At 36.1% G+C, this 72,089-nt stretch overlaps 1 protein-coding gene across 1 annotated transcript; it reads left to right on the top strand.

Moving 5' to 3' along the window:
• The first annotated feature begins 14,304 nt into the window (after window positions 1-14,304).
• Window positions 14,305-70,228, top strand: ACTR3 (actin related protein 3). The gene is made up of 12 exons (XM_008535394.2): window positions 14,305-14,728; window positions 37,121-37,176; window positions 40,780-40,904; window positions 47,195-47,305; window positions 50,317-50,412; window positions 51,785-51,892; window positions 56,944-57,087; window positions 58,840-59,013; window positions 64,187-64,279; window positions 64,484-64,609; window positions 67,789-67,872; window positions 68,999-70,228. Exons 1-12 carry the CDS (start codon window positions 14,685-14,687, stop codon window positions 69,092-69,094), a joined length of 1,257 nt encoding a protein of 418 aa, XP_008533616.2. The 5' UTR covers window positions 14,305-14,684; the 3' UTR covers window positions 69,095-70,228.
• The last annotated feature ends 1,861 nt before the right edge of the window (window positions 70,229-72,089 follow it).

Genomic DNA, 72,089 nt, shown 5'->3' with positions numbered 1-72,089 from the left:
AGATGTTTTCCTGACCGCAGGTCTGCCAGAAGGCTTTGGTGGAGAGAAATGGGAATGTGGGTGTGGAAAGGAGAGTTCAGCAAGAGAAGGTGAGCTAATCTGCATAAATGACCTCTTATGGGTTGAACTGTGTCCTTCTCAAAAAGATATGTTGGAGTCCTAACCCCCAGTACCTCAGAATGTGACTTTATTTGGAGATAGGGTCTTTACAGAGGTAATCAAGTTAAAATGAGATCATTAGGAGGGGCATTAATTCAATATGATTGGCGTCCTTATGAAAAGGGAAAGTTTGGATTCAGACACACACACACACACACACACACATACGGAGACCACCTGTGAAGATGAAGGCAGACATCAGGATGATGCTTCTGCAAGCCAAGGAACACCGAAGATTGCAAGCAAACCCTAGAAACCACGTGAGAGGCCTAGAATGGATCCTTCCCTCATAGCTCTCAGAAGGAAGCAATCCTGCCAACACCTTGCTCTCAGACTTCTAGCCTCCAGAACTGTGAGAAAATAAATTTCTGTTGTTTAAGCCACGCAGTTTCTAGTACTTCATTGCAGCATTGCCAGGAAACTGGTTAAAGAATAAAACTAGCCCCCCTTGTAGCTTTTAGTTCTGCTCCATTTCAATAAAATCAGAAAAAGATTTACTTAGAAGCTAGACATGATGATGAACTGCATCCTACCCAAGGTCATGAAACCACAGTCTCAACCTTTCATGGAGTGCAAAAGTCTGATCTGGAAACCTATCTCAAAGGATGGGTCACTCCTAGGCCATTAGGCCACTGACACTGTCCTGGACTCCTGCATGCAATGAGTATGACTGCTTTCGTGTCGTTGGAAGGTCAAATTAATGCAAGAGAGAGTTTCTTGGGGAGAGCAGCAGGGGTCTTCGTTGTTATTTAACATTAACAGTGCTAAATGTGTTTTGTCACCTACTCTGGGTGCTCATTACATCTTTCTTTCTTTTGTGCAGGCAAATCTACTTGGAACTATTTTGGGTTCAGCGTGGGCCTGATTCTTTGTTCACTCTGCTCCATTCCTCACGGTTTCCCTATTGATGGGAGATTACTAATGAATGAAGATAAGAACTAAATGAAAGTGGCTTTTAAAAAAATTAAATGACTTTGTCTCCACTGTATTATATATTTTCAACAAATTTCTTAGTTATTTTATATCTCTGCTAGACATTTTGGGATGTGAGCCTTGCAATACCTACATGAGTTCTTCTGCAATGATGACAATTACAATCTGCCAGGTATTGTCACCTGAGTGTGTGATATGGGGTCCAGTCAGAAATCAGAGCCCAAGGCAGGTAGTTCAGTTGAGGGAATTTAATACCAGGAACTAGTCACAAAGGTGTGGAAGGGCCAGAAAGCCAAACTGGGGAAGGAGGGGCACCCTAGAGAGGAGCAAGAGCAAGAAGCCTCTATCTTCTATCCCTAGGGTTGGACAGACCAACAGAGGAGCTGGGTTAACAGAGCCCTGGAGCCACTGTCCCTGGCTGGACCAAGAATGAGAATCATACAGGAGAAGCAGCCACTGTGGCAGAAGCTCCTTGAATCAGAGATGGGGAGAAATATCTTAATATCTTGGCTTCTCCTCTTCTTCTGCCAGTGTTGCTACTTTATCTTTTTATCTTTCATTGTCCTAAATCCTTTTGGGCATAGGCAAGTGAGTGTAGGAAATGGAGTTGGCAGGAATCAGCTTCCTTCCATACAGAGTAAAAGAAGGGCAAGGAATGAATGGATTTGAGACCAAGTAGACAAATGACCAGCACATTAAGGCTAGTGCAGTATTTGCATTGGGTTTGGGTAGCAAAAGGTCAAAGCAGATCAGAGAAGCCAAAACCAGAGACTGGGTAAAGCCAGTGAGGTATGATGGAAATTGCATATAGAATACAGGGTCATAAAAAGGAGTTGAGTCAATTTAGGGGACTAGCACATACACATCATAAGTTATAAGGAGAGAGGCATAAAACAGTCTCCTGGAGATTGGGGAAACAGAGAGTTATAGAATTTCACAATAATTAGGACATACCAAGGGGCTAGAACATCAACACACACAGGGGAGTAACAAGGGGTCAAATACGCTTAGAGAGGTGCAATTCATTATCTAGATGTAAGAATTCATTCCAAATAACCAGGGTGAAATGGCATTAGAATCCAAAATATACTTTTTTTGAAAAAACTAAGAGTTTTTGCCAATATCATTGCTATTTTACATTTTTGGTTATCTGAATTTAATATCTGCTTGGTAACTATACTTTGGAATCTCTGATATTAGCTTGCCTACTTGTCATTGCTCTTTATCATGAGAGTAGGTTATAAAGAAAAGTTGCGACTATGTATTTGAGTTTTCTGTTGTTTTCAAACTCTTTAAGTAGGAAGTTTCTGTTAGGTACTCAGAGCACCTAAAGTACCTAAGGTACTTCGGTACTTATCTGCAATGAAGGCAAGGATAATGAAGAATAAACAAAAAAGGAATCATCCAATCAATGAACAGAATAAAAGCTTATACATCAAGAGTAATGTAACTTTCAAGTTAGTCTTACACTTTCTGTCCTTACAATATTTGTTTATCTTTCATGGAAGTGACTCCTTTGGGACTTCAGAAAAGCCTCTCTTATTTATTTGATGTAGCATCATATGAGAAAAAGATAAACAGATACTTTAAAGTGATCATACTACTCTCTGGAAAAATAACCTCTATGCATCCATATATGCTTATCTAGATAACTGAACTGAAAATTATTCCTTATCTTTAACTAATTAGATTGAAAGTTCTTAAAATATATATTTTTTTTTTTGGTGAGGAAGATTTGCCCTAACATCTGCCGCCAATCTTCCTCTTTTTTTTGCTTGAGCAGGATTCACCCTGAGCTAACATCTGTGCCAATCCTCCTCTTTTTCACATGTGGGTCACAACCTCAGCACAGCTGACAAGTGGTAGGTCCACATCCTGGATCTGAACCCATGCACCTGGGCTGCCAAAGTGAAGGGTGCCAAACTTAACCACCATGCCAGGGGGCCAGCCCTGAAAAATAATTTTTTATTAATCAAGCTCTTTTTGGTGGAATACAAATTAATATCTGTAGGAGATGGCTGGTTCACTCATTACATAGGCATCTTGCAATAATTAATGTTTGGAAGAAAGCAATGTATTTTGCATACTCTTATTCATCATAAAAATGTGTGTTTTGGAAAGAAATAAAAGAAGCATATAGAATTACAGAAATACAAGTTTATATAATCACACACACACACAAATGAGGCACAAAGCCCATACTGATATAATGAGGCTGTTGTAGCTGGAATTATCTGAGTAATTAATAAAATTCATTCACCTAGAAATGTGAGCATCAAATATGTGCAGGCACAAGGCTAGGCTCTGAGAACATAAGGACACACATAATTCCTAGCTTCAGGAAGTTTGTAAGCTAGAGAGAAAGCCTAAGGGCTACTACAGGGGCTATGAGAGATGACATCAGGCAGGGACCACAGGTGGCACAAAGATAGGAGATGTCCCCAGGCAAGGAGTCATCAGCAAGTTTTCAACTTCCGGGTTCGAAGATCTGAGCCTCTGCATCTTGGATAGCCCAGTCCCAAGCCTTGGCCTCCTGCCCATGGCAAGCTCCATCCTGGTCTCCCACCTTGAGCTAACATCACACTGCTGTACACACAGCCACGGCTGCTGCTGCTTACCTCTCACTCCCAGTTCTCAAGGGCACCCTTTACAAACCAGAATTCCAGCCCACCCCCCTCTGCCCCCCTCCACACACTTCACTTCCCACATCAAACAGATCATCTAGTCCTGCGGATTACATTTCTCAGAAACATCTCTGAAGATTCACCTCCTCTGCACCCCCATTGCCTCTGCTACAGAGCAGCTGCTCGCCTTGTCTTAATTTGTTTTATCACAACGGTCTCCTATCAGGTTCCTCCAACTCCTGTTTGACCTGCTTTACAACATCTTTCCATTGGCAAAAGAGCTATCTTTCCAAAACAGGGTTATTCTCTTTCCCAGAACCTCTGATGCATCCCCATTGCCCACACACAGTGGTTCTCAGACTTGGATGTGCTCCAGACTCACGTAGGGAACTTTTTTTTAAAACAGATTCCTCTCGAACCAAAATTTCCAGAAGTGGAGCCTGGGAAATCTCTATTTTTAGCACGTTCTCCAGATGGCTCTTTACTGTCAGCCTGGTTCTAGTTGGGGGACCAGGGTTTTAGAACTGCAAGATAAAGTCCAAACTTAGCACACGAAGACACTCACACTGACTCTTCTCTTGTACACACCCCATACCACAGCCATAGTGGTAAGCCACTTTGGAAACTCCCACAGTTCTTTTAAGGCTGTGTGTCACTGCACATATTATTCTTTGCAGAATTGCCTTTCACATCCTTCTTCACCTTGGAAAGCACTCCCTAAGCTTTCTCTGAAGGCTTCCTTGTTCTCTCAGCTGAATGAGCTATGAGTCTTCCTCTGCTTCTAAAGTCCTGTGCAAATCCCTTCTCATGCTGTACGGTAGTTTTCACTTGACTGTTTCCCTTACTGCACTTTGACTTCTTCAAGGGGTGGGGCTGTGGATTACTCATCTTTTTAATCTTAGTGTCCAGCCTTGTTTCTGATTCATAACTGGCACATAACATAAATAAATGAACGAATAGACAAACGAATGAGCAGAATTCTAGTTACACAATGATAAAAATTGGCCGGGTATAGGCCATTCTCTTTATGAACTGAATAATCATAAACTTTCCAATAGAAGTATTAAGTAAAGCTAGCACAAGCTCATCATCGTTTGAGATGAAATGGAAACCAAAATAAACACATGCTACTGCAAAGATATAATGATTGCTTTCTCAGTGCAGGATTGAGGGAATCATTAAACATTTAGATTAATGTAACGTTTGGCAGATATCCAACGTTTTTGTTTTTCATTTGCTTTTGTGTTCATTTATGGGCTGACAATATAAACACACACATGCAATGCATCTTTTTTTTCTTGGCAAAGTCAATATTTTTCAGTGTATTTCTATTTTTTCCGCTTTTATGGTATTCTCTTCTTTAGTTTTGTTAATTTTTATTTTTTTTAATGAACATATCATGAACCCCCAACTACCAAGCAAGAAATTAATAGTTGTGTCAGTTTATAATTCAGTGTAAATATAAATGGGATTTTTAATGGATTTTGTGTTTGATTGCCTTACATTCATTACCTCTTCTTGAGTAATAAACACTTATTTTTCCCTTTGTGATCACTCCTTCTTCACTTTCTGTCCATGTGGTTCTTTTAGGGGGACTAATGGAAGGTGGCATGTGACCTAGGCTTGGCCAACTGGAGTCACAGCGAAGTGCTCAGGAAGGACACCTGATCCAAGCCAGCCAATGAGACTGAGACCACTGAGAAAGATGGACTCTCTGCACCGGGGTTGATAAACTGTTAGAACATAAGCCATTTTTGCCACTGTGTGAGTAAAGCTGCCTGAGAATGAAGCCTACACAGTGGCAAGCAAAGCCTAAAGAGGAGGAGAGGCAGATTCTGATATTTTTGAGCCTTTGCATGCAGCAATGCCTGAACCCAATTAGGAATTTACACTGGGGCTTAACCCTTGGAATTTACACCTATTTGAGCTCCACTCACTCTAAAGAAAAAATTCGTTTTTATTCTTAAGCTGGTTGGAGTTTGGTTTCTCTCATTTATTGCCGTCAAGTGTCTGGACCATAAGCCATTATGCCGGATTTTAAAGCAGCATTGAATTTGTTATATTACACAAGAATTGTGTGGATTTTCAATATAGACTTTATCTTCTATGAATCTCTGGAGATGTATTTAAGTAGAAGTACTCTACTAGTTTGTTGTGAGACCTTAAATAAGTCTCTTAACTCTCTGTATCCCAGTTTCCTCATTTGCTAAACTAGGGAGTTATACTAAGTCCGTTTCACAAAATTATTATTCTGTGGAGAAAACACTGACACTACCTTAGAGGAATTGACTGCTATTTAAGCACCATAATTCCCTAGGGCATAAATGCTGCGATGGTGCTTGGTGTGTGTCAGGGCTGGGGGTGGGGAGAGAAGGCAGGAGGAAAAAGTTTGATAAACTTCATTTTGGACAAACTCAAAACAGTCAAATAATTTATTATTTATCATATTATCATTGTTAGCTTCTTCTATAATTGGGAGACTTGTTCCAGAGAGGCGAGAATTGTCACAGGTTGTCAAATTTACCAAAGGGTAAAAATAGATGTGTCAGAAAAAAATGTATTCACAATCCAGTTTCTTTTCATCAAACTGTAACCGAATGCACAGTTTTAGATTGAGATGAGAAGCCTGAACATTTTTCAAATATGTGTTTTGAAGAGGATGGTAACGACTGAGAAAGAAGTAGAAAAAAGCAATGAATATTTAAAAATTGGAGCTGCTCTAAAACTAGAATCAATTTTAATAAAAAAAAACCATGATGTTAACCTAAATGCAATGTATGTATTGAACCACATTGTAATTTCAAAGAACTAAGAATGTACTTCTTTTTATCTTTTATTTAAAAAATAATCAAGGTACCATTTCCTGAAACATCTTTTTCTTCAACTGGCAGGTGCATATGTTTGTAAATGACTTCCGGGTCATCAACACCTAACAGAAATCACTGCAACCCACAAAAAGTTTGGGTTTTCCCTCTCAAATCTGCATTTTCTAGTTTTAGGTATTAATATTTAAATTAATGACCTGCTCCTGTGACAGACTGAACTCACTCAGATTGAATTATCCTAAAAGCTTTCTATGATTATGTTGTGGCATTTGCACAGGATTTCCAGTTTGGGTATCTTCTCAGTAATTTTCTTCCTACCTTATCAGATTTTTTTAAATAACAAAATTAATGTATATTCATTGTAACAAGACAGAAAATACAGAGTTCTAACACAAAAATTAATCTCCCCCTTGAATCTCATCCTTCTTATAGGTCTCCATTGTTTCACGTGCAATCTTCCATATACTCTCTCTGTTTACACCACATATAAATATACATACATACGAGCCCACTCTTCTTTCCTGTCTCCCTCTCTTACTCCTTTTTTGGTGTTTTCCCAAATATTAGATCACACTACAAATCAAATGTCACAAACTAGTGGCCCGCAGTCTAGATATAGTGGGGAAAATGTTTTGTTTGCAAAACACCGGGGAAATTTAACATGAAAAACTGGAAAATCTGGATTCACTTGCCTACATGGTAATGATATTATTGATGCAGTATGGGTTTTGCAATTTAACACGGTCCTCTTCATTCCCTATTATGTATACCTTTCTAATCCACCTTTTTGTATTACTGGTTTACCATCTATAAGCATTTGAGCTTACAGCCTTCTGATATTACTTAGGAACTTGCTTTTTGTATTTAACATTATATCATGGTATTATCAATTAGAGTTAGATTTATCTGTGTATAATTGAAATGTCAAATTACAGTGGCTTAAACACTAAGTGTTTTACTCTCATGTAAAATAAGTCAGGAAGTAGGTGGTCCAGGGCTTACATGGCACTTCAGGGTCATAAGTGATGTGAGATCCTTCTATTTTTCTGCTCCACCTTCCCTAGGATTTGGCTTCTAGTCTCAAGATCAGTTAATCATCCACAATGGCCGAGGAGCTCTAGTCACTTTATCTGTGTTTCAGGCAGTAAGAAAAGTGTAGGGCAAAAACCAAAATGGTGCTCCTCCTAACTGAGTCAGTCTTCTTTAAAGATATTTTCCAGAAGTTTCACTCAGCTACTTCCTTTTATATCTCATTGATGCTAACTTAATCACACAGCTGGTGTGGACTCAGCTGCAAATGAGACTGAGAAATGCAGTCTTGTGTCTAGGCACATAGGCACCTGAATAAAATCCAGGTACTGTTATTAAGGAGAAAGCATAAATATCAATCTCTGTTACAAATCCCTGCAGGTCAATAAAGATACATGGAAGAGATGGCAAGCGTCCCTCAAGATCCAGGCTCTCCTTCTTCTAAGTTAAAAGAAACTTGACATTTACCCGGTCACAAAGGAACTTGAAATGAAGGATAATTTCTAAATCTTCAAACTTTTAAATAACTCTTCATGATCATAATCTTCTCTCTCTCCAACATCACTATTTTTATTTTTTTAGGATTCACCAAAATGGGATTCCTAAGACTAATATATACAAATTTTAAGTTTTAACAGATATTGATGGTTAACTTTGTAGGAGGTTGTAGCAATTCACATTCTTAGGAACAGGGTTTAGTGCATGTCCATTTTCCTATACACTTATCAGCACTGGATATCTTTTCTCCTTTTAAATGTTGTGAATGATGGGTGAAAAATGGTATCTGTCATGTTTAATTTGTAGTTCCTTTACTAGCAGTGATGAAAAGCCTCTTTTCCTATGTTAATTGGCCATTTAAATTTCCTCTGTAGGGAGTTTGTGTTAATACCCATTGCCAATGTTTCTGTTGGATTATTTGCCTTTTTATCATCATTTTTAACTACTGGAGATATTAACCTTTGTGATAGGTGATGCAAATATTTTCTTCTAATCTATAATTTCTCTTTTTTTTTTTTTTGAGGAAGATTAGCCCTGAGCTAACATTCACCACCAATCTCTCTTCTTTTTGCTGAGGAAGGTTGGCCCTGAACTCACATCTGTGCCCATCTTCCTCTACTTTATATGTGGGATCCCTGCCACAGCATAGCTTGATGAGCAGTGCATAGTTCTGCACCCAGGATCTGAACCTGTGAACCCCAGGCTGCCAAATGGAGCACGCCAATTCAACCGCTATGCCACTGGGCTGGCCCTAATCTATAATTTCTAAAAAAGTCTTTAGCCAATGGAAATTTAATTGTTTATGTAGTAAAATCTTTCCATTAATGGCTATGGGTTTCTACTCCTACTTAAGAAAGTCTCCCCCACCTTGAGATAATACAAATATTTTCCTAAATTTTCTTCTAAAATATTTATAGTCTTGTTTTTATTAGTTCACTTATTCATTCAACTAATATTTGTTAAGTACTTATTATGTGCCAGGCCCTCTTCAAATTCTAGTGGGGATGTTTTCTAGCTAGGAAAGACAGACAATAATCAAATAAACCAATATATAAATGAGGTATTTCACTAGATAATTAAAACATGGTGACATGGTAGAGTGAGGCAGGCTATTTCAGATTGGGTGGGTAGGAAAAGCTTCTCTGAGGAGGCAATATTTAAACTGATTCATGAATAACTAATAATTAGACGGGAAGTCCAGGGAGAAGATGAAGGTGGGAATGGCCTTGGTGTGTATGAAGAAGAGCAAGAAGGCTGATGTGGCTAATTTGTCGGGGAGGGGAAGAGACAAGCTGGAGTGGAAGGAAGGAACCAGGCAGGCTTAGCAGGCCATGACAAGTAGTCTGGATTTTATTCCACACTGAAGATTTGTAGTCCATCTGGAATTTGTTTTTATATGTAATATGATATGTATGTGTGAGAAGAAGTCTAACTTTTATTTTCTTTCAAATTGAGAGTTATATTTATATAAGTTTATACACAAATATAATATTTATATTTATGTGAATAAATAAAAATTATATTAAAATTTATATAAAACTTTAAATAAATATGTTTCTATTAATAGTTTATTCATTTTTTGCAGGCAGTGTGGGGGACAAGGGTGATAGCCCATAGAATTGCACCTCGTTTCAAACACTGTACAGATATTATCACTATATGAATATATTTTCCACTGAAATTAAATATATGAGTCTAATATTTTTTCCCTGGCATGTGGGCATTGAACAAAATCTTCTTAGAACTTCCTTTCTAGAACCATGGTCAGAAGCAGTTCATAAGTCATCTATGAAAACTAGTTATATTACTTCATAGTGACAACAAAGCTTTTGATCATGAAACATAGCCTTAGTTGATCAGCCATTTTATTCATTTGGCTTGGCTCTGAAAAAATGGCTTTTGGCCAATTCTAAAAATCAAATCTACCCAAAAAGTGCTGAGATTGGTCAACGAAGATATTTAAAGGAATGTGCCATGGGCTCTGAAGGCAAGTCTGAAGGAGACCTTCTAAAGATATTTTGCACAATAGCAGCATTAAAAGAGTAAGCACGCAGGCCCCAAGATAACTTCTGTGAAGAGGAAGACAAGTGTTTGGATATTTTAGTCTGTATAAGTAATAAGTAAAAGAGTCATTGCTTTATAACTAAACCATATTCCTCTTGATCTGTCTGTAAGATCATTCTGTAATTTATAATATGCTTTTAAAAAATTCAAGCTTCATAACAACCCTATAGGTTAGTTATTCCTGCCAATTTTATAGATGAAGAAACAGATTTAAAGAGCTCATACTCAAGTCTCTTGATTCCACATTCAGTTCACGGTTTACATACCAAGTTAGTTGTCTAAGATCATACAACTTGAGAAGGGAGAAGCCCGAGTTCACAGCCACCCTCTCGGATCACAAGGCTATGTGGACATTTTGACCATTTATCTATCTGCCTTAATCAGTGTCCTCCGTGGAACTGATTGGTCTGCTAATTTGCAAATAGTCATCCTGCAGCAAGCACCTAAGTTAATTTTTTAAAAAATAATAATGTTCTCCATTTTAAAATAATGGCGATTAAGTGACATGTGAATTTCTTGGACATTTTAAGATTCAGAGCATTTGCCAAAATGGTCTTAAAGCACAGGAATGATCCAGGAAATCTCATGGTAACTGGTAACTAGTATATCAGTCAAGATTAAACAATGTTTGTGGCATTACAGCTAAAGGGTCCTGAAAAGGGGTCAGAATTGGGTTTTGGTCTGCACTGTGTTCCGTGGTTATTCTAAGGTAGTGGGAATATCACAAACATTTTTTCTGGGCTTCTGTATCACTTAGGGTTCTTAAATTTGATGCAAGTAATAGAAACTGATAACTACTAACTTAAGCAAAAGGGGATTTATTGGAAGGATAGTGCAAGACTCCCAAATGCTTGAAAGTTTGGGGACCAGCTTGGAAATTGACAAGAACCAAGCACCTGGTTGACCTGAACTAAAAGGAGATCAGGGTGCTATTAGGGAGGATGGATATAGGGCAATCAAACAAAACACACTCATCCACCACTGCTTTCCTTTTCATATCAAACAAGACAATCTCTAAGAGGCTTTCCTAGCTCTGACATCCTCAGCTTCTCTGCATTTGGAGGAGGGTGAGCAGGAAGGGTGCATATGCAAACAGGGTGGTCAAAAAGGCTTTGGCCGGATGTGCATCTGAAGGCTCTGCACAGTTGAGGAAGGCTGAGCCACCGCAGCAGTACAAATGCTGACCAATTTGGCATGTAGCAAGCAGGAAGTGGAAAAGGTCTTAAGCAAGCAAAGTGTGTGGGTAGACATATTATGAGGAACAAGCACAAATGACACTTCTAACAAGTGTCAGAAGCTTCTAAACGCTTCTAACAGTCACAGCCTTTACAGACAAAGACAATCTTGACTATGCAAAAGAGACTATGGTTGAAGGTTTCTTCATGCCCATGAAAGTGAGATATAGTACCTAGTGCCGACATGAGCTTCATATTTGAATGCAACACACAAGTAAATGCTAAACAGCCTTTCAAATCAAAAGTTGAAAACTGGCAGCCCACAGGTCAGATACAACCTTCAAAGAATTAGTTACCAACAGATAAAAACACAGATTTCCAACTATACTCGAAAAAAGGGAGGCTCTGGCAACCCTGGGCCTGCATTCCCGCATAGCAACAGTTTCCTACTGTCATCTGCTGGGACGTGGGCTTGCCACATTGTCATACCTCCCTGATGGCCCTCTTCACTTGTAACGTCACCTGCCTGGACCCTGGGGGCATTCCAGTTTCTGACCCTGAGGTAACTTCCATGGCAACCCACCCAAGGCCAGTGTGTGGGCAGCCATCTTGAGGATGGACCAGTGTGGGCTTCCCTGAATGACCTGTTCAAGTTCCTAACCTCACCTGTCCTTGGGACCCCTTTGGTAGGATCCCTTCCTTCCTGCCTTACCACCTGAAAGGCTGGAAACAACCATTTACTTTACCCCAACCAAGCCACATCTCCCTTTTCTGTCAGAACCAATCTTCAGGCAAATGCCCTCCCAAATGACCTTAAATACCTGAGGGTGGAAAAGGCAGCAAAGAATGCCCATTCAGCATCTTCTAACATGTAGGGGAAAAAAAACTATGCATCTGAACGAAGAACCACTTCTGTTTGACTTCTTGGAAGACCATCCCTGAGGAAAGCCTTCCCCAAGGATTATTTATTTATTTCCTGTGAGTAGCTGTGGATGTGCTAGGCACTAATCGATGATGATGATTCCCTGAAGTGAGTCTCCTCCACAGATATCTGATGCCTTCTGGATGCTATTCCTCACATAGTTCTATCCCTAAACTACAGCACACAATGCGTGATAAAACCATTTGCTTCACTGTTTACTTTGTGGGATCCATTCCCTACAAAGCAGCCACAACATTTCCTTGCTTAAATCTCTTTGACGGCTTCCAAGCTGTTTTTCAGGCTAAACTTTAAGATGCTGAGAGAAGTGTGCAAATCCTTGCACTGTCTGATTCTTCCTTCTCTCTCCGGCTTCACTTCCCACTGCCTCTTCCCTGGCTTACTTCACTCTGACCACTTGGGTCTTCTTTCCATTTGTGGAACAGGCCAAGTTCTTCTTCACCTCAGGGTCTTGACGCTTGCTGTTCTCTCCTCCTGGAGGCCTGCCCTTCTTCCTCACCCTTTCCCCTATTTGCTATATCCTTTAGTCCTCCGCTGTTGAAGGCCACTTTGTCACAGAAGGTTGCTCTATCTTCCGCCTCCCTCCCATTCTCCCACCCGTAATCCCCATTTCTCATAGCTCTCTGCTTTCCATTGCTCTTCACACAATTTGTATGTTTCTCCACTAAACTGTAAACTGTATGAGAGTAGAGACCTTATCTATTTTGTGCCTACTGAATATTCAGGGTCAGCTTAGTCTCTGCCATAATAGAGCAGGTGAGCAATACTTACCTGTCAAATGAATGGAAAACCCATAGTCCATCCCCCAGGTAGACCTAACACCACACTAGGTGATCTTCTGGAGTGAATTAGACATCCTTGGTTAGGAAAAATATTTTTATTTTCAGCCTCATATAAGCAAATCCATGAGGTTTATCAGAAGATAAGCCTGGTGGAGAGGAAAGCTATTAACCTTCTCGTTTCCCCGTGTCGGGTCCCAGATCACGACCTGGGAACTTGGTAGAAACGAAAATTACCAGGCTCCACTCCAGACCACCTAATCAGAGAACTCTAGGGGTGTGGCTCAGCAATCTGTTTTTTTTTTAAATTTTTTTTTTAAAGATTTTATTTTATTTTTTCTCCCCAAAGCCCCCCAGTACACAGTTGTATATTCTTCGCTGTGGGTCCCTGTAGTTGTGGCATGTCGGACGCTGCCTCAGCGCGGCCCGATGAGCAGCGCCATGTCCGCGCCCAGGATTCGAACCGAGGAAACACTGGGCCGCCTGCAGCGGAGCGCGCGAACCCAACCACTCGGCCACGGGGCCAGCCCCTCAGCAATCTCTGTTTTAACAAGCCTTCCACAAATTCTGATGTACGCTTAAGTCTGAAAACCATTGCTCTAGGCTTTCCAGTTTTTAACCTTTTTCTTTTTTTAATTAAATTCTTTGGTCCTTAATCCTTGGTATGATCCTGCTAGCAGAATAGTAGAATCTTCAACTACTTCGGAGGGAATTCTTTGTCATCATCCAAAAGCCTTGAATAAAGGCCTGTTTGTGTAGAGTATACTACGTAGAATATAGTCCCCGGTTTGCCTTCCTTGTGGGCACAGCCCTGCCTTTTGGGGGGCCTACAATCTAAACAACGTTGTAACAACGCACAAGTATAACTGAATAAAACCACGGCACAAAGGAGGAAGAGCCACGGTGCAAGCCTTTGTCCATCCGTCCCCGACTGCTCACCCTCGGCCTGATAATCGCTCTTTTCCACACAGAAAAGCAGCAACGCAGGTTATAAGAATGATTGTGTGCCGCTGACAACCTTTTCACTTAGGCCGTTTTCCCTGGGGCACTGGAGAAGATATTTGTGGCTGCGGGACGCGGTTCCAACCCTTTCTCAACCTAGCATCCAAGTAATTGAAACTAAAAGCCCTTTCCACCTTCCAAAGGAGAATGGGAGGCCGGGGCTGACTTCCCCGCCCCTACCTCTGGGAAGACCCGAAGTGGAGTCCTGGCGCGTCGGGAGGGGAGCGGCGCCGCCAGCCGCTCCTCGCTGCGCATGCTCTCGCGCCCCTCCCGCTCGGAGGCGGAAGCGGGAGCGCTGGCGGCCCGGGCCTGGCCGGGGCGTCGGCACCGGCGGCCATCTTGGCTTCCTTGGGAAAGGCGGCGTGAGGGGAAGAAGTTGTAGGGTGGGGGCAGGAGTGAGGAGGAGGGGAGAACTGAGGGGAGGAGGCCGCGGCGGGGCAGGGCGGGGACTGCCTGCCCGCCTGGGTTGCGGAAGTGGTAGCGGCTGACCGAGCCTGCTGCTTTCTCTCTGCTGCTTCGGCGTCCCGGCTCCCCCCCGGACGGAGAGGGCGGCCCGGCCGTGGATGGTCAGATAGCGCCTGCCTCCCGCCGCCAATCCCTGGCCCCAAGCAGCACGGAGCAGACGGCGGCAGCGGCAGCAGCAGGCGAGGAGGAAGATGGCGGGACGGCTGCCGGCCTGTGTGGTGGACTGTGGCACGGGGTAAGGGGGCGCCGGGCGGGGGTGGGGAAACTGAGGCGGAGGTGGGAAAATGGTGGGGAAGGGAAGAGGCCGGGAGATGAATGGTGCGGCTCGGTGCCGCCGCCGCCGCTGCCGGTGTCATTCCTCGTCTGGCCGGGTTGCGAGGGGTGGGGCCCGGACCCAGGGCCTCCCTTGTCCTCTTGCTTCTCCTGTGGGGCCGGGGAGGGGGGCGCGGGGCTGAGAACCCCCTGGGAGCGCCTTCTCCCCGGGCCCTCCGGGCCCTTACCCCCGCGGTGGGCTGCGCCTCCCCAGGAGATGCGGGGACGGTCGCCTGCCGGGGGCCGGCGGGCACGCTGGGGTGGTCACGGCGGCCGGGGCACCCGGCTCTCCTTTTCCTCCGCGCCCCTTCCTGCCCCTGGGTTTGGGGACTGGGGGCATCGCGCGCTCAGGGACGGGCCTGGCAGAGGAACGAGAAAAGAGAAGCGCTCTCTCCTTGTAGGCTTTGCAAGATTGCTGTGACAACACTCTGCCCAGGGTGTGGGTGGGGAAAGGGGAGACTCGGACTCCGAAAATGGGAACCTAGGTCGGGGCTTGCGACTGACCACCCACCTCCTCTTCCTTTCTGACTCCCGGTGTTTTCCAGCTCCCACTGCGTTTTTACCGGTGAAACAAGTCACATTTTAGTTTGAGAGAGAAAGATGTCATGTGTTAGTTCTCCTGCCTCAAAAAAGTCCCCCAGTGAGCAAGCGCGCTGCAACTTCCTTAGTTTTGTCAAAGCCGCTTCCTGCTTTCAGTCTTTTATACCCTTATAAGGTAGTTTTTCGTTTCCAACCTGAACACTTCTTATTAGAACTTTCAAAATTAAGCAGATTTCAAATAGACTGAGTTACTGGGGCTGGGTATCAATTTAAGTGAACTTAAAAATGCTTATTTGTGTTCCACAGGGAGGGAGGGAGGGAGGGAAGCAGCCAGGATAATAAACGAATGTAAGTTGTACACGTTCATTCTCTGACGGTATCTTACCGCGAGAAGGAAGGTATAGAGTTAGAAGGGGATGTGCTTGCTTTTCAAGTTGTTGTTTATCATAGATCTGTAGGGTAAAAAGTAGAATGGCGTTAAAGTGCTTGTTCCTTTTGTATTAATAGGCATTTTAGGGAGTTACACTTTGTACTTAAGTAGAAAATACTATGGATATTTTAATGTAGAATGGCTGCTTTATGTTACAACATTGGAAGTGTTTTGTGTGTCTGTGTCGTGTGCTGATACATTATTACATCTCTAATTACATACAAAATACTCCAATTTTGGGGGGCAGGGGATGATTGTGACAGCTGGATTGCCAGCCATTTTTTCCCCTCTTTTAAAGTTATTCAGCAAACTGTTGTTACTTAAAGGATGGTATGCTCTTCACTCTATTTGCTCTCTGTGAAATTTCCCTAATCTTCATTCTCATAACTTTATCCTAGTGTGGCAGTTTCTAAAATCCCAGCCATGTTTAGGGAAGCAACCGATTTATTAATATTTTACCTTGGAAAACACCAGCCTACTTTAGCATTGGAACTTTGATTTTTTTTGTTTTTTTTGATGGACAGCTCATTAAAGTTATTTTTTTCTTGAACCAGTCTCATTTCTCTGAACTGGTATTTTTTTTCCCCTCTTCCTTCTTAGTTTAACTGATGAGTAGTTTTATGTTTAGAGTGAGTTTTTAAGTTAGATTTGGCTTGAGAAGGAATTTTCAAGTGTGTTTTGTTAAAGTGAAAAATACTGCTGCATAATTAATATTTATGCTTTAGAAATTACTGGGTTTCAATAAAATTAGTGTAGATAATTCTTGCTCTAATAAATAGCATAGTAACATCTTAAGCAGGACGTTACTTTTTCTCTTTTCATTTTTCCCCTTTTGAAATACAGTTTTGATTATTTTTGAGTTAGTATACTAGACATTTCATTGAGGTTAACTGTCCTTAAGTGACCTCTTCGATAGGGCAACCTTGAATTTAAAACACATGCTGAGTGATCAGGAGGTGTGGGGAGAGGGTTCTGTCTATACTTAGGATATTGTTGTTTTGATATTTCAGTTACTACATTTTACATTATTACAGTAGTTTTATTTCACAGAGAGGTTGTTAACTGGACACTCATTCTGATTTGCATGGAACTGATTAGGATTCCCCATTGCCTCCCTCACTTTCTTTTACCATCTGTCACAATCTGAAATTCCACCTGTAGAGATCCATTTATTTTGGTCTTCAAAAGGCTTTTTGGTCTTTCTTGTTGCCTATTAATGCCACTCCTGAAAAGTTACACCTTCAGCTTTGCTAGCACATAGAGGATAGCTCATTGAAATTGGGCCTTTGACAAGCATCTCTAAGTAAGGCGTTAATAGGGAGTTTTATGTTCCAGGATACTGTGGTCCCCATATGCAAACTGCACCTATAATTTGTGTGTTCCTTTGTGCTTTAGAGAATGCATTGTCTCTTCAGTCTAATTACAATTACCCACTTAATGTAAGTGAAAAATTATCACCTGAATCAGGTTGCTTATTGCATTTCATTATTTAAGTTAGGGAGAGGTGACTGAAAAAAGTGGCCATCTGTGAAACTTGTTAGTCTTAGATAAGAAAAGCTGTAAGTGTTAGGAAACATGAAGCTTAACGTAAAATTAGAGATCCTCCCGCAAAGATCCTTTATCTCAACAGGAGATAAAGAATCACCTAAGCTCAGATCATAAAAAAGTAACTCCTTTTGAAAAGAATTTAGAAAGAAATACTTTTTTCATATTGATACCATATCTACACGCTTTTTTGGTCTGTATTGGAATAGTACTGTAGAATAAAATTTGACACAGAGATTCTCATTGATGGAGCTGGTTGCTTAAGAACTAAATTATCAACTCAAACCTGCTACCAGCGGTGAGGAAAACAATTTTTTAAAGAAGCATTTTTTAAAACATTCTGACACTTGCAAAGTTAAGATTATCCTGTTATTTTCTGCATGTTTTCACTCAGATTTCTTCAACATTCAAACCAGATAAAGGAACTCCTCATTTTTACTTTTATTATGTTGTAGCTTGGTTACAGAGCTTTGCATTGTGAAATTTCCTTTTTCTTTACGTCTTTTTCCCCCCTCATAAATACTGCATTGGTAAGTTATTTCCACTGATATGTTAGCAGAGATTAATAGCTTTATTGTAGAATTCTTGGATATCTTCAGATCTAGAATAAATTAAGGAATTTCTCTAATTGACTTAAACTTATTAGCAGTCTTAAAATGTAAACATAAATATTTTGTTGGAGTCAGTGGATGAGGAGCTTATTTTCTTCATCCAGTGGCCACATTCTAGCAATTAGTACAGATAGGATGATCTTGTTTGAGAGCAGTGGGGAAGAGCTGAGTGGGTGGTGGAAAACGTAAGTGGGAAGTTCATGTTTCTTACAGGAATTCTATATATAATATTTAATAATGCTATTTTTTTGGCCATCTCCAAGGGCAGAAACATTCACAGTATGTTGTTGTTACCAAAACCATTTATTAAAATTCTCATTCCTTCATGGGTCACATTTTGCCTACTGTTTGAAGTAAGTGTAACACACATGGTCCTGTCGAGAAGTCAGATTCTTAGACTTACCTAAAATCTCTCTCTCCTTTCCTTCCTGCCAATCTCTTTTCCTGCCTGCCAATTTTGTGTTGAAATGTTGACTTTGGATTGCCTATATATTTTATCTAATAAACTTTCCAGCCTTATTGTAAAACACAGTTCAGAAATTTTATTTTTAAGCACCGAAGGGAAAGATCCATTAGTGGAGGACCTGTTGGCCAGGGTTTTTACCACCTTATCTTGTTTGATCTGGTGACAGCTATTTTTACCTCATTTTACAAGTGAGAAAACAGGATTAGAGAATTTAAATTACTTTTTTAATGTCATGTAGTTAGCAGATGATGAGAATTGCTATTTGGACTTAAGTTTTTCTAAATACAAAAACACTGTGTTTTTTCTGTTGCATCATGCGGAGTCCTGAACCCCTTTTCAGAACTATGGATGTTGCTTTATTTTTATTAATAAGGTTAATGCTGTTTATTCTTGTTTAAAGTAATCTTATTGAAAAATTCTAGGCTTATGCATTTAATTTAATTATTTAGAGACACTTTTCTGTGCAGATCTTTCTGATTTGATTTAAATTTTTTTTCTAGATATGTGAATTCCTAGTCTTATTTCCTTGTCACTATGCTTAAATTTAATCTCTAGAAAACATTTACTCTCTAGAGTTTGTTTATTAGGAAATACTAACAGCTAACGTTTCTCAAGAATTATGTGTCAGGCTCTATGCTAAATGGTTTATAATATCTCATTTACTTTTCATATCAACCCGAGAAGTATTATGTCCATTTTGAGACAGGAAAATTTAGGTTTAGAGAAGTTAAACTACCTGCCTAAGGTATTGTAGCAAGTAAGTGTGGTCGAGCCACTACACTATATAATAAGTAGTCTCCCTACATAAAGAATGAGCCTTTAACTTTTTTTTTTTTTTTTTGGTGAAGAAGAATGGCCATGAGCTAACCTCTCTGCCAGTCTTCCTCTTTTTTTTTGCTTGAAGAAGATTGTCCTTGAGCTAACATTTCTGCAAGTCTTCCTCTGTTTTGTGTGTAGGACGTTTCCACAGCATGGCTTGATGAGTGGTGTATATGTCCGTGCCTGGGATCCAAATCTGTGAACACCAGGCCACCGAAGCAGAGTGTGCAAACTTAACCACTATGCCACCAGGCCAGCCTCAGCCTTTTACAATTTTGAATCATTTAGATATTTTTGAGAGAATTCATATATGATGTTATAAAGGCAGAAAGAGGTGTTAGTAACTTAAGGATTAGTTGCACAGGTAAAATAAGCAGTAGTGTCAAATCAAGGCTTACCGTATACTTAGCAGCAGGCCAGGTGCACTTGGAGTTATAATGAAAATGTATAATACAATCTGCTCTCAAGAATCTTAGTGAGATGAGCTAAAAATCATTAAAAAAAATTAAGAGAGTGTGGGCCAGCCCAGTGGCTCACCAGTTAACTGCACATGTTCTGCTTTGGCGGCCTGGGGTTTGCCAGTTCGGATCCCGGGTGAGGACATGGCACCGCTTGGCAAGCCATGCTGTGGCAGGTGTCCCACATATAAAGTAGAGGAAGAGGGGCATGGGTGTTAACTCAGGGCCAGCCTTCCTCAGCAAAAAGAGGAGGATTGGTGGCAGTTAGCTCAGGGCTAATCTTCCTGAAAAAAAAAAAAAATTAAGATGATAGAAGACTGCATTTAATCAAATGTTAAGATATGTGCTTTTCCTCCAGTCATAGCAGTTCTGTAGGTTGTAAGGAAAGAAAGATGATTGTGGTCAGGAAGAGCTGAGGAAGTTTTAGTGAAGGTAGGCTATGAGGTCTCCTTTTAAGGATTTGGGTAGAGCAGGGGAAGGAAAAGCATATCCAGCAGAAAGGGGGTAGCTGAGTCTTGTGTTTAGCCCTCTTAGTATGTGTTGCACCACTCTCTACCTTATGAATGGAGGACTAGCTAATAACATAATGCAGATCCAGGTTATGTAATGTGAAAAGGAACTGACATTTATTGAGCACTTACTGTGTACCAGGTGTTCATTATATGTCACCAAAGCTTTGATCCACAATAATTTTACTTGATAGAGAATAAAAATCCTCTAGTAGAGGAGTGAAGTGTTGAAAATAGGACTTTTAGAATACTTGCAGACAGTACTTGGTGTAGGATCAAATGTAGAAGAGGTGTTTGGGATGAAGTAATGGGACCTGGAGTGTAGTAAAAACCCAGATCTTTGTTGAATGAATGAATGAATTAACAAACAGGAATTAGGGGTGTGGTTTAAAAAAACTACATCAGAAACACTCTGTACCCAGTGACTCAGAATCTCAAGGGTTGGGCCTGGGAATAGTCATTTAAATGGGCTTCCTAGACGATTAAGCAGCCCTCTCGGCACCCTTTGCGGAAATTCTGAAATACAGTATTGGCAGTGGGAATGGAGCAGAAGACATAAATTTGGGAATGGTTGCTTCTTTTGTTTTGTTTGTACCTTTCTTCTGGCAATTACATTGTTTTGTATTGTTTATTTATGGTCAGCAAAAGCTTTATAGTCAGAGATGTTTTTGATTTCAAGCTGTACCATTTATTAGCTGTATGACCGCGTACATTTCAAACTCTGCCTGTCTTATTTTTCCCATCTGCCATTTGGAGATCATAGTAACTACCTTATGAGTGTTTTGTTTCAGATGATGCGTGAAAATGGTTCAGCACAGTACTTGGCACATAGTAAGAGCTCAGTACATTGTAATTATTATAATTGTCAGTTAGCTCCATTTTTTATTGAATTGAAGTTCTTAGGGGAAGGAACACAGTGTCTTAGGCTTATTTTCTTATCTCCTGCAGTGCTTTGCCTACCACAGTTCTTTGCACAAAGTGTTTTTTGCTGATTTAAGAGTTGGAGGTATAGTTAGGACTTGGCAATTGATTCTAGTGGATTGTAAATAGGCATCAATGAAGATTTCAAGATTGTGAGTTTGAGTGGGATGGTAAGGGAGTTGGTTTTAAGAAGCTGAGTAGAATTGAAGTTTGTTATTGAATATGGAATGATGATCTGTAATTGGAAATGTTCTAGAGGAAGTTAAAAATACAGGAAGTGTAGGAATGAAAGTGGAAATTTGGCAATCATCATTATAATTTACAAATTGAAGCTAATAAAATGACAATTTAAAGAGAAAACAAAAAGATTGAATATTAATGTTCCTTGTTTAAAAAAGTCTTGGATATGTGATCTGGATTCTTGAGCATCACGTGGCTTGAAGTGGTGAGTGGTCAGCTATGCTGACAGCCAATCTCCTGTCTCATCCCACTTCTTTAAGAGAAAATCTGTAGGAGAGGTAGGGCTAAATTTCCCTCCACAGTATTCCTTCTGGTCCAGCATGCTCCTCCTCCCCTCCAACATGTGGAAACAACTAACTGCTTGGACTAGGGGCAGAAGTGTAGAATGGTTAAAATGTAGCTTCAAGCAGTATGTTTTCTGAAGCAAAATTCCCCTATAATAAAGGCATTTGAATGCTTACCTGTAATTCTATTGCAACTTGTAGCCTCTTTTATGACACTACTGATCTGTAGTAGCCACTGGCATAAAGAGGCAAGAGCAAAGCAGTTAAGTAATAATAACACTACATTAACATGCTTTATAGCTTACCGAGCACTTATAAATTAATGAATTATTAAGTAACGGTGCAAGATAAGGTGATGTTATTGGATTAATGTTTTAAATTTGGTTTGTCAAAATAGGATAATGATTACTTTGTGTGCTAGTTGTTTTATATCTTTATGTGAGCCTTTATGTTATAAAATATATAAAAGATATGTACATAACTTATTTAAACCAGAGCAAAAGGATAAATAACGTCCTCCTTTTTCCAAAGGACCATTTCGTGGAATTTTAGTAATTTTCTTTCAAAATTTTTTTCAAAACCGTTCCAGACTATTGATTTAAACTCAAGTCATTCTTACATACTCCTTGCAAACAGGAAAGGAACAGTCTTGAATTTGTGTGTCATATGTATTCTTTTTCCCTTCTACTCCTCTGTCCTTTCTACCGATAAAACCCACCTCAAAAGAATATCTTCTTTATCTCTTCTGATACTGAACATTCCATCTTTAAACATTCTCTCCTTTAAGGCTTCTTGCCCTTTGTGGAAATGCAGTGTTTTTGAGAAGGGTATCTTTAAGACTTTTTCAGTTACAATATTTAGTATGAATGAAGGGTTGGTACAAAGAGGATAAAAGTCTTAAAAAGGCAAATTATGGTGCAAAACACCTTACAGTTTAGTGTTGGTTTTGAAAATATGTAAAAATATAAACTATTTTTAGTATTAACCTGACAAAACACATTTGCTTACTTAAAGTTTTAGAGCTTAATATAATTAGATACAGTGCGCTTTTCCTCTGCTATAAGCATTTAAAAAATTTGGTTACTTCAAGGCTACAAAAATAGCATGTAATGTGTACTTGTGAAACTTAAGTTAGTAAATTAAGGGAGATGGCTAATGACTCACAGAATTATGGAGCTGAAAAAGACTTTAAGAAATAATTTGATCTGCTGTTTACTCACAAATAAAACAGAAGTCCAGAGTTGAGAAATGTCTTTCAGGAGTATTCCTAGTTATTAATTGATAGCATTCTTGAATTCTCTTAAGTTTTCTTAGGAGTTCACATTTATGAGTTATAGTAGTTGAAATAACATAATGTATGTTATTTATGTTAAAGTAGTGTTGGTTGAGGCCTGGTGCAACACATGCATCAGAATTCTTTAGTGTTTCTCTTGTAATACAAATGCATGCTATATGGCACAAATGAAAAACTGTAATTTTATGTTCTCCAACATGACATTTTAAACCAAGTTCAGAAACTATTTGCATAAAATGCTCTTTTTGAAGAAATATACTTTTTTTATTGTTTCAGAGATTTAAATCTTAGATATATTTTAGTTACTGAATTTCAGTCAAAGACTTATTACATGGGATGTGTACAACCCATTTCAAGGCACTCTAAAAGAGTTTTGCTTTTGAGATAATTATTTATAACCTTTTCAGAAACCCTGTCAAGTGGTTACTGTTGTATAATTACCATTTTAAAGATGAGGAAACTGAGGTATAGAGAGCTTAAGTAACTTGCTTACAGTGGATACAGTTAAGTTAGTAGATGTAGAATTTGAGCCCTGAGACACTCTTAATTCCAGAGCCCACTGTATAAAGCCCCCAGTTGGGTTATATTCAACAAGGGTGGTTAAACTGTCAACCCAGTTTTTGTAGTATTCAAATTTACATATACATATTTAAAAAATCTATTTTTAGAACCACTAATTTTTAGTACAATTATGAAATACATAGGGAGGTCTTAGTGATCAGTTCATTGAGCTGATTAACCTGAAACATATGCAAGTTAAATGAGAGGATTATTTATTATCCATTTGCATATTGCAAGGACATATATTGTATCTAACGTGGTAAAGCTGATAGTTGCTGGTTAATTCAGGACAACTCAATTAAGGAAATGATGTTTAATTACATATAACTTGAAAATGAAGGTATACGTATTTCTGAAGCTGCAACTTAAGAATTAATAATTGATGCATTAAAAAAGTAATTTCTCATTAATGACTGCATAAAACACAGAAATGAAACTCTTGAACTTTTTTTAATTTTTAATTTTTTAATTTTAATTTTTAATTTTTTTCATTTTTTTCCCCAAAGCTCCCCGGTGCATAGTTGTGTATTTTTAGTTGTGGGTCCTTCTAGTTGTGTAAACTCTTGAATTTAAGAATAAGAAGAACTTAGGAATATAGGACTATAAAAAAGAAATTTTTACGTTAGGTTCAGAGGAGTTAATATTTGGTATTTGACTCTGAAAATAACAAATAGATTAAGGGAAGCATATGGGTCACCAGAAAGTAGTTTTTTTTTTTTTTTCTAACGTAGAATTAAAGAGATTATCTCTGGAGTATATGATGAATTTGGATGAATTTTATCTAAAAAAGCACACAGAGTGTTAGTAAAAGCTTGCATGTTTTCTGTTTGAAAGTGTTTATTTTAAAATTTTGCTTCATAATAATCTACAAAGGTCGAGGTAACAGAGCAAAGGAAAAAGACTTTTTTCGGCTTTTTTTCTGTCTTTTCTTAGTTAATTTGTGATTTGTATAAAAGACTAGTTGAGAATTTTATTGCTTCCAAAATGCCTTTCAAAGGGACCTCCCTTGCTTGTTTCAAGTTGTCTTGCTGTTAGGAAAGTTATTTAAAAAACAAAGCAAAACTTGACTTTTTAAAAAAATGTGCAGTAGGATTTAAAAGTGCTATGAAGACTGTGAGAAGTAGCAATGAGAGACATGTAACTTGTGGCTATATCAGTGAGAAATCTTGGGTGCACACAACAGAATAATTCTAGCTGATATAAGCAAAATTTGTGTAGATCACAAAATTAACAGGAAGGCTGGAGAACCAGGCTCAGAAAAGCAAAGAAACAGGGAGGCCGGGTAGCAAGTCTGTCACTAAAGTCATGCTGCAGGAAGTCTGCAGGAGCCTGCAACTAGACACAAGCAATATGAATTCTAAGCCACCACTTCATCTTGTAGTTATTAAGTCAAGATTCAAAGTTCTGACCTAAGTTCAAAATGGCTAGACCTAGATCGTGTGATGTATAGTAGCTCACAGGAGTGGGATGGGTCAGTGTACTCACCTTGTGTAAGGAGATGTGGAATTTTGCCTCCTGCCAAGACTTAATCATTGGTGGGACTCTCAGAATAGGAATAGAGATTTGATTCTGGCAGAACAAATGAGTGTCCACTGTGTGGGAAAAGATGGGGATGGGAAAGTATGTTGCCCCTTTTTGTTTATGTTGCCTTAAATTCCTTGTTTCGTGTTGATAACTGCTTGATCCGTTACTAGCTAGCAGTTTGAATAACGCATTCTTTTCCGAAGGGCAAAAACTTGTGAGTTTCACGCAGTGTTGAATCTAAACATGTGAAACAGCAGGTTTTTTTTTTTAAAGAATAATTGATGATGGTGTGAATAATATGGGATTTTTCATTAGAACAGAAGTATAATAGTCTAGTAATTGTGGGATTAAAATATTTTGGAAAAATAGGACATACTTGATAATGCAGTGGCTCTTTCTTTAAGGATTTTTTTTGTAAACCAGAATTATAATTTAAAGAATTCGAGCTGCACTCTTTTTTTTTTTTCCAGAAGATACTGGGCCATATATATGAATAAAAAAACTAGGAAGGGAGGAGATAGCTTATGCACCCAGTTTGCTTATCGTTGAAGAAATTGGTCTTCAGTAAATATTAGTAAGCATCATCTGTGCAAATGGATGTGCAATACTTGTGAGGAATATAAAGATAAACATAAAATGGTGCCTGCTTTTAGCAAGCTTCTATGTACACAAATAATTATGACAGTATGCTAAATGCTTAGACAGGTATAAATGAAACTTTTATGAATCATAGGTAAAGGAAAATTTACGTTTTCGAGGGAAAATGAAGAAAGACTTCCTGGTAGAGATAATACCTGAAATAGGCCTCTAAGGATGGGTAAAGTATCGATAGGCAGAAATAAGACTAGCGTACAATGTGAGAGAACAGTGGGAGGAAACAAAGTGAGGTGAGGAAAGTAAAGGTGGAATTTGAATTTGTTAGGTATGATGTGTTACCAGGAAGTATGATGTTTAATTGGGAGAGAGTAGTGAAATGTTTGATATGGTACAAGGGAGTAGAGAAAGTGTCTGATAGATGGTGGGTACTCTGTAAGTGCTTCTTGAGTTGAAGTAAATTAAAAAGATATGTTGTAGCTGGATTATGGAGGTTTGGAACTCCTTGAATTCTGCGCTAACTTTGGTATTTATGTTTTAGGTAGTATGAAGCCATAATCTATCATAAACCAGGCTTATGAGAGTAGAAAGTATGTTTGATGACTTCATTATGGTGATTTGTGATGCTAAAAGTAATAGCCAACAGTTCTATAGTAGATACTATGTGCCAAGCACTGTTCTAATTGCTTTATATCTATTAATTCCCTTGATACCTAACCTTATGAGATAGGTACTGTTACTCTTTTACAGATGAAATTGTGACACAGAAAGTGTAAATTACTTGCCAAAGATCACATAGCTAGCATGATAAACTATACTGTTAGTTCATTCTCTGGTTTTATTTTGGATATAACCACTCACCAGTTAAGTTACAACAGAACATTGACTTTGGAGGCTGGTAGATACGGGAGTTCTAGATTTACTATTTCTTTGAAGTGGTTTCTTCTCTGAGCTGTAGTTTCTGAATATTTAAACAGAGATAGAACATCCATTTTGTAGGGTTACAATAAAGGTTGGAGAGCATATAAAGTGCGTAGCAAAATAATTGACTATAATAAACACTTAGCCAGCCCTGATGGTCTAGTGGTTAAGATTTGGCACTCTCACCACCATGGTCCGGGTTTGTTTCCAGTCAGGGAACCATATCACCCATCTCTCCATTGTCATACTGTGGCGGCTGCCTATTGCTCTGATGCTGAAAGCTATGCCACTGGTATTTCAAATTCTAGCGGAGTCAACTATGGTAGACAGGTTTCAGTGAAGCTTCCAGACTATGATGGATTAGGAAGAAGGACCTGGCCACCCACTTCCTGAAAAAATTGCCATCAAAACCCTATGAATAGCAGCAGAGCATTGTCTGATATAGCACTGGGAGGTGAGAAGATGGTACAGAAAGACGGAGCAGGGTTCTGTTCTGGGTTGTACACAGAGTTGCTGGGAGTCGGAATTGACTTGACGGCGGTAACAGTAACAAAATAAACAATTAATGGCAGCTGTAGTTATTATATAAGAGTATTGAAAGTAATCAATCACTTATTTCACTGTTGCAATGTTCTCAATTCTATGCTGAACACTATGGTATGTACAGAAAGCTAGGGCATGGTTTTATACTTCAGGGTTACAGTTAAGTTCCAGAGATGAAACTAATATACGTGTGATAAAGGTGGCACGTTAGTGTTTAATTGTTTTGGGAGATTAATAAAGGCTGTAGTAGCTGGAGGATGGTTTATGAAGAAGCTGAACTTGATTAAATCCTTGCAAAAGCATAAATAGGATATAATAGATGGAAGGGAGGGAAGACTTTGTCAATGTAATATATGTCAGCTGAATTGAAAGCTCTTTGATGGCAGGATGTCTTTTTTGTTCATTCTCTCTCCAAGTTACACCCTCGTATTAAATACGCATAGTATTTAATAATCTGTGGTAAATATTTTATTGATGAAGGGAAGGTAGGAAGGAGTTTAGAAATATTTGAGGGAGGGATCAGTTAGGAGTTGCCCTACCTGGAATTGAGGTATTCTATTGGGAGCTGTGGGACAGCAAGTAGTTTCTTTTATTTATTTATATCCTGCCTTATTCCAGAAGGACTTTATTTTTTATTTATTTATTTTTTAAAGATTTTATTTTTTCTTTTTTCTCCCCAAAGCCCCCCCGTACATAGTTGTATATTCTTGGTTGTGGGTCCTTCTAGTTGTGGCATGTGGGACACTGCCTTAGTGTGGTTCGATGAGCAGTGCCGTGTCTGTGCCCAGGATTCGAACCAACGAAACACTGGGCCGCCTGCAGCGGAGCGCGCGAGGTTAATCACTCGGCCACGGGGCCAGCCCCTCAGAAGGACTTTAAATGGTGCGCAATGGTTAGGAGTTGATTTGATGGGCAGTAGATTGTGTAGCTCATTAAGCAGAAGATTGATAAAAGTTAAATTTACGCAGTGTTAGTTTGTAGTATTTTATTTTATTTTATTCTATTTTAGACAGCGCTTGAGATATCATTCACATATAATAAAATTTACCCTTTTAAACTGTACAATTGACAGATTTTTAGTATATTCTCAAGGTTGTACAACCATATCCATAATCAACTTATGACATATTCATCACCCCAAAAAGAAATAGCTAGATGAAGTCCTTCTATTGGCTGTTTCTGTACTATTTTCTTTGATTGGCATAGCTGACCTTTTGAAAGAACCAGCTAAAATTTTAGCTTGTTAATTTTCTCTGTTTGTTTTCTATTAACCTGATTTCTGCTCTTCTGTTTACCATTTACTTTCTTCTATTTAGTTTGGGCTTACTTTGGTTTCCTTTTTCTAGCTTCTTATGTGGAATATTAGGGCATTCGTTTTAGACCTTTCTATTTTTTTGTGACATAAGCACTTAAAGTTGTAAATATCTCTAAGCACTGCTTTAGCTTCATCCCACAAATTTTGAAGTTTTTTATTTTCACTTTTAATCAACTTGAAGTATTTTCTAATTTCACATCTGATTTCTTCTTTGATTCATTGAATATGGTTAGCATTTGTTATTTATTTTTAAAAATGTGTTCTCTTTGTTCTTCTCTTTCTATCTTTTGCATTATTTGAATATTTTTTTAGAATTCCATTTTAATTTACCTTTTGGCCTTTTAAGTGTACCTCTGTATTTTTTTAGTGATTGCTTTAGGGATTACAGTATACGTCTTTAAGAAAAGTTACTACTCACCGTTTACTTTGAGTTAATAATTTAAAACTTTATGTGAAGAGTAGAAACCTTGCGTCTCTGTAGATCTATTAACTCTCTTTCCTGCTCTCCCCACCTCACTGTCCTTTTATGCTATAGTTGTCATAGCTATTACATCTGCATACATTATAACCTTACACGATAATATGACTTTTGCTTTATATAGTCATAAGTAGGTTAAAAATTAAGTAGAAAAAAGTCTTTTACATTTACCTAGCTGTTTACCATTTCTGATGTTCTTCATTAATACCTCAGTTTCTCTCTGATATCGTTTCCTCTCAGCCTGAAGAACTTTCTTTAGGCTTGATGCAGGTTTGATGGCAGTAAGTTTTTTTTAATCTGAAAAATGTCTTTATTTCACTTTTATTGTTGAAGGATATTTTTGTTCCTTCAGATTTTAAAAATGTTATTCCACTGTCTTCTGGCCTCTAGTTTCTCATGAGAAGGTGGTAGTAATTTGAATTTCTGTTTCCTGTTAATGAGCCATTTTTCTCTGGCTTCTTTCAAGATTTTTTTCTTTATCTTTGATTTTCAGTAGTTTGATTATAAGGTGCTTAGGTATGGTTTTCTTCGTATTTATTCTCATTGGGTTTTCTTGGCCTCTTTAATCCATAAATTTCTGTCTTTCACTAAATTGGGAAAGTTTTCAGTCATTATTCCTTCAGAAAAGATTTTTACTACCCTCTCTTCTTCTGGGACTTCAATATGTCACCTTTTTCATATTGTCTCCCAAGTCTCTGAAGCTCTATTCTTTTCTCTTTGTGTCTCTTTTTAAAGTTTTTTCCTCTCTCTTTTCAGATTGGATAGTTTCTACTGAGCTGCCTTCAAGTTCACTGATTATTTCCTCTGTCACCTCTATTCTGCTGTTTACCTCATCCAGTGATTTTTTTATATGTTATTGCATTTTTCAGTTCTAGAATTTCTATTTGTTCTCTTTATAGTTTTAGAGTTTTTGGTGATACTTGCTATGTTATTAGTCATTACCAGTGTATTTTTCTTCATTGAGATAGTGGCAGTTGCTTTCAAGTCTTTATCTGATAATTCCATCATTTGGGTCATTTTCTCTTCTGTTGAATGTCTTTTCCTTGGAGAATGGGTTACATTTTCCTGATTCTTCATATGTGGAATAATTTTGGTTTGTATGAATATACCACTCTTGTTTATTTAGTCTGTTGTTGATGAACATTTGTTTTACATCCACTTTGGGGCCATTATGAACAGTGCTGTTGTGTGAACACGTTTTTATTTTTCTTGGGTGTATACCTAGAAGTAGAATTGCTGGATCATATGGAAAGTGAATGTTTAGGTGGTTTCCAAAGTGGCTGTATCATTTTGTGTTCCAACTAGGAATGTGTGAAAGTTGCCTTAGTGTACTTTTAATTTGCATTTTTTTAATCCCATGAAGTAGAGCATCTTTTTATTTATAGCCATTTCTTTCTCTTTTTCTTTGAATGGTTAATGTCTTTTGCCTTTCCTTCTTCCTTTCCTCACTTCTTTCCTTTTTATTTCCTTCCCTTGTTGTCATCACCTTCTAGGTAATTTTTGGTGTAAAAATTTTGCTCTGTTGGTCATTTTTCTTTTGGCTCCCAAGTTTAAATAGGTTGTTTTTTTATTGTGGTGAAATACACACAACATAAAATTGACTATTTTAACTTTTTTAAGTGTACAGTGTAGTGGCATTCGTTACGTTCACATTGTTAATGCAACTATCACCACCAAACTGAAACTCTGTACTCATCAAACAGTAACCTCCACCACACCCCCATCTCTGGTAACCACCATCCTACTTTCTAGCTCTAGAATTTAACTATTCTAGGTACCTTATGTAAGTGGAATCATAATAATGTGTGACCTTTTGTGATGAGCTTATTTCACTTAGCATTATGTCGTCAAGGTTCCACCATGTTGTAGCGTGTATTAGAATTTCCTTCCTTTTTAAGGATAGTATTCGATTGTATATATGTATCACATTTGTTTATCCATTCATCTGTCAATGGACACTTGAGTTTCTTCCACCTTTTGGCTGTTATGCATAATGTTGCTGTGAACATTGGTAGACAAATATCTGTTCAAGTCCCTGCTTTCAATTCTTTTTGGTATATACCCAAAATAGTATTGCTGCTGGATCATGTGGTAATTCCGTTTAATTTTTTGAGGAATTGCCATATTGTCTTCCACAGCAGCTGCACTATTTAACATTCCTACCAGTAATGTGCAAGGGTTCCAATTTCTCCACATCCTCACCTACATTTGTTATTTTCTGGGTTTTTTTTTTTTTTTTTTTGCCAATGGCCATCCTAATGGTTGTGAAGTGGTATCTCATTGGAGAAATGTTTACTCTGGTGCTTTGCCTGTTTTTTAATTGGGTTGTTTGTTTTGTTGTTGAGTTTTAGGAGTTCTTTATATATTCTGGATGTTAACCTCTTCTGATTTGCAAGTATTTTCTCCCATTCTGTGGGTTGCCTTTACACTCTACTGATAGTTTCCTTTGGTGCACAAAAGTTACTGATTTTCATGGTGTCCACTTTATTTTTTTTTGTTGTTAGCTGTGCTTTTAGTGTTACTTCCAGGAAATCATTGCTAAATCCAGTCATAAAGCTTTTTTCCTATATTTCCTTTTGAGTTTTGTAGTTTTAGCTCCTATTGTAGGTCTTTGATCCATTTTGAGTTAAATTTTGTATGTGGTATAAGCTAAAGGTCCAACTTAATTCATTTGCACGTGGATATCCAATTTTCCCATCACCATTTGTTGAAAAGCCTACCCTTTCCCCATTTTGAATGGTTATGGCACCCTTGTCAAAAATCATTTTTTGATTTTATTTGTATAGGAGAGTCTGTTTCCGGCCTCTCTTCTCTCCCACTAGTCTATATGTCTATCTACATGTCAGTGCCACACTGTTTCAGTTACTGCAGCTTTGTCGTAAGTTTTGAAATTAGGAAGTGTGAGACTTCCAACTTTGTTGTTTTTCAAGATTGTTTTGGCTATTTATGGTCCCTTGAGATTCCGTATGAATTTTAGGGTAGATTTTTCTGTTTCTGCAAAACGCATTTATTGGAATTTTGATAGGAATTACATGAATCTCTAGATCGATTTGGGTAAATATCTTGCAAATGTGAAAATTTGTTCCAAGTCTGGATCCTACACTAAATGGTGTTATCAAAGTGGCAAATATAAGAAAAATCTAAGCCATTTAGTTTTGTGTTTAAAGCTTAATGGGAGGAAATGTTATCAAAGTATCTGCTGAGCTTTCTGAAGGAAGAGTTTGTGCTGAAGGCAACTTGGAAAGATTTTAGGGTGTGTGAATGCTTCTTGGCAGGTTTGTTGTATAATCTGATTAACTATTGTATTCTGAAGTTGCTTAATTATATAAATGACTTTGAACACCCAAAAGAGCTTAATAGAAATTGCAAGGGTTGTGGAAAAATAAATTAAAATGTACTGACAGAATTTATTAATTCAAAACAAAAATTCACTTTGGAAAAGTAGGATAAAAATGGTTCACTGTGCGCTTTGGTCAGTATATTAGTTTTAATTCTAAAGAACGTTGTTATAAGTAGGAGAGGAACATGTATGTGTGCTTAGAGAAATTCTTAATATGAAAAAGCTTGGTTGATTTGAAATCTATTTTCATTATTACAAAAAATTTGAACTTTGCATGTGTCAGTGAAAACCACGAGCTTTTAGTTTAAATGAAGTGATCACATCCTTAAGTTACAATTTAAAGAGTTCAAGTTATCAAATGCCAATTAACTGTGAGAAAGGAGTTTCTTTTAGTCAGAGAGAAAGTGAGAGAAACTCTTCTGCTGTCTACTTGTACAGTTTCTTCTCTATGATGACTATCAAGAATTTGGAGGCCAGCCCAGGTGGCCTAGTGGTTAAGTTCAGCACGCTTTGCTTCAGCAGCCCGGGTTTGGTTCCCAAGTGTGGACCTACACCACTGTCAATGGCCATGCCTTGGTGGCAGCTCAGATACAAAATAGAGGAAGATTGGGCACAGATGTTAGCTCAGGGCGAGTCTTCCTCAGCAAAAAAAGAAAAAAAGAAAGAAAAGAATTTGAGAAGTTCATTGTAAAAATGTCTTAATCAAATTAGCCATTTTATGTGTAAAACCTGATAGAATTAAGTTAGATTAATGGCAGCTAGTTTATGTTTGAGAAGTTTTTATTTGGAAGTTTTAAACAAATTTAGTATTTAATATCTTTCCTAATAATTTATAGTTTCTTTTTCTTATAGAAAGAAAATTTAAGTGAAGTTTTCAAGCAAACCTCTTATAGCTATACCCAAATCCCCTCCAGTTTATTTGAATATGTTCTTCAAATATTACCATATTTTGTGTGCATTGATATGTAAAGGGTTGGAAATGTATTACTGTTCCAGCTCATCCTTTTAGACTCAGCTCCACAGTTCCTTCAGATCTCCTTCCTAGACTCGATTTTCCTCTCATCTCTCCTTCTCTTCCTACTTAAATGCTTTTTTCTCTGCTCTTATATGAGCATTAAAATGTTTTTTATATGAGTGTTAAAATGTCTTTTTTAAGTCAGAGTTCTACAGTCCTATTCTGATTTTTTTTCTTGCAACATTTTTTTATATACTTTCTGAACTTTGACTCTTGTGAGTTTTTTTGAGTATTTTCAAAAACAACTTTTTGTTTGCTAATGGCATAAAGAGTGATTTGAAAGAGTCAGATTCTTAATGTCATCTAGTACTTTGCTCTCTCTCTATAAGAGAAAATGTGACTTTTTGAGGATTTAGCCTAACTTAGAAAGTCTTTTCCAGATTTTAGGATATAACATTTTTAGATTGTGTTCTATACCGCGAACATTTTTCTTTAAGCTGAGAACCAAATTAAGGCTAAACAACTTTTAAAGTTAAGTAAACTATTTCCCCTCGTGTTTCTTAAAAATTGATGAAAATATTGTCCTCTGTGATTAATTGTCAAATACTATAATTTAGTGGTCTATATCCAGTATGTCTAGACTTTACATGGTTTTGTTCTTTTGGGATATTATTTAAGTTTTAAATCCAAGGCGGTAGAGCATAGTAATATATTTGGCTGTTGACCCCCAAAATTTAGCAAATTATTTTCCTATGGTATTTTAAATATAGTAGAAATGATTAAATGTTATGATTTATTCATACAGTTGATATTCTGTATGTAGTTATTTTTGTGTTTGGGGGAGGAGCATCATTGTTTTGATTATGTATTGACTATTTTGTGTTAAGTTCATTACAGCCTCCTTCTGGTGTTTGTTTTGAAGGTAATTTATTGCTGAATATGCTCAACTTAGGGAATTTGATTTTGACCAGGAATGCAGTATTGATTAATCTGGTGAACTTATTAAATGAAGGTTTCTTAAGAGAGTTTCCACTGTAATGTAGTTTCTACTTTAAATATCTTACTATTGTATTTGGGAGATAGTATTTACACACACAAAAGTAACAATGTAGGCTTGTATGCATGTTCAGGAGTGGTTGAGGTAAAGAGCTTATTGAAGGAAGGAGTGACTGATAGTTAAAATTTCAGGAAAGATTTCATGGAGGAGTCTTAAGTTATGGTGAGAGCTTTTTGAGAGGATGCAGTGTAAGCACAGATAATATGTGAAGGGGAAGTGTGCAAGTCATGTAGGCAAAAGTGAGTAGCAAGCACAGTGTGCTTAGAGCTGGGGTTATGGAAGCAAACAATGGGAGACACTTACAAAGTTAAATTGGGGCTTATTATAGAGAACCTTAATATTCAGCGGAAGGAATCAGAATCATAATTTTTTTTATCTGAAAGGGACTTTAGGAACTATTTACAACGAATCATTTTATAGAAATGGAAACAAGTTTGTACTTAATCATATAGGCAACAGAGCCTCACTTGAAGGCTTGTTTTTGAATTAGACAGTAATTTTTAGGGAGATTATTCTGTTCTCCCCTGTAGGAGTCATAGAATTAGAAGCCAGGCATTCTGTTAGGGTATTGTCGTGTATAATGCCTTGAACTGCTGTGGTGACAAATGAGAATAAAAGTGGAGGACTAGAGAAGGAATAACTAGGTATTAGTCCTTACACTAAGTGTTGGTCAGACGGTAGACTTTTAGGGTATTGCGACTCAGACAGATTTAGACTGCCTTGTTTTAAATAAGTCTTTGTTTTGGTAAGACATATTCAGTTCCATTTGTCCACTGTGGGATGCAGTGAAGTATACTGGGCCTTCTTCCTCTCAGTGCCACTATAGCCTCTCCTTTTTCAGGTGCTGTTTTAAATGATTCTGCACTCTTGTTTCAACTAGGTTACAGTTAGTTTCAATGAATTCAATAGGAATAGATTATTCATATCAGTTGATGGTGGTTTTTGTGCATTTGAGTAATTAGTTCTGATTTTTCTGTCCCCAGACCAGGGGAGTGTGAGCTATTCAATCATGCTGACCTCCATCTGTTCCAGGAGTTCTGTTCTACCACACTTAAAAGTTTTGCATTAATAAGAGACTTGGATTTGGAAGAATAAAAAAAATTTGGCAGTGGAAAGGTGATAAAAGTATCTCAGATATAAGCCATAATCTGAAAATCTTCTACAGACTGACTTTGGTTCCTGGATAAAGGGATAATTTGTATCATTACTATAAGCGTTTCAAAGTTCAGGTATCTTCATGACCTTTAGCTGATTATTGGAGGAATGGAAAATTTGGAGAGAATGAATGAAAAGAGTAATTAGAATTGACATGTATTGAGTGTGTATTCTGTGCCAGGTGCTGTGCTTAATGCTTTATCGTGTTCTCTTATTTAATACTCTGAACAATCTTGAGTTACTTCTCCTTGTTTTACAGATGAGGGAATCAAGACTTAGGAATTATTATTAAATAATACTTGTACTCACAAGGGCAGAAATAATTAGCTTTCTGGGAGGTTATGAGAGTTTTCATATAGAGGCAGTCATACTTAACCTGAATTTTGCAGGATGAGTAAGAGTTTAGCAGTTGCATCCAGCGTTGAAAGGAGAGCATCTCTTGTAGTTGGCACAGTGTTAATAGTGGCTCCGTGGCACGAAATGAGTTGGTCTGTTCAGAGACTGTCAGCAGTTTTTGTGGCTGGGGCGTCTGGTGTGGTATTCGGGTCACTGGGAGAGGTTGTCAGGAGCCGAATACTAAAAGGGCTCTTTTGTATGCCTTGCAAAGAAGTTTTGTTTATTTATTTTTTAAACATGGACTTTGGAGAATCTTTGAAGGGGGATTTAGTCAGAAGAGCATTATCACATTTTGAACCATTTATGTTTTCCCCTTATTTTTAATGATTTAGTCTATTTGGCACTCTCAGTTCTTGAACTTGGTTTGGGGGCTAAAATATCCCGCAAAGAGAGATTTAAACCCTTTTATATTAAAAAAAAATTTCTGCTGATATTGTTAGAATCCAAGAAGGTGACAGCATTTTACCTGCCTGCTATTTAGTGGGTTTGAATATGGAATAATGTAAAATATTGTTACTTTCTCTTTAAAGCCTGCTCATAGTTAATAATAATGTAGGTTTTCCCACATAGCCAAAAGGTATCCAGCTATATAGCCCCCAATATGCTGCTTATCAAAGCTCAGCTTTTACAGTTTCTTATCATCATTGTTGTTACTTTGTTATTGTGACGGTATAGGCTGAATCCACTGTGGCAAAACATTTAAAAAATTATAGTTATTTTTGAATAGTAATGCATTAAAATGGTATGAAATGATATGCAATTAAAAAAAAACTCCTTCTTACCCCTGCCCATCACCCACCCAGTTCCCTTCCCTGGAGACAATCAAAATTACTGATTTCTTTATACTCTTCCAGAGATATTCTGTTAACCTATATAATCAAATATATTTTATATGTTTTTACCCCTTGCTTTGTTCAGTTAACAATACATTTTGAGGATTGTCTCGTATCAGTACATAAAGAGCTTCTTCAGTCTCTCTTAATAACTGCATAATATTCCATAGTATAAATTTACATATTTGACTAGTTTCTCATTAGATGGTTATTTAGGTTATTTCCAGCCTTTTGCTCTTATAAGCAAGACTGTAGCAAATGGCCTCATTATATGTTATTTCATACATGTATGGATATCCTTGTAGGATCACTTTCTACAGGTGGAATTTCTTGTTAAAAGCTGTGGGTATTTATAATTTTGATATAACTTTGAAAGTAGAGATGTTTAAATGAATTGAAGCTACAGAATTTTGTATATTATTTACCCACAATGGACTCTCACTTCATAACAAATGGAAAGCTAAGAATTAAATTTATAATTTTAAGATATTAGTAAAATCCTTATATAATTCTTTTTGTATTGCAGGTATACAAAACTAGGATATGCTGGAAATACAGAACCACAGTTTATCATCCCTTCCTGTAAGTATTTCTTTTAAGCCACAAATAAGCTGATTTAAGGATCTTTTGCTTAATAATTAAAGTAAAAGAGAGTCATTTCTCACACTCTGTAAGATTTAGTCCTTGAAAAACAGTTTGCCTAGTGTGGCGTCATTTTCACGCCTCCGAATGTTCATTTCAGCTTTCTGTTTAGTTCTTCATTTACCAAATCTACCAGATATCTCTTTTTAAGGACAAAAATGAATGAGCTGATAATTAAACAATTTTCTGCTTTGAGGATATTGCTGTTAACGATCTGTGGGTGTAACTATTAAGTAGTGCACCCCCATCACACACCTATGAATACTATCTTTTGGTTTGTGGATGTGATTATTGTTGACAGGGCCTGTCCTTGTTGACATCCCTGATGAGAGCCCATGTTTCAAAATAAGGACAGCATCTCATCTTAGGAGATGTTGACTTCAGCTGTTTTCTAAGATCTTATAACCATGCTTACAGTGTTTTTGTTCTATTTTTGTTAACTTCGCTTTTGCTGACCATCAACTTTCAGTAGTTTGTTTTTCATGAGTTTTTAAAAAATACTCTCACTCTTGGTTTGTTAGTTTTCTTGTTTGTTAGCATGGGTTATGTATCTGGTCCTTAATGGACATACTTTTGTACTTTTGACTTTCAAACAGTTCACCATTTGTACGTTATACAGTAACACCTCTGACCTACTTGTATTAATTCCAAGATAAGACTTTAGCATATCAGATGACAAGCCTTTTGAGCTGTTGCTTGGTGGTCTAACTCCTAGACGGTTTAATTTTTGGGAGTGTCATTAGTTTTGCACAGCAGTAGTTACGCTATTGTTTGAATATTTTTGTGTATTATCTTCTTATTGATTTATGAATATAAGGAAATGGAAAAATAAACACGCAGAGAGTAGTGAAAGCAGCTTAGGACTCAAAATTAGTGAAGTTGAGAACAAGGTAGAAATTATTAGGCTCGCCAAAAACTGTAGATCTTTAGTCTCAGTTGGGCACTCATTGGACATGAACAGGTCACTTGTTTTGTCATTTGTAAGCAAGAACAAAATTAAATGTGTGAGATATGAGAAATAACATTGTCAAAATTGTACTTAAAAGGGAAGCTTTTATATATTTTTTCCATTTTTTGATTTTTGCACTTCTGATATATTTTTGGTATACTTTTTAAGGAATTGATTATATAAGAACATAGGCTACCACATAAATCTGATTCTTTAATACCTAAAATGGGTTTTAGGTGACACTGATGAAATAGCTCATTCATGTGAGTATAGTAGTCTTAGTTTGGTGGTAGTATTGTCTTTTTCTTTAAGTTTTATTCATGCATGTTTGTTGTCTATGCTAAAGGACAGGTTTGCTTTTCTTTACTTTTTCCCCACCCTTATGTATTAGTATATTGATAGTTTGTTAAGTTTAAGTATTTGATGACAAGTATTGGCTCTGTTGCTAACATAGAAGTACTTTTGTGGACTGGTACTTGACTTCAGTTGTATTTGAGTTTAGTGTTAGATGATTGTGTATGCTTGTATTAGTTTCCTAAGGTTGCTGAAACAAAGTACCAAAAACTGGATGCCTTAAAAGAACAGAAACTTACAGTTCTGGTGGAGGCTAGGTCCAAAATCAAGGTGTCGGCAGGGCCATGATTTTGCTGACAGCTCTAGGGGAGAAACCTTCCTTGTGTCTTCCAGCTTCCGGTGTTTGCTGACAATCCTTGGCTCTCCTTGGCTTTTATATGCATCACTCCAGTCACGTGGCTGTCTTCTGCCTATGTGTTTTCACATTGTCTTCCTTCTGTGCATGGCTGTCTATGTCCATATTTCTGCTTTTTATAGTACACGAGTTTTACTGGGTTAGGACCCACACCAATAACCTCATTTTAACTTGGAAGACCCTATTTCCAAATAGGGTCGTATTCTGAGGTACTAAGGGTTAAGACTTCAGTGTATCTTTTGGAGGGGCACAATCCAAGCCATAAAAGGCTGATTTTGTAATCTCTTAATTTGTAATCATTTATAAGGCATAATGCTGTGATAAAATGTTTATTTTAGGAGGTTACTGATGCGTTAACTCTCAGTTTTGCAAAATTTGATTTTGCTTATCTTCTTAAGTAGCTGTGTTTTTGTTGGAGACCCATGTAATCTTGATCTTTTGAACCTTAAGATCTCATCACCATTGTACCCCTTCTCTATTTCATCTCTTTGCCAAAATATGCAGTTTTAGTTTCTGTTGTCAGTCTTATGAGAAGTTGGATCATGTTAAAAATTCATTTGCCTACTAAAGAAGAGTTTTGATTTTGGAGTTTTTTTCACTCAGCCTGTTTTAGTGCTGCAAGTGCAGTGTTTATAATCAGCAGATACAGTCATTGCCACTAATTAGCATGGATATTTGACCTGGAAAGCCTGTAGATATAGTTCAAAGTTATTTTCATATATCTTTGTTTTCTAGGAAATTTATGAGCCATCTGGATGTCTATGTACATTATAAATAAATTGCTAGAGCAGCTGTCTAACATATAGAAGGAGTAGACTGGATTGGAATCTCTTTTAGTATTTTCTACCTGCCTTATTAAAGATATAATTGTCATTAAATGAAAGTGTAACAGTTGAAATGCCAGATCAACTTAAGAGCATTTAGATCATTATTTTGAATGAAGGACTGAATAATTGGAAGGATTCAGAAACTTACAATTTAATTAAGAAATATATAATAAGTTTTAGATCTAGAACTATATGCTGCATTTTTGGAATTATGTAAGGGTATTGTTGTGGATTTTACCTAAATAGTTTGAAATTGCCTTTTGTGAATGTGATCAAGGTTTAACAGATCCCTATGCCATTGTTATACTTAAATTACTAGCCCATAATAGTTAGTGCAAATAGGGTAAAAATATGGAGAAAGCTTTTTTAAAAAAATTCCCCTTGAAATTTTCCTATTTTTGTTTGTTAGTGTTTTTAAATTTTTTCTTTCTGATTGTCCATCAAACATATGTTGACTTGGTGGGATTAAAATTTTACTTATATTAGGGTGCCAGCCCAGTGGTGTAGTGGTTAAATTTGTACACGCCACTTTGGCAGCCTGGGGTTTGCTGGTTCGGATCCTGGGGGTGAACCTAGCACCGCTCATCAAGCCATTCTGTGGCAGCATCCTACATAGAAAAACTAGAATGACCTACAACTAGGATATACAACTATGTATTATTAGGGCTTTGGGGAGGAAAAAAAAATGAAGATTGGCAACAGATGTTAGCTCAGGGCCAATCTTCCTCAACAAGAAGCATGCAAGGAAAAAAAAATTTTACTCAAATCAAAATAGATCTTACATAGTTTTTAAAAATATAACTGAAACATTCCCATAGTAGTACTTCTTTTTTTGGCTTTTTGCATTTGAAGACTTGTCTCTGGGTGGAAGTTGAGCTTTCATTGTGTTAAATGAATTTTGTCATTGGTTTTAATGACTTTTGTGCTTTAGTTTGATAATTTAAATATACTAGATCATGGTTTGTTAATAACACTTTATAATGGAAGAAGTATAAGTTTAAAATTTGTCTCACTTGAAAAAAATTTTTTGACATGTATAAATAACTTTTATTTTAAAGGTATTGCTATTAAGGAGTCAGCAAAAGTGGGTGATCAAGCTCAAAGGAGGGTGATGAAAGGTGTTGATGACCTAGACTTCTTCATTGGTGATGAAGCAATAGAAAAACCTACATATGCAACAAAGGTATATTTTTATGATTTGTTATAGATAACATTTTCTTTCAAAAAGTTAGTTTGTTCAATGACTGTGCCATCTAGTATTTCACTCAATTACAGGCCTAAAACCTTCAATCTCCTCACAGTAGAAATTCTTTCTTCCCTGTGGTCCCTCCTAATCTTGCTGTAACGCTGTTTTTTTTTTTGCCCAAGAGTAAAATTTTAGCCCAATAAAATGAACAGTATTTGCTTTTCCGTACCTGCTAGACCTGAGAACGGTCAAAGTGGTTGGCTTTCTCTTACCTCCACATTGACCCCCTTTGAGACATCTCCCTCTCATCTTTATTCAGACCAATACCATTTCTCTCTTTTTTGAAGCTTATGTCATCTGGAATTGCTGCTCTCTTTTCCCATTTTTCTCTTTTTCCTTTCTCATTCTGTACCCTTCTTCCTCCCTCTCCCTTTTAGCTGAGGTATATTTATATATGGCAAAATAGGTAAGTCTTAATTATACAGTTTAAAAATTTTTGTGACTATAATCATAAAAGTTCAGGATATAGAGCAAATCTAGTAACCCAGATGATTTCCTGTGCCTACTCCCACAGTTACTACTTCTACCCAAACCAAAAGGTAAACAGTGTTGTGACCTTTTTAATCTTAATTTTAGACATTGACTTTGCCTAAATTGCAGATTTCCTCTTTTGTACCTCTTTTCTTTCCTTTTCATAATTTATTCATTAATGAACAACTACCGTGTGTAAAAAGCTTGAGTGCTGAGAATACAATGGTAAATAAGAAAAATGACTTTCTTGACTTCAAGGTTATTATAATGTGGTGGAAAGGGAGACATTGAAGAAATAATTACAAGTGTTATGGGAGTTAGAAAAAGGAAAGTACAGGATGCTCTGGGAATATATATTAGGAGTAGCTAACCTAGTTTGTGAATTCAGGAAAGTCTTTGAGGAGTAAATCTTTCAAGCTGAAACTTGAAGAATAAAATATGAGTTAGCTGGGTGAATTGTGTAGGCAAGTTTGTTTTAGCAAAGGCTCCAATATTCAGGAAGACTTTAAGGTATGAGTCAGCCTGGAACTGAATGACCTATTTGCCTGAAGCATAGAGAATGAGGTGGAAAGAAGTGAGGAGGGTGGACAGATAGACCAGGACAAGATGGTTGAAAGTGTTGTTAGGCCATGTTAAAGAATTTGAACTCTGTCCTATAGGTAACATTAATGGGTTTAACTAAAGGAATAATATTAGTGATTAAAAGCACAAATATTGAAGTCTGTCTGCTTGGGCTAGAATTCTGGCTATGCCACTTTCTAGCTTTGTGATATCATTCAGTGACTTAACCTTTCTGAGTTTCAGTTTCTTCATCTGTAAAAATGGAGGTATTATTAATACTTCAGGATTATGGGGGAGTTTAATGAGATAATGCATATAAAGCAATTATTATGGTGCTTTGAACATAATGAATTCTCAGTATATATTGATTGTTTTTATTATTTGTGGGCATAGAATGATTCTTGGAAGTCTAGACTGTTGTAAAAGCTAAGGCAAGGAATATTAGTGACTTGGACAACTGTGATGGCAGTGCCGATAGAAATGGGAATCATTTGTGTATCTCTCTCACACACACAAACACATGCAAACATTTAACTTTTATCATGGAAAACTTCATATACAAAAGGAGAGAAAGGAATGTAATGAGCCCCCACGTGCCCATCATAGAGGTTCGGCAGTTGTCAGCGTATGACCAACCTTGTTTTATCTGTACTCCCTCCCTGTTCACTGGATTATTTTAAAGTAAATCCCAGGTATTATTTTACCTACCAGTACTTATCTCTTAAAAAATAAAGACTTTTCAAAATATAAATATCACACCTAAATACAGTACTCAACTTCTTGAAATATTATCTAAAATCTAGTGATTGCTCACATTTCCCTGATTATTTCCTCTATTGGTTAATCTGTTTGAATCAACGTTCAAATAAAGTCTGCTCAATGAATTTGGTTGATAAGTCTCTTAAGACTCTGTATAGATTCTTTTCTGTGTGTGTGTGTGTGTGTGGTTTTTTCCCCTTACCTTTATTTATAAAAAAAGTTTGGTTGTTTGTCTTGTTAAATGTGCCATATTCTGGATTCTGATAATTGCATCCTTCTTGTGCCATCTAACGTGATTGTCTACTTTCTATATTTACTTTTTTGTAAATGGTAGTTAAATCTAGAAGTCAGATTGAGGTATGGAAGATTTTTTTTTTTGCCAAGAATCAAAAGTAGATATTTAAGGAGTAACAGAAGGATTAACAAGATATTGGTGACGAACTGGACATAGTTATTGAGGATAATTCCCAGCTCCTGGATAGTCTCCTTGCCCCTTATCTCTTGAGATTGAGAACATTTAAGGAGAAACATTTGACTGGGGTGGTTGGTGTAAGGAGGAGAGAGTAATTTTAGTTTTGAACACGTGTTTGAGGTACCTGTGAGGCATTTGATATATTGTTAGACAAATATTTGGCTCTTGGAGCTCAGAAACAAGACAGAACTGGAGACAAGTATTTGGAAGGTATCAGTTACTTCTAGAACGGATGAGATTACCTAGGGGAGTGAATAGTGGGGAAGAGGCCTAGGACAGAGCCTGATCAATGCACCATTTAGGTTTGGATAGAAGAGGAAAAGCCTGTAAAGGAGACTGAGTGGGCATAGTTAGAGAAAGAGGGGTAAATAGGAAGGAGTGATAAATAACAGGTAAGCTAGAGCCTATACATTATTTGCTCTCTTTAGCTACAAGGATATCATTTGTAACATTAATAGAAATAGTTTTAGAAGAGTAGTTAGGCTGGATTAAAGTAGGATGAATGGTGAATGGTAGGCCAGGAAAAAATGACAATAATATTCAGCCAGGTTTGGCTGTCATTGGGAGGAAGAGGTAGATGAAAAGACAAGTAATGGAGTTAAGATGAAAGAGATATTTAAATGCTATGAAAGAGCCATTAGAAAGAGAGATTAAAATAACAGGAAAGAAGGAGTATAATCCAGGTCTTTGAGAAAGCTAGAGGAATGGGATCCAGAGCACAGGTGATCTAATCGATACATGGAGGATCTCTTACATTATAAAAAAGTGAAAGAGAAAAAGGATGAGTATAGAATCAGTTTTATGGATTTGGTGAAGGGGAGTTGGATTCCTGACTGTTGGCTTTTGCTTTCTCTGTGAAATATGTGGTGACATCATCTCTGCTGCCCAGGGAATAGGGGAGAAGGTGAAATCTGTGTGATAGGGAGAACATTTAAAATCATCGTTTTGGAGAGTAAAGATGAAAACATTAGGGAAATAAAGGCATACTAGACAAAGTTAGGTCCATTTGAGAACAGCAATTATGAATTCTTAGTTTTATCAACCCAGTTATATATGTTTCTTCAGTATAATCAGCATTCTGGGTATAGGTAAGTTTAGGGTAGGATCATGCTGTGTTGGATTTTGTTAGGTGGAATGCCACAGGGAACTAGGAATAGTCAAAGTGATGGGGCATAAAATCTAAACCGTGTGTGTGTGTGTGTGTGTGTGTGTGTGTGTGTATGTCTATGTCTGTACTGCCGGGGAGGGGGGCGGGAGGGAGAGATTTGATGGCTAGGAAATAATTATAACAGCTAGTGGACTGCAAGTCTAATTGTGATCAAAAGAGATATAGTGAGATGCTAGAGTATGCAAGAAGGATAGGAGGTTGTGATCAGAGAGGGATGTACTTGCATTTCAGGGATTTAGAGATGATAGTGATGTAAACTGGTCAGAATGGAAAAGAAATCTTTGAAGGTGGTGCAGTCACTGAGCTGAGAGCCCAGTGTTCCGCTGTGCTGATTCTGTTCTGTTAAACACATTTTCAAGTCTTCCAAATGTTACAGACAAACCTAAGCAACAAAATTTGTTTCAGTCCTTATTCCTACCCTCTTTCCTCAGCCTTTTAGCTCTTGTTTTATTTTCCTTTCCTTTTCAAACCAAACTTCTTATTTAGTCTCAAATTGAGATTCATTTCAGCTTTCCCAAAACTGCTATAATAATCTTCCTAAAAATCAAAGCTGTTCTCGTCATTCCCCATTCAAAATTTTACAATTGCCCTTTTTCTTATAGAATAAAACCCAGATACAAGGCAAACATAGTTTTTGAGCAGCTGGTCCCCTTCACCTAGAACTGATCCATCTCTCTACACCCTTTCCCCTAACCGTTTTGACACACATATTTCTTATTGGTAAATGCAGTGTTTGTGTATTGTGCAATTTTTGTCTTTGTATATATCTTTTTCTATTCTCTACATATTCTTCCTTCCTCCTGCCAAGAAAACAAAATTGACAAGGTTGCTCCTTTAAGACTCAGGTTAGATATGACCTCCTCAGTCAGATAGGAATAGGAGTCTTCCTGTTTTCCCTCAGAAGCCAAGCTGGTCATCTTGTCCTACATGCTTTATTTCTTAAAAAAGTTATAATGTAATATTTCTATAATGTAATAGTCTTTCACTAGACTGAGCTTCTTGTGGGCAGGATGTTCATGTCCTTAGCATTTGTGCCAGTAGTTCACAGTAGTGCACAATAATAATTTATGAATAAAGGAATAAATGACACTTAGCATGTTGAAATATGCAAATTCGTAGTAATGTTATAAAATGAATGATGTAGTAAAGTACATTTTTTCCTTGCCTAAAGTGAACTGAGGAGTAGAAATCAATTTATAAGCATAATGCCTTAAAAGATTTCTAGAAGGCTGGGATGAAATGTAGATTTGGGGGATTAATAGATAGGATGTTTAATGATTGAGTAAATGACTGTAGGATGTTTACTCATTCATTAATCCGTTCAGCCTCAGGGATTGACTGTGTACTCTGTGCGTGGAACTATGTTTGTTTTCTGTTATACGTTTTAGGTTTTTTGCCTAAATTTTTAAGTTGCTTGTTTAAGGAATTCTTCCTATATTCAGAATACTAATCTTTTGTTAGTCGTATGTGTTGTGGAACTATATTTGATTGCAGAGATTCACTGACTTTTTCACTGCCTTTAGTGTCTCAGTAAGATTTTTTTTTGGTAAGGAAGGTTGGCCCTTAGCTAGCACCTGTTGCCAATCTTCCTCTTTTTGCCTGAGGAAGATTGTCCTTGAGCTGACATGCATGCCAGTCTTCCTCTATTTTATGTGTGGGACACTGCCTCAGCATGGCCTGATGAGTGGTGTGTAGGTCCATGCCTGTGATCCGAACCTGTGAACCCTGGGCCACTGAAACGAAACGCATGAACTTAACCACTACATCACTGGGCCAGCCCCACAGTAAGATTTTTTACAGTGCCACCTAGAAGAAAAGAGATATCTGACAGTTCTGTTTATTAAGTAACTGGGTGTAAGCAACTTAGTAGCCATCTGAAAAAAATAAGACACTTGCTTGAAAGGAGAATATTGTTGTTTAATTGTTAAATAATCACAGTTACTATTAGGATGCACGTGCCTCTTAGGCACTTCACAGTTTCTCACACTTGGAATCAGGTTACACACCACCACTCTCATTTCTTATTTCACATGGGTTTTTGGGGGGAGGTACTTAGCTTTTATCTTAGCAACTGCTGGCAACCCAGCTTCTCAAACAGTGATGTTATTGAAAGAATAAGATAGTATGATCTAACATTGAAACTGAACTATCTTAAACTAGGAGGTGTGCAGTTTCGAACTGATTTCGAGTATCACTGTATTTCCCTGGAAAATTTAAAATACTTTGCGGTATCTTTGCGAATTTGCTGCATTACCCTGGGGCTCAGTTTTGGAAGCATGTTTCCAAATATATACAACTTTTCTTACAAAATTTTACATACTTCATTTATGATTATTCTCGTTATATACCTACCAATTGTGTTTTATGCATTAGGAACACAAATATTTGTGAAAGAGCTAATAAATTAAAAATCAAGGAAATTGTAATACACTATAATTTTCATAGGCTTACTTTTAATGGGTTAAGTTTTCTCATTATTAGAAAATTTTCAGAAATCCAGATAGACTGGTACAGTGACCTGCCATCTAGATTTAACAGTTTTTAACATTTTGGCATATTTGCATTATGTTTTTTAATTGAACCATCTGAAAATATATTGTAGAAATAATTTTATTTATCTCTACATAGATGAGTATTTAGCTGCTAAGAATGATCTACAGTATTACTATCATACCTAAGAAATGCTTTCCTCATCTACTATCCACTGATGATCTCCTTGGGTTTTTCTTTTTAGTAGTTTTATTTATTTTTGATATTAATAAGATTTAATTTGCGTTTTGTTTTTTCTTTTAATAGTGGCCAATTCGCCATGGTATAGTTGAAGATTGGGACTTGATGGAAAGATTTATGGAGCAAGTGATTTTTAAATATTTAAGGGCAGAACCTGAAGACCATTATTTTCTTTTGGTAAGTATAAATTATAATTTCACTGAGGAAATGTTTGAAGAAACTTAATGAGAAAGTTTTCATCACATCTTTACTCACTAAGGCATACTTTATTGTTTTTTAAATTGTCATGTGTCTAAAAGACTTTGTTAGAAAGCTGCATCATCTTTAAGACCATATAGTACTGGGTTCCAATAGAGTAGTCATATGTTCAAGCACCAAAGTTTAGGCACTTAAGAAGTTCTTTTCATAATTGATATGTAATCTTTATGACAGGAACAGTAAGTAAGGTTAAGAAGAGAGTTGGAAATGTGGCACTTTACTTTTTTTTAATAGCTAGTCTTATTCATATTTCATTATAATGCTTGGTAACAAAAATACAATGTAATATAATTTTTAAACTTTTTTCTTTTAGCAAAGCAATGCATATTCATAACTTAAATAAATTAAATGCTTTGAGATGTAAAACAAACATATAGCACTCTCCTTCTTCTCCTCTCCCAACCCTTGATTTGTATTCTCTAGAGGCAAATACTTTAAATTTTTAAAGAGTTTTTCCTGATAATAATCTCATAAATGTAAGCATGTTTATCCTATTTGTTGTTTGTTGTTTTAAATATTAGACACTATCTACTAACTTCCTGGTAGGAAAGATGAGAATTCTGTTCTTTTCCTTTTATCCCCCCTCCCTTAACACAAAATTCCTACCTTTTCCTCTTCCCTGCAATAGAGTTATATCATAATTTTTGGTTAAATCAATATTCTATATTATGGTGATTTGTGAATATTATTTATGGCTGGACCATAAACATAAAGTTGAAAGAACTTTACAATGAACAACCTAGACTCAACAATTAATTTTACTGTAATTGCTTTATGACATCTGTCCATCTGGTGATCCATCCATCACTCCATTTTATCTTTTTAATCACTTCAAAATGAGTTGCCAATGGAGTCTTCTCACCTCTTGATACTTTAGCATGCATACCATCAGCTAGAGTTCATTATTTGTTTATAGTTTTTTTCTTTTATATGAAATTTGCATTCTGTAAAATACACAAATATTCACCCTACCATTCCATGGGTTTTGACCAGGTGTTGGCATAACTTCTCTAAATATTTTTGGCTTTGTGGGCCATATGGTCTCGGTTGTAGCTACTCAGCTCTGCTGATGTGGCAGGAAAGCAGCCATAGACAATACTTAAATGAATGGGTTTGGCTGTTTTCCAGTAACTGTATTTACAAAAACAAGGGGTGGGCCGGATTTGCTCTACAGGATGCATGATGTAGTTTGCCCATCCCCTGGTTTAGACAGATGCATACATCTGTGTAACCTAAACCTTTATCAAGATATAGAGTATTATAGGCAGCCTGGAAAGTTTTCGCACACCCTTTCCTAGTTAGTCCCTACCCCCATGTCATAGAGGCAACCACTGTTCTGATTTTTTCCAGCACAGGTATTTCACTGTATAGATTTGCCTAACTATTCATTTTCCTCTTGATGATCACCTGGGCTGTTTCCAGTTTTTGACTATTATATGAGTATTTTGGATATTGAGAACCTTTTATACAGGCCTTGGTGTGGACAGGTTTTCATTTCTCTTGTGTAAATACTTAGATATGGAATTGCTGTGTCATAGGGTAGGTGCATGATTGATTTTATAGGAAACTTTCAGAACTTTTTCCAAGGGGTTGTACCTTTTTACACACCCACCAAGAATGTGTCAGTGATCTAATTGCTCTACATTCTATCCAGCATTTGGTGTGCCAGTCTTTTTAATTTTAGCCATTCTGGTGGGTGTATAAGATTTCTCATTTTGGTTTTAATTTGCATTTTCCTGATGACTAATGATGTTGAGCACTTTTTCATGTGGTTATTAGCTGCTTATATATTTTCCTTTGTGAAGTCCTCTGATTATTGTATATAAAACTTCTGTTTTTCTTGGAGTTTATAATTTAATTGCCTTGGTTTTTTAGTTTGCTTAATTTTGTATATACCTATCACTAGTTCTTGAACATAGTTCCAAACTCTGCTAAATAAGTTTAAACACATTTAAATAGTAGTTAAAGTATTAAAGGTTTTACATATGGAAAAAGTCTGCTCCTAGTGGTTTTTTTTTTACTTTATAGTGTCTTTTGAATTTAAAAAATCATGTAATTTGTAATGAATTCAAGTTTTATCAGTCTTTCCCTTAGTAATTTGTGCTCTTTAAATTTAAGGAATCATTCTTTACCTCAAGGTCAAAACAATAATTCTTCTGTATTTTTTAAGTTTAAAAATTTTGCCGTTCGTGTTTAAATATTTGAAATAACACAAAGGATCATAAGAACCAGAAGTCTTACCCAGTTTCAAACTGTAATAATTTAAACAATTCAGGTGATCATGAGACACAGTCAAAACATGAAGTCCATGATTGTGAGTGCTGTTCCCTAGATCCTGTCTAGGATTTGTTCTGGCCCAGACATAACCCATAGGTTTCGTGATGTATGCAGTCACATAACTTAAACTGAAGAGAACTATGTAAACATCTCCATTTTATACTCTTACCAGTTATATAACTTCTATAACATTTTCCAGGAAGCTGTGCCATAAATTTGTAGAATCTTGGCATATTTTCTGTAATTGTAGACAAATCAGGTACATCCTGCTAAAAGCATTACGTAGATGAGGATTTTTCCACTAGAAAATATCATTGGTATGTTTGCCTGGAGGCCTGTCATTATCATGGTTTCTTTACAAGGTCATGTAACTGGGTCTTCTCCCTTTCTCCCTCCTTCCTTCCCTTTCTCAATGCTGAATCCTTCTAAGTGGTGTGACAGGAGTTGTTTCTTTTTTTTTTTTCATGTGAGTAACCATATTGTTTTCATGTGTGTATAGATCTCTTTGAGTTCTGTAGTTTTTCTTTGTGGTCTGTGTGTCTATCTTTGTACCTCTAACTTTAATGACTTTTAAGTACATTGTTTGAAATGAATTATTTCTCACTTAAAAATAATCTGATATTGTACATTTAAAATGTTGTTCGATTTAATAGACTGAACCTCCACTGAATACTCCAGAAAACAGGGAATATACTGCTGAAATAATGTTTGAGTCCTTCAATGTTCCAGGCTTGTACATTGCTGTGCAGGTAAGCAAGTTAATAAGTCAAGGTAAGCTTGACTCTTAAATTTTCATCTAGTTTAATTCACTCCTAAAATATATTTTTTATTCATAACCTCAAAGCATATCATAGTTCTTTCCTGAATCGATAATTTAGAAATCATATTGTAGTAAATGAAACTGTTTACACAGTGAAAGAGAAATGTTAAAGAAAGTAAGTTAATGGTCTTTGGATATTTCAAGGCCTTTCATAGACAGAAATAAGGGAACTAATATTGAGTGTTTACTTCATGTCAGGAACTTTGTATACATATTCTTTTATCCTGGTAATATTCATTGTGTCCATTTTTCATAGTCTGTTTTGATTGACTTACCTTTAGGTATTTTTGACCACCCTTTCCTTTGTGCCCCTCTGTATCCCATGTATCATAAATCCTTGTAATATTTTATTGTACTTAATTTGTATATATATATCTGTATGGAACAGCTTCTCTCCCACCCCTTGGATCAGAGCTCACCTCTTTCTTATTTTTTAACCCCATAGCAAATGTGATATCTGGCATATCACAAATGCTTAGTAAGTATATAAACTATTGTAAGTTCTGTTAGCCTGCAATGAGTATAGTGTGATACTGCGTTAAAAAGGAAGATGGCCTAGATATCTTTCTAGGTCCCTTTCTGCCATTATATTGTAAGTAGGTAAAATAAAGCCAGTTTAGCTCTGTTTTTAATTATTAATCATACATCTTGTTTGAGGCTTGGATTGTATGAAATTTAGTTTTTTACAGAAGAACTAGTTGTGTTAATTTCTTAATTTTCAACCTTTAAAAAAAATTCTTTTTCATAGAAAAATGTTATCTTTGTTTCCTAATTAAATCATAGTATTTGGAAGTGTGCATTGGCTTTTTCTGTGGTTAAATCACTTGTTACATATTCCTAAATGCAGACTGCACTTAAAAAATTTGGAGCTGATCTTATGAGTGATACTTGTTTATAACCGTCTATGTATTGAATAATTTGGGTGGTTTGTGTACTTCTCTACCTTACTTTCACCTGACTTTGTTGTTTGTAAGAAGCTTGCCCATATAAACATAGTTTAAGTCCTGGCAATCTTAGTACTGTAGTATTTTGTCTTCTACATCTTTTTGGCTTTAGGAGAAAAATGCCCCTCATTAAAACATGGAAAATTTATGATTATGCCCATAAAAGCAAATATAAGCCTGTAAGTTTGTCTTAATAAAATGTAGGATGTGAACAATTTAATATTGAATAATATAAATTAATTTTGTGTATTTTCTTTCCAAAGATATTACATATAAAATTGAATAAAGTACTCCAATAATTTTTTTTTCTATGTCTTTGTTTTTATTTTTTGCCTATCTTATTTCTTTTTGTTCAAGGCCGTTCTTGCCTTAGCTGCATCCTGGACCTCAAGACAAGTAGGAGAACGAACGTTGACTGGTACGGTAATAGACAGTGGAGACGGTGTCACTCATGTCATTCCTGTGGTAAGGATATTTTAAAATTACTGAACAGGGCATCAGATAACACATCTGGCAAAGTTAAGTTTTATGAATTAATAACACTTTTTAAGAATTTTAGAGATAACACTGTAAAAGTTTGCTGTAATTTGGCCATTGGTTTAGCTATAGGTGTATTTTGTTCAAATTATTATTAAAATATTATAAATATATTCCAAAATGTTTCGTCTGCTATAGGTTTGCACTGCAGTTACAAGATAATTAGAAAATTATTTGAAATAGTTTCTAATTCATAATGAGGAAATCATGAATTTCAGTATCTGAAATGGGATTGTATTATTCCTTTCTTTTCTTAAGCATGGAATTCTGTTTTGCAGTTTGGATGTGTCTGTGTTAGCCAGTTGATAGTCTCTCTTATCCTTATTTAACAGATTTCAGACTGGTACATAGGTTAACTAAATAGCAGTTAGTTTTAAGCACGTCTGTTAATGACTTTTGGGGAATTATTTTTTTGAATAAAAAACTCCAGTTATGATTGCGCTTTATAGTTTATTTAGTGAAAGCATGTTAAGAAAAATGCATCAGATTGGATTGTTGTCAGAGATAGCATTTTTCTGCCAAGGCCTATGTGTTTCCAATTCTTAATGATAAATTAGGTTTTTGATTATGCCTAGTAGATTCAAAATGACTACTCAAATTCATACTAATCATTATTAGATGGGTATATATAGAAAGATTTATTTTGTAAAATAATTTTTATATTATACTGAATATCATGTAAGGAATTAAATTATTTTCAACTTTTATTTCTTCATTATTCTCATGCCTAGTTTTACTGCGTCAAGCAACCTCTGTTGAGGATTACATCCTCGGAGTGACTATGTTTGGATTAGATGTCATAGTCCACCCTCCTGATGTCATAATAGTTTTAGTAATAATTGCCTTTTTTTACATAACAGCTTTCTTGGGATATAATTTATACGCCATACTATTCATCTATTTAGAGTGTACAGTTCAGTGATTTTTTTTTGTATATTCAGAGTACATCCATTACCACAGTTAATTTTAGAACATTTTTATCATTCTGAAAAGAAACCCTGTATCCGTTAGCAGTCACTCTCCCCCTAATAACTTTAGCCCATGGCAACCATTAATCTACTTTCCATCTGTATGAATTTGCCTGTTCTGGATATTTCATATAACTGTAATCATGCACTATGTAGTCTTTTGTGGCTAGCATGTTTTACTTAGCCTATCATTTTCAAGGTACATCCATATAGGATGTATTGTACTTCATTTCCTATTATTGCCAAATAATATTTCATTGTATGGATATAACACATTTTATTTAGCCATTGGAGGATATTTTAATATCTTAGCAATTAAGATGTATCCAGCGTTTGATGGCTTTTTATAGTTTAGTTGTCAGCATATTTTTCTTAGTGGTACATAAAGATTCTTAAAATTTTCATTTAAAATTCTCTTTCAAACCTCAAAATCTATGATGTAGATTCTATTATCCTTTGAGGACCTCAGTTTACTCGTTATAAAATGCAAATAAGTGAGTTGCCTAAGATCACCAAATAATAGGTTGTGGGGCTAGAATTTGAACTGGTTCTCTCTGATGTCAACCTTTTCTTAACGTCTACACAACTAAGCAGTAATTTCAGTATCTTGAGAATTAATATTAGAATAGATAATTTGCAAATAGAAATTAACATAAAAAAGAAAAAATGAATTTTAGTAAGGATATTAAGAATTGGGTATTCCTGTTCCTTTTTTTCTTTGCCTGCTTTCTTTTAGGGAATCAATGGAATATTTTTGTAATTCCATTTTCTCTTCTTTCTTGACCTATTAGCTGTACTGTACTTTGTTATTATCATTTGTTTGTTTTTTGTTGATGGTGGTTCTAAGGTTTATAGTAAACATCTTTAATGTATCACAGTCTACAAATAACATTTTACTATTTCATAAATAAGGACTGTACAACAGTATATTTCCCCTCTAGTCTGTACTATCATTGTCACTCATTTTACTTCTCTATGTTAGAAACTCAATAGTACATTACTAATTTGTTTTGTTGTGATAGTTTTTTTTTTAAAGATTGGCATGTAAGCTGACAACTGTTTCCAAACTTTTTTTTTTTCCTGCTTTTTCTTCCCAAATCCCCCCAGTACATAGTTGTATATTTTAGTTGTGGGTCCTTCTAGTTGTGGCATGTGGGATGCCACCTCAGCATGGCTTGATGAGCGGTGTCATGTCCGTGCCCAGGATCCAAACCGGTGAAACCCTGGGCCGCCAAAGCAGAGCGCGCAAACTTAACCACTTGGCCATGGGGCTGGCCCAGTAATATATTAGTTTTGCTAGGGCAGCTGTAACGAAGTACCACAGACTGAGTGGCATAAACAATAGAAAATTAATTTTTTCACAGATAAGGAGGCTAATCTGAGATCTAGGTGTTGGCAGGGTTGGTTTTTTCTGAGGCCCCTTTCTTTGGCTTGTAGATGGCTCATTATTCTCCCTGTGTCTTCACATGGTCTTCCCCCTGTGTCTTATGTCCTAATCTCCTTTTTTACATTAGTCATATTGGATTAGGGCCCACTCTGATCACCTCATTTTAACTTAGTGACCCCTTTAAAGACCTTATTTCCAAATACAGTTACATTCTCAGGTATTGGGGGTTAGGACATCAACGTAGGAATTTTGAGAGGGGAGGGGCACAACTCAGCCCATAACATGTAGTCATCTTTAAAAGAGATTTTGAAAAAGAGATAAAGTTCTTTTATAGTTACTCACATACCATTTCCAGTGCTCTTTATTCCTTTGTATAGGTCCAGATTTCTATCTGGCATTTTTTTTTCTCCTAAATTACGCCTTTTAACATTTATTAGAGTGCTGGTCAGCTGGTGAATTCTTTCAACTTACGTAGATCTTTTGAAAAAGCCTTTATTTTGTCTTCATTTTTTAAAGATATTTTTGCTTGGTATAGAATTTTATACCAAGTATAAAATATTTTTTCTTTCAGTATTTTAAAGATGTTACTCTACCGTCTTCTGGCTTACCTTGTTTCTGAAAATGTCTGCTGTCATTCCTGTGTTTGTTCCTTTGAATATAATATTTCCTATTTATCTGGCTGTCTTCAGGATTTTCTCTATATATTCCTGGTTCATTAGTTTTCAGCAGTTTGATTGTGATGTATCTAAATGTGGTTTTCTTTATTTCTTCTCTTTGGGGTTTATGGAGTTTCTTATATCTCTGGATTTGTAGTTTTCATCATATCTAAAAAGTTTTTGTCCATTATTCACACAACTTTTCTCTCTCTCCTTTCCCTCTTCATCTTTGGGGAATCCAGTTACATGTATATTAGGCTGCTTGAAGTTGTCTCATAGTTCACTGATGCTGTGTTCATTTTTTCTTAATCTTTTTTCTCTATCAATTTGGATAGTTTTTATTTCTTTGTCTTCAAGTTTACAATTTTTTCTTTATTGTCTAATCTACTGTAGTCGCATTTAATGTATTTTTTATTTCAGATATTTTTCTTCTTAGAAGTTCTGTTTGGGTCTTTTTATATCTTCCATTTCTCTCTTCCTCATATTTCCATTGATCTTCTTGATCATATGGAGTATATAGTAGCTATTTCAATGTCCTTGTCTGCAAATTCTATCATCTTTGGCATATGTTTCTTTCTCTATTGATTGACTTTTCTCCTGGGCAAGTGTTGTATTTTTCTGCTCCCTTGCATGCTTATAATTTTTGACTGGGTACTATATGTTCACGTTGTAATGTCCTGGATTTTTGGACTCCTTTAAATATTTTAAGCTTTTTTCTGGGACATAGTTAAGTGACTAGGAATCAGTTTGATCCTTTCAGGGGCTCCTTTTAAGCATTACTAAGCAAGTCCAGAACAACCTTTTCTCTAAGCCGACTTTGTTCCCACTGTTGAGGCAGTACTCTTCTGAGGACTCGATGTCATGTGTTTGAGGTCTTACAACTCTGGCTAATGGGAATGTAAGGTGTTCCCAGTTATGTGTGAGCTTTGGAGCTGGTTCTGCCTACTCTTTTCCAGAGGTTCTTTCTCTGTTCTTGATGTTTTCCTCACATGAATGTCATGATTACTAGACAGCTAAGGTGTTACTCTCTTCAGATCTCCAGAGCTCTCTGTCTGTGCAACTCCTTCCACTTTAGTAGTCTTAGTTGCAAACTGTAGCCACCTTGACCGTCCTGAAATCTAAATCCTGTAGCCTCAACTTAGTGAGACCACCAGATTCTGTTTGGGTTCTCCCTCCGATTATTGCTGCCTGGTAGTGAGATGGGATGTTTGTAGCACTCACCTTACTTGTTTTCCCTTCTCTTTGGGATCACTGTCCTACTCAGCCTGTTGTCTACTGTCTGAAAACCTTTATTTCATATAATTTGTCCTGTTCTCTCTTTGAGGTGAGAGGATAAATCCAATCCTTAATATTGTCTCATGACCTGATGAGACTATCCCTAATATTTTTTGTTAATGAAATTTAATTGTGCTACATTACTTTACTCATATCAGTAAATTTATGAATTCTTTCTTTAGAATTTAATTATTTGGCATTATGATGGTGCTTGGAATGCCTTTGGCTTGTGAAATAGATACCTACTTTATTAGGTAAAATGATAGCTAGTTTGTGCATTAATGATCAAATTTCCTACAATACAGTCTAAATTTTTTAGTGAAATTATAAAATATTTAAAAATAATATCTGAAGTCTCCTATCTAAAACATTTAAGATTTCTGAAATCTATTATTTCTATGTTGTTGAGTCATTTCAGTCTTGGTTATATACTCTTGTGAGTGGTAGAATAAATCTAAGTATGTGGTCGTTCTGGTTTATAATATCAGTACAGTATTATGAATTTTCTGATAAGTAAACTGCGAGGAATACAGTTGAGGAATAAAGACTAGAAGAATACTCCTGAGAAAAAGCAATACTAGAGAATGCAAAACACTAAACTGAGAAATTGATCTTTCTTAATTGTTAATTATTTAGCTTGTATTAATTTTCAAAGCATTGAAAGTAAATTTGACACTTCTTTTTTCCATCTAGGCTGAAGGGTATGTGATTGGTAGCTGTATTAAGCACATTCCAATCGCAGGACGAGATATAACGTACTTTATTCAGCAGTTGCTGAGAGATCGAGAAGTAGGAATCCCTCCAGAGCAATCCTTGGAAACTGCTAAGGCAGTAAAGGTAAAAGTAATGATGAGAATGTAGTTCATTTAGAAATTGAAATCAAATTTATAATATTAACGTGAAAAATTCTTAAGTGAAGAACAGTACTTAAAAAAAAACTTGGTAACCTGTTATGAAACATTACTCAATTATATTTGTGTTTTCTCTATATTACTTGTAAGGAAATTATTGGAGATTAACAATCCTTTGCCTGTTCTCTCCACATGTCACATTTATTTGAGAGAACTAACAGGTAACATTTATGTCAACTGACTTTAACATACATTTTTGTCATTATTCTCGAATTTTAGTGAAAATAAATAATTAGTTCACTTGAGAGTCCTCACATCTCAATTTCTTCACTGAATTCTTTATTTTAATACTAACAGTTTTCTTTCACAAAAATTTTTTTGATGTAGTTGATTCATTTGGCTATTAGAGATGACGGTTGGCTCAACTCTTATGGCAAATAGACGAAAAATGTGAAGGCTGTGTAAGGTAGTTTAATAATTTGTCTGCTTTATAAGTCTTTATTATGATTCCTACAAACTATCAAAACACTTAGCATTGCTTTTGAAATTTATCATTTGCCAACATACCTAAAAAATTTCAATGGGTTTCTCACGTATGTTTTGAATAAGTAAAAGCTAGATTGCCCTGGCAAAAGTAACTTCATTTATTTGCCTATCTTTGCATGATTATAGATTTTCCCTGGCTCTTCAAAGGTTAGGAATGAAAATGAATCTATTGCTTCCTAGAAAGTAAAGGAATTAATAAATGGCTGCCAGAGTCACCCCAAGTTTGTGGCATCAAAATTAAATACGTAAAAAATTAATATGAACACTATTGTTTCAACATCTTTGGGAAATCTGTAGAGTTTTAAAACGTAGCAGAAACTCCAAGGATTTAAATCTGTTCTTGAGAATACTGATACTGAGTCTAAATGTCTTTTAAGGATCAACATTTCCATCTTCCAAAGTTTGCATAAAGAAGACCTAATACAGCATAATCAGATTGTCCTTTGTTTTCCACTATTCTTTCACTTTGTCTTTTATCAGTTATAATTGCATGTCTCTGGGATATAATCCTTATTGTATAAAAATATGTGAAGTGTATGTTTTTCTTTAAAAAGCAATATGAGACTGGCCATCAGGAGTCCATAAATTGCACGTAGAATGTTGTAACCCATAGCATTTTAAACTGCATTTTTCATGGAAACTTTTACTTAGGGCATATAATCAAATATGCAACAGTTCAGCCTTGTAGGTGGTATAGTGAAAATTAATATTTTATATCTTCAGCCTTTTTTCATTTGTTCATTTACTTAGACCATAATCACTTTTGTTCTAAAAAGGTCATTAAAGATCTATAGTATTTTGTGTGGTTGTATCAACTATTTATTCTCCAGTTCTGTGTATATGTTATGCTCTCTCCTCTCTAGAATACAAGCTTCATTAATTACTGAAACAGTGTAAAATGTTGGATGACATTAATGAATGTTTTCATGAAATAACATTAAAATAATAGAAAACTCTCTTCATCAAATCTTGCTCTAGTGATATATGAAGCCAGAAGTTATGTGTAGGAGATGGTCTGTTTATTTGTAATGCACATATGATAATATCCTAACATAAAATTTTTTGCAGCTTAATTTCCTAATTTTATTTTCTGAAGATGTATTTTCATTTGATTCTAATTTACTGAAAATATGCCATCCTTTTTTACTTTTCCTAAAACAGGAGGGGAAAGTGACTTTTCTTTTTTTTCTAGGAGCGCTATAGTTATGTCTGCCCTGATTTAGTAAAAGAATTTAACAAGTATGATACAGATGGAACAAAGTGGATTAAACAGTATACTGGAATCAATGCTATCTCAAAGAAAGAATTTTCCATTGATGTTGGTTATGAGAGATTTTTGGGACCTGAAATCTTTTTTCATCCAGAGGTAAGTATTTTTAGATGAAATTGTTTTGAAATATTCAGCAGAAAATAACAGTCAGCTATAAAATATTCAAAGAGAATGAATCTCAGGAACTTTCTGTTTTATACTGTAGTGAGTCATATTTTTCAAGAAAAAGAATGCCACTGTTAAAACAGGCTAAACAGTTAATATTTTTCATAAATTTAGAAAATGAGACTTTTGCCTGTTTGTGGCTTACATAGGATCATGGAAAGAGAGGAGCTTTTAAAATTTATGATCATTTAAATAAAATATTTTGGGAAAGGTTCTAGAAAGTCATCCTCCCCCCGCCTTGTGTAAAATGATGATTATGCAAAGAACCTTCAGTTGACTACTGTCATAACAAAATATTAAACTATTAGCAAAATAGCCTTCTGTCTCCATGAAATGTTAACAATATACAGGCTGTATTAAATTAATGAAATATGTGCTTTTAATAATGAAAAATTCTTCTAGTAACTTAGTATAAGAAATTTGACTTAATGAACTTATTAAATGCGTATGCTATTTAGCATCAAGAGCAATTATTTTTTAATATTGTGTTTTTACTCTGCAAATAGTGAATATAGTTTTCATTGTCTCAGTTTAAGCATTGACTATTCAAGATGAAAAATTATATTAGTTTGCTCTTATCGAGCTCAAACAATAAGAGATGAGTATGTAAACAGGTAGAGTTGCTCTAATGAATGCATGTATTTGGTGAGGGCATAACAACAAGGAGCGTCTAAGTCTGCTTAGGAGAACCAGGGAGACTCCTTAGAAGATATAACAGTTGAACTGAGACTTAAAGGATGAATGTGTTTTCCTCAGGCTGTTATGTTAGGGGAATATATATATCTGGCAGAGGAGATAAGCTTGGTAGAGGTCTGTGATATGAAAGAGCTAGATAATAAAAGTATAAAGAAAGGGAGTGGTAGTTAGATGGATCCCCAGGTGGGGGTGTTCGTGGGCTGGATCATGAGGGACTAATATGCTGTGCAGAGGAGTTTGCTGGATTCTGTACTTGGGCAGAAATCTTCAGCATGGAAGTGGCATAGATTTATGTATGGTATTAGAAAGGCCACTGTGGCTGCACTAAGTTGGATAGAATGGAACAGAGGTGTGAATTGTGTTGGAAACAAGTGAGTTTATTGCAGTTTTCCAGAGGAAGGATAAATAATGTCAGTAGGTCAATGAGAATGAGAAAGGAGCTGAGAGAAAAAGACTAAAATCAACATGACTTACTGATTGCTTAGATGTGAGGGGAGTAAGAATATGAAGAATCTGTAATGATTTCCAGGTTTGTAGCTTGAGTAGCTAGATGTGCCATCCACTGAAATTAATACTGAAGGGGAAGAATAGATGGGATAGAAACAAGAGATGAGTTGATTATGCATCTTTAAAAAGGTTCAAAAATGAACACTTGGGTTCAAAGGGTTGTGAACTGAGGTGTGTATCCTGGAGTGAGAATAAATGTGAAGTCGTCCGCATATATGGGGCAAAGGAAGAGATTGGCTAGGGAGAGGAGGTGGAGTGGGAAGAAGGGGAAGAATGGAGCCCCAGTGAACAGTGCGTTTTATGGACATGAAGAGTAAGAGAAACCTGCAAAGAATACTGAACACGGAAAGGGAGAAGGCAAGCCAGGGGACTGTGGTCTTAACGTTGAGAAAAGCGAATGTTTCAGGGAGAGGTTAAATAGTGCCAGGTGCTGCAGTGAGGTAATAGAGGAAACTCGAGAGGTACTCATGGGTTTTTAGCATGCAGAGTATTGGTGGTCCTAGGGGAGCATTTCAATGGAATGGTGTGATAGAGGCAGTTTGTTGAATCAGTGAAGGTTTGGGAATTGACAGTGTGGACATCCTGTGAGGTGGCTCTGAAAGAAAAACATAGTGGCTACTGGAAACTGGTAAGAAGTCAACTGCAAGAATAATGCTGAGGTAGGTTTTATTTTTAAGAGAGGTTACTCCAGTGACAGAGGTAAGGAGTTAAGTACGGGTACAGGAAAATGTGGGAAAAAGCTGGGAACGGCAGAGTGGCAGCCAGGTAGTTCAGGAAATTCATCATCATAGTTCATAGTTTTAATTTTTTCATGAAGTAGCATCAAGCTGTTGTGTTGGGGGAAGGGATTGGATGTAAGGTTGAGGGCTGGGAGAGAATAGTGACTTTTATAATCCCTGGAGAGTAGAATTGAATGGGTGACTAGGGAATGCATATTAATAGTAGTGGGGCACCACTGAAGTAGATAGCCAAAACTTTTAGTCATACAATATTATATTTTCCCCCAGGTAGTTCTGGGAAAGGAGCAAAGGATTTTGACAAGGCAGAGGTTAAAGTGTTGCAGAATAGAGAAGAGAGGGAATCCGGAAGGCTGAGTTACTTAGAGATAGCGGGGGATGCAGGCAGGTATTGGCGATCATGGTGAATTGGCATATGGTCATAAATTGGGAATATGCACCAGAAGGATAAAGCATTGTGCAGGTAAGTGTATGGGAGATTTTAAGATTTTAGACAGCACATTTTCTTTGCAATTTTTAAAATAAAACTTAATTAAAAGGATATATGCACATAGTTTTGGAAGTCAGATAACACTAATAGGCTTAAAACAAAAACCGCAGCTCCTCACCTCCTGCTCCCACTCCCTCACCCTTTTGTGTTCTGCAGAGCAATCACTAGCTCTTACTTAGCCATTACTCTTCGTGATTGCCTCCAGATTTCCAAATACTGTGCTTGTTCTGCTGCTGCTTGATATATCAATGTACATAGTTTGTCTACTAACCTCCTTTTAGGGTAGTTGATTGTTTTTCCAGACCTTCTTTTCCCTCAGCCTGTCCATATGTTATGTTATACTTACTGGCTAAATCAATAGTATTATATAGTATTTATAGCATTATACCTGTGAATGTTGTTCACTTTTGATGCAGTAGTGTAATGTGATTAGTTTTTCTCTAAAAACTTATCTTTTTCCTATATTTTTGTTTTGTTTCTTCATTTGTGTCATTTTGTTCATTTATTCTTCCTTTCATTTATTCATGGGGGTTTTAATTAATTGCCTGGTTATATAAGGTATGGAAGGGAACCTGGGGGTCTCACTTATTCCATGTAGAGAATTTTAATGATTTCTTTTTTTAAAGTCTTGTTTTGCCTTTCTTTGTGTGGTTTCTTTTATGTTCAGTTTCTTGGAGTTTTGAAGGTTCTACAGGGTGAATTCACTTACCAGTATGCCCCTCTGGAAGTACTTAAGATGTAACATTCCTTTTTTGTCCTGCAAACAGCATTGAAATATTTTATTCATTATTTCCTTGCCGCCTCTTTTTGTCCTTTGGCATTTGCCTTTCCTTTTACTTTCCTCTGTCATTTCAGTGGGTATTCAAGAGGATGGAGAGAGAGAGAAGCAACCTCATGTAGCTAGAAGTCAGGGCAGATTTTCTTATGGGGCCATGTATATGTGAGTGGCTTAAGTAGAAGTGGATTAAAGGTCACTCAAGTTAAGGAACCATCAGTTGTTTTGAAGTTGAAATGTTAGAGATGTTAAAACCCCAAGTTAAGGACAGGAATTAAGGTATTATAGAAGATCCTGAACCCAAATCCTAGATGAATAGGATCATTACCACAAGATAGATAATAGTATGGAAGATAGGAGATATCTTGGATTTTAAAGGAGGAAGCATGAGTAGAATATTCCTTTTTTTTAAGATTGGCACCTGAGCTAACAACTGTTGCCAGTCTTTTTTTTTTTTTCCCCTGCTTTTTTCTCCCCAAAGCTCCCCAGTACATAGTTGTATATTTTAGTTGTGGGTCGTAGTTGTGGCATGTGGGACCTCCTCAGCATGGCCTGATGAGCAGTGCCATGTTGGCGCCTAGCATCTGAACTGCCAAAACCATGGGCCACTGAAGCAGAGGGCATGAACTTAACCACTTGACCACAGGGCCGGCCCCAAGTAGAATATTCTTTACAGATGTCCTTACCTAATGCCTTGACTGTTTTAAAAACCCTGAAACATTATATGGATTTTGTGTTTTGAGTGTCACCTTATTTGGAAACAGTTTATTTTGACTATGGAATGAGTATTCAGCTCATTTTTGTTATTCGCAGTAGATGTTCTATAAAGTTACTTTGAACACTGAGTTAGCAACTACTGACCCATTTTTCCTAGGGGAAATACAGGGTTAGGTTCCTGTCAGCCTTGGGTAACAACATTTTTGTCAACCTTTGGATAGATAACCTTGTTTTGTGTGTGTTTCTGTTTAAAGACACGTTATTTGATTTATATTGTCGATTGATTAGCATTGGACTTGTGGCCAACAGCACTATAACTCATGCCTGAATGAAGCTTATAACACATACATTTTCTCTGTCAGGCACATCACAGCTGTCTTGTGTTTAGGAACAGTAGACAACACTTCAGCTTGGGTGCATTTAAAGCAGCAAAATCACCCACAAAATGAAAACTGGCACTAAATAAATTGTCACAAGGACATATATAGTGTGAAATCTGAAACGAGAAGGCAGAGCGTTGCCTTGTTTGACCTTGGCTGTGAATGTGCAAGTCAGTCAACTCAAACTTACGCAGCTCTGCACATGCACATACCCATGAATGACTGAAAACACTACTAGTGTTGCGTTTGGGCTTACAAAAAAATTTTAGCGAGTAGGCAAATTTGCAAATACCAAATCCGTGAATAAGGAGAATTGACTGTACAACATTTTATCTATTTTGTACTCTATTGATGGACTTATGGGTTGTTTTTGCTCCTATAAACAAAGTTTTTATGTAACAGCACACGTATATGGGAGTTCCTTTGGGGTTCTAAGAAGTGGAGTTAATAGTGTGTACATTTTAGATTTTATTAGATGTTGCCAAGTTGTTCTCCAAAATGGTTACAGCAGTGTATCTTCTTATCAGCAGTATGAAGAATTGCAATTTACCCAGATTTTTGCCAGCTCATGGTATATGTGGCCTTACATTTTTGCTATTCTGATGGTTATAAAATGGTATATATCATCATTTTAATTTCTTCTGAAATCACTGATTTCAACGTCTTCAGTTTGAATCAGAGACCAGAATTTATGGTTTCTAAAAGTCCTTTGTTTTTGAATTGAAAACTTTTTCAATTTTTTATTGTGATTTTAACTCAGTAGTGATCTAATCTCTGTCATATATCCAACTTTACTTTTCAGTTTGCTAATCCGGACTTTACTCAACCTATCTCAGAAGTTGTAGATGAAGTAATTCAGAATTGTCCTATTGACGTCAGGCGTCCTCTCTACAAGGTCAGTTTTTACAGCAAAATTGTTATTCAAGGTCATACTTTAAAAAAACTTTATTTTCTTCCTATCGTTAAATATTAAATTTAAAAACACCTCTCTTCAAAAGGATATAATAGAATTTTAGTACCGTTTCCTGTATCTTTAGAATTTTTCTTCTTTCTCTTTAAATAAATATGATTATTTATTTGTTTTTCTCCTCTAATATAGAATATTGTCCTGTCTGGAGGTTCAACCATGTTCAGGGACTTTGGACGTCGCTTGCAAAGAGATTTGAAAAGAACTGTAGATGCCAGGCTGAAATTAAGTGAGGAATTGAGTGGTGGTAGATTAAAGGTTGGTTTTCTCAATTATTGGTGGGAAGGTTGAGGGTGCCTTGATTATTGTAATAGAGATGGGAAATGTCTGCCAACTTTTGCTCTTGTTTAGGAAGAAAAGAGGAACCTATTAGATATGCTCATGGAAAGTGGTTAATGTTATAAATTTATGTCCACGATATTCTTGATCATTTGATTCCTCTTGGATATTACCTCTATTTCTGGAAAATATCCTTAGTTATAGCTGTGAGAAAGATTTTTTTGGTATTTCTCTATACAGATAACATATATAGTAGATTCCTTTCATATTCCAGGGATAATATTCCTTATGGATCCATAAAATTTTAAATACTGTAGAAGGGACAATAAAGTAGAGTTGAGTGAGAGATGCTGATGTTGGGTGGTCAAGCCTGCCTTCGCAGACTGACTAGCTTCCCATGTAGCAGCCTCATAGTTGCAATCAAATTGGTGGTTCAGCAAAATAACCTTTCTGTTATGTCCTGGACTTTTGGGCTTGCTATCAAAAAATCAAAATTAATTTTAAATTCTCAGATGTCTGCTTTATTTTTATGAGGCAAATTTTCAATAAATTTTATGTTTTATCCTTGTTAAATGTAGAATATTGAAACAAAACATTCATCCAGAGGATATATTGCTAAATAAAACACATTTTATTCAACTTGGAAAATTACCAAGAATGAGGGCTCCATCAGAGACTACCACAGTCATTCAAAATTACTTAAAAGTAAAATACAACACTCTAGGGTTTGCTGCTTGTTGAAATATTACATGACAGCTGACTGTTTTCAGCTCTTAAATTTTGATTGTCTTAAACCTATCCCATAGAGTACAGTAAAAAATATGTTTAAGTAGTTGTTTAGTTTGTAATGACTCATTACAGATTCATGAAATGAAAAAAGAAATGCTGTTTTTGAGTATAGTGTTTCAATAAAGTAAAAATGTTTAACATACTTTTAAGCTTCTTGTACATTTCTAAATAAGAAATGAGGGGTTTTTTTCCCCAGTGATGTCAGCATTGTACTGACATAACTAACTATATACAAAAAACCCTGTATGCTAGAGGGCTCTGCTTCCTTCCCTTTTATTTTATTTGATAAGTCGTTTTTATAAATCTTTGTAACATCTTAATATATCTGTATCTAAATCTGGCTTTATTCTCTTTCAATTTGTAATTTTTAATTGCAACCAAATAGCTTTTTCTAACAACAAAAAAAGCCATATCTTTTTATGACATGCAAGTTTTAAACTTTTTGTTTTGAAATAATTTCATACTCACAGAAAGGTTGGAAAACCTCATAGAAGGAATTCCTGTATATCGTTCATAATTCCTAGATTCCCCAAATATTAGCATTGTATCATATTTGCTTTATTATTCTGTTTCTATAAATATATGTATATACACAAATGTACACACATACCTACACGTGCAAAAACTGTTTTTTTCTGAACTATTTAAGAGTGAGTTGCAAATGTGATGGCCCATTACCCCTGAAAGTTTTATTGTGTCTTTCCTGAAAACAGGACATTAAAATAATCAAAATCACAAAATTAACCTTGATACAGTATATTATCTAGTTATAGACCTGATTCAAATGTCACCAGTTCTCCCATTATTGTCCCTTATAGCAAAAGGAAAGAAAATACGTATTGTTTCTGGTCTAGGATCCAATCCAAGATGACATGTTTAAATTAGTTATCATGTCCCTTCAGTCTGGATCAAGTAATCAGTCTTTTTTGTCTTTTATAACCTTAACAGTTTTTGAAGATTACAGTCCATTTATTTTGCAGAATGTTTCTCAATTTGTGGTTGTCTGGTGTTTCCTCGTGATTAGGTTCAGATTACGCACTTTTGGCAGTAATAGGACAAAAGTGATGTTGTATCTCCTTTTTAGTACGTTGTATCACTAGACAGATGACATGATTTGTCCCATATGTTAACTCTGATTATTTGGTTAAAGTTGTGTCTGCCAGGTTTCTCTACTGTAAAAGTTCTTTTTTCCTTTATATTTAATAAAATTCATATGGGGAGATACTTTCAGACTACCTAACTATCCTGTTTCTCATCAAACTTTCAACCACTGGTTTTAATATCCATTTTTCTTTCCTAAAATAGTTATTACTGTGGTAGTTGCCAAATGGTATTTTGCAAATCCCATCATTTCGTCTACGTTTTTTCTTTTCAATTTACTATAAGAATTTTCCCTTCTCTATTCTTTCATTCATTCAGTAATATCTGTATGAACTCCAGATTTCTCATTTATTCTATAGGCTATATCATTAATATCATTGCAGTATGGTATCAGTTTATCATTAATACTATTAATTTCGTTAATTTTGATGCCCAGATTGTCTCAGATTTGGCCAGTGGGAGCCATTCATGGTGGTTTTTATGTCCTTTTGATGTGGCCCCATTATTTTTGAAGCACTTCCTTACTTTCTGGCACAGCAAGATGTTCTAGGCTCATCTTGCACTTTCTCTTCTCCAGTCTTGGAATCAGCAATTTGTCTTTCATGGCACCTTGTTGCTTTTAGTGGAGAATTCTATTAAGTTTAGACACTAGGTATATTCCTTGCTACTGGGTAGTCACTGCTTCTAGGCCTTCTTGGTGCACGCACACACACACATCTATGTCTAGTTCTCAATATAAATTAAAAACCATGAATTCATACTGACACTGCCAGTTCCAGAAGGTTTATTCTAGCCTTGTACCTTTCCATATTTATAATGACAGTGAGAAACCTCTGACAATGAGAAACCTGGCTTCCGTTATCTGCAATTGTGTTTGCTCAATCCTGGAATATGGATATAGTAGTTTCAGGATTGTTAATCCATACACTGTGAGAAATAAACCTATGAAGTACAGTTCAGTATTTGCTTAGTTTTTGTCTTAAGCCTGAGGGCATAGTCATAATGCTGTGTTCACAGGTTACTTGGCTTACTCCCTTCCCCTGCTTCAGTGTGGTTATACTTTTTAAAAAAAATAAAATTAGCTTAATTTGTTTCTGTTGTATTCTGTTTTTTCCTCTGCACCTCTTGCATCTTTTAAATTAAATTTTTATTTATTTATGTTTGAGTATGTGAAATATTACATATTTATGTGTGTACATTTAAGATTAAAAGATACAGAAACTGTTATTTGAATTTACTGTTGAACTGATCTTACCATGTCTTTTTAGCCAAAACCTATTGATGTACAAGTCATTACCCACCACATGCAGCGATATGCAGTTTGGTTTGGAGGATCGATGCTGGCTTCCACGGTGAGTCAGATGAAGCTTACTTTTAAAATTTGGGGTTTTTTTTAGATAGAAGAATCTATCAGTACTTATATAGTTTAGAAGAACAAGGGGAATTTCTTTAAATTTTATTTAAATATTGCATGGGAAAATTTTAAAATTAGATACATATGTACATAGTATTTTAAAAAGTGGAAGTCATTTGGATTTAATGTTCGTATTTTTCTTTGCTTGCTAGACATTGTTTTAGAGTGAGCATTTAGAGCTTTCAAATTTACCTGTAGGGAAAATTGTTTTAACCCTGTGGTAATGCAGATATCAGAAGGTCATTGGTTTTTTGTGTAAATATTTAAAAGCATTAAGGTAAGAGTTATGTTTCATTGCACAGGAAGTATAATGTTGTAAACTGAGTAAAGGGAGTTGTTCTAAGCCCTCTTCCCAAACCAAAACATCTTAAAGCCCCTTTAAAAGATAGCATAATGTCATTAGCCTAGTGAATGTTGCTGCTTCATCCTGTAGTCCACAGAATATTGAATAAAATGAAGGAACTTTTATCTGAATTATTGAAAACTATACAAACCTGGATTTAAAACCATTTAAAAATAAGAGCTAGAAGTTACTTTCTTCCTTAATTTTAGTTGTCTTCCGTTGTGCCATATAACTTAGTTGAGTTTGTAACTTTGCCCTTTGAGAAATGAGAAGAGAGGGCATGAAATAGTCTGTCTATCCCAGAACTTGAGTGGGGAAAGCAAGTTGATCTAGAAGTTTCTGTAGCATGACTAAGTGTAGTTTATCTTTACATTAGATTAATGCTGCTTCTTAAAGATGATTGATTTGATATATGATGTGGGAAAGCCTCAGCAGAATAGTCTGGGCATTTGAGAATCAATCTTCCACTCCTCAAAATTTCAAAATCCTAGGAGAAACATGTTGAGGAGGGGGATGAAGGGGCGTGAGTTAAATGCTCTTTTTCAGTTCTGATACAGATTTTTAGCTGACTTTAAGTCATGGTTGCTAGAATCTCAAACTTCATTTAAGTACCCTGGATGGACTAATAAAAAACATTTTAGGTTTAACAAATTTATTTTAAAGCATATCAAAAAGTGCTCGATTTTTGACCTTTATAAAAATACATGTTTTTTATTTTCAGCCTGAGTTCTACCAAGTATGCCACACCAAAAAGGATTATGAAGAAATTGGACCTAGCATTTGTCGTCACAATCCAGTGTTTGGAGTCATGTCGTAAAATTGACTCATAGTTACGGGGGTTAGGGAGGCGGGGAAGAAATAATCTTTCTGATTACCTGTTTTGTCTGGATGGCTGGTTTTGAAGTTTTAAGCCTGACTTGAAATAAGAAGACCAAACGTAATTATACAGGAATATTTTAATAAATATATCAACATGGGAATGTAGAGGAGAGCCAAAATGATTGTTTTTTTTTTTAGATTAAATATTTGAATCTTATGTGTAACAAAAAGAAGTGGGTTTTAGTTCTTTCTGTGCCCTGATATTTTGTATATTATTGAATTATCCAAGATTTGATGGGATTTATCGGTATGTAGATAGCTCTATAATGCTTGAATTGTACACTTCTAAGTGGGCAATGCAAGAGCTTGTTTATATTTCATACTTTTTATACTTTGAGGAAAAAAAGTCAAAGAAAAACTAGTATTTGAGGGAAAAAAGTGACCAAGTAAAGGATAAATTAAAAAAATAGCCTCATGAGACTTGGCATACACACACACTCATGGGATTCCAGTTATTACGAGTTGCTTTTATCCCCCGTACCCCCACAATGATTTTCTTTGCAAGTGCTTTTGGAACTAAGAAGCTAGTATCTTGGATTAACTGATGCCTGCTTAGTGCTTTCTGATTACTCGCATTCTGTTTCTTGCTTTAAAGGAAAAGTAAAGACAAGACTGTTGGATCAGTATTGCAGTTCTGTAGTGTCATTTCTTATTAAAAACGAATAATTTGATTACCAAAATTGGTATGTTTAAAGCCTAACACCATTCTAATAAAGGCACAAATTTCTTTTTAAGACTTGTTTCAAGCTCTTTAATCTCTTTATAAGTTAACTAATAAATCTATTTTCTTCAAACTTCTGCAATAGTTCTTTAAAATCACAACAGTTGGTTAGCAAGCTGACTTTTTTATGTGCTCTAAACAAATAATTGTGAACTTTTAATATGTTGAGTGCTTTCATTTTGATAACTGGATCTCCAATTGATATTTTCATTTGTATAACTCATTTGCAGTCTGGAAATTTTTTTAGTGCCAGTCCCTGACATATCATGGAAAGTTAATTTTCTTTGCATTTTAAAATATCTGGATCATGAAGAAAACGTGATGAAAATAAATTAAAACTGAATTACCTTTTCTAATGTTTTTTTTTTTGGAAGCAGTGTCATGTGTTTATGTATTTTATATGATTTCTGTTTCTATTGGAAAAGAAGGATTCATTGGAATCTGTATAATGTGTATGGTAGAAAATTTCTTGTGAACTGGAAATGTTACCAGTTTATAGAAGACTAAAATGGGGAATAATTTGGGCTTTTCAGAACTTAAACAGTAATACCAGTGAACACTTGAACTTCCTTATCCATGAAAATAACACATAGGAGTAGTATACCTCTATCTAAAAGTTAAAGAACAATTAAAGTGTTTTTGTTGTTTGTTTTTAATGTAAAGATAGAATTGGGGACTAAACTTTAGTTTTTATTTAGAGTGCATCTGGATATTGAAAATTATATGAATCATTTATGTGAATCTTAATTCTTTGCGGGAATAAAGAACAAACTGTATGCCCTGTGGTGGTAGTAGTATCAGTATCAAAGATGTTTTTTTACTTGAAAAAGTATTTCATGAACATTGTAAAGAAACTATTCAAACAGTACCAAAGAATAGATGGTGAAACTAGGTTTCTTTCTCAACCTAGCCTGTCTCATTTTCTCTTCATTACACTGTTAGAAGTGTCTTTTGTGTCCTTGTAATTATCTCTGAATATGGAAATGACTATACCTCCTTATTTTACACAAGTAAGAGATTACTCTATATACTCTTTTGCACTTTGCTTTTTCAAAGATCTTTTGATATAGAGCTAAATTGATAAACGTTTAAAGATTTCATCCTCCAGGCCCAATAAAGTGTTATTAGCATTGTTGTAAATACATCTGTTCCATCTAGGATGGTTGAATAGTAAACAAGCTCAAAAGACGTGTTTACAAAGCTGCAGATTACAATCTCATATGTACTTATATGAAGATCTTCTTTTTTTGGAAGATTTTATATTTTTTCCTTTTTCTCCCCAAAGCCCCCCAGTACATAGTTGTATATTCTTCGTTGTGGGTCCTTCTAGTTGTGGCATGTGGGACGCTGCCTCAGCGTGGTTTGATGAGCAGTGCCATGTTCTGCGCCCAGGATTCGAACTAACAAAACACTGGGCCGCCTGCAGTGGAGCGCGCGAACTTAACCACTCGGCCATGGGGCCAGCCCCTATATGAAGATATTCTTAACTGTTTGATATGAAAGTGTGAAGGTCAAGGATTCTCTTTTAAGCTCATGTTCATTTGGGGAAGCAAGAAGACTCCAACCTTTTCTGTAGGTTTTCTGATACCTCTTTTGCTCTGCTTTTTATGGGAGTGAGCTATAATATGATAGAAACAGTCCTCTTATTTGTGTACATCTTTCTTGTCATTGTATATCATTTCTTCAGTTTATAGCACTTTTAGTTGTATTTGTGTAGAGGATGGCCAAAGGAATCAAAATCTTTACCACTGATTTGATGTCAGGCTACAGTGTGAGCATAGTGTATTGAAAAATCACCAAATTGAGGCCAGTGATTGAAATTTTTATTCTGGTTCTACAAATTGGTAATATGACTCATTCCACTGTGATTTTTGTTAAAACGTAGAGAATATATTTGTATAATCTTGGACAAATTCTTTGAACTTTCTGGACCTTATATATAATTAAACTTATATATAAGGTAAGAGTGTTACCTGGATTAACACACAGTGCACTTTTTGTAAATTGTGAGAATATAACCTAGCTTTGACAGTTGATTCATTGGTGGTAGTAAAGATTTTATCTAATGTCTCCCTTTTAATAGGCAGGGCTTTGATCAACTGGGAAATATTAATGGGCAGAAATAAAATAGATGAAGGTTATCAAACTTGACGTCTACTCTTTAGTAAGCAAGTTTTCACAGTTTAAACCTTGTTTAAGGGTTAAACGGCGT

The sequence above is a fragment of the Equus przewalskii genome, chromosome 17 (assembly GCF_037783145.1).
Source record: "Equus przewalskii isolate Varuska chromosome 17, EquPr2, whole genome shotgun sequence".
NCBI classification, from domain to species: domain Eukaryota; kingdom Metazoa; phylum Chordata; class Mammalia; order Perissodactyla; family Equidae; genus Equus; species Equus przewalskii.
Note: the sequence above shows the minus strand (reverse complement) of the source record. Positions and strands in the feature narration are given on the sequence as shown.

What these genes read in the sequence shown, in the direction of transcription:
- ACTR3 (XM_008535394.2), top strand. Translation starts at nt 14,685, where the DNA reads ATGGCGGGACGGCTGCCGGCCTGTGTGGTGGACTGTGGCACGGG. An exon ending in GTGGTGGACTGTGGCACGGG is followed by an intron (nt 14,729 to 37,120) that starts GTAAGGGGGCGC and finishes TTTGTATTGCAG; the next exon opens with GTATACAAAACTAGGATATG. An exon ending in AACCTACATATGCAACAAAG is followed by an intron (nt 40,905 to 47,194) that starts GTATATTTTTAT and finishes TTCTTTTAATAG; the next exon opens with TGGCCAATTCGCCATGGTAT.